At 33.0% G+C, this 72,089-nt stretch overlaps 1 protein-coding gene and 1 pseudogene across 1 annotated transcript; one reads left to right on the top strand and one right to left on the bottom strand.

Moving 5' to 3' along the window:
- The first annotated feature begins 20,866 nt into the window (after positions 1 to 20,866).
- On the top strand, positions 20,867 to 22,403 carry LOC143598709 (epi-neemfruitin B 7-O-acetyltransferse L7AT pseudogene; annotated as a pseudogene).
- Positions 22,404 to 69,454: 47,051 nt separating this feature from the next.
- Positions 69,455 to 70,399, bottom strand: LOC143598710 (uncharacterized). Its single transcript, XM_077076858.1, has 3 exons — positions 70,046 to 70,399; positions 69,850 to 69,933; positions 69,455 to 69,742 (listed from the first exon to the last, which is right to left on the bottom strand). Exons 1-3 carry the CDS (start codon positions 70,397 to 70,399, stop codon positions 69,455 to 69,457), a joined length of 726 nt encoding a protein of 241 aa, XP_076932973.1.
- Positions 70,400 to 72,089: the final 1,690 nt, after the last annotated feature.

Genomic DNA, 72,089 nt, shown 5'->3' with positions numbered 1-72,089 from the left:
CTTCATTTTCATTGTTAACTGATTTTATTAAAACAGTTTAGGTTGTAAATCAAAAACGGCAATAAAGCTAATATGTGGACGTATTTAAGTTTTTCCAGTTAGGTGTTATACCTATAACAATGGTTGTTTTATATTTATTTGAAGTTTTATATTTTTCTTAGTTTTTTTTGTTTTACATGTTGTTCTTTTAGGTTCTAAATAAAAATCAGCTTCATCCATGGACAGTATCATTATTTCGTTTTTCTGGTAATACACATTTAAATTTTCCGGTTATAAATTATAATTCTAATATTCTATAATATCAATGTGATAACAAAACTTTATTATTTTAGGTTATTTACCCGACTGATTTACAGAATATTTCAGTTTACCTTCTAAATCTAAATATGAGATACCATGGTTATTTCTTTTTTGATATTCATGTATTTTCGTTATTTGTAGATAAATAATATATTGATGTATATTGGAGATATCATCTTTTTTGTTTAACCAATGTATAATGATGCATAAATGTCACAATTAATGCTAATGGGTGTCATCATTTGGTTATGTAAACTGTAACAATTAATACACTATAAAAAATCAAAGTATTACTTGAATTTGAATTCTAAAATAATATATATTACAGTTGTTTATGGAAAATTTTGGTTTCCATTATCAATATTAACATGTTTATTAGATTCTAATCTCCACAAACTTCCTATATTATATGTTTGACAATTTATAATAAGACATAGATGTCACAATTAATGATAATGAGTTTGTAACAAAATTAAATGCAGATTTCATTGACGGTAATAAAATAATATCAATTATGGATCGACTAAAAAAAATAATCTCAAGATTACATTATGCCATGATTTTTGTAATAGTTTTTGTGTTTAGGATCTTTGACTATAACAAATTTCGTTTAAAAATTTTGGTAAACATATTTTATAACTTAAATAAAAATTTATTATATTCTAATTTAATCAAATCATATAATAAAGTTGAAAGTCATTATTTATTATTATTGTTATTATTTTTAAGTGTATTCAAATTAATAATTCGAATTTCGAATAAATAAGTTGACTATAATTTATTTATTTATTTTTGGAATTGACTATAATGTGGGTCGATGTTTTTAAAAATGTTTAAAGTTAATAACGTCCTTTAATATTGTTGACCAACTATTAGTTTTGATAGTTCCAAAAATTTTGGTAAACAGATTTATAACTTAAATAATCATTTAATATATTCTAATTTAATTCATTTTTCTAATATATACTCAACATAAAATGTCAATATCTTAAATGCGTTCATTAATAATGTCTTTAATAATATTCTCATTTAAATATAACAATCAATTTAATCGTTTTAAAGTATTTTTTATTAAAATACATATATATATGGTATATATATGTCGGTTAAGAAAAATAAATTATTTTTATACTAAATATCTTAATATTTAAAGTGTTTTCATTGATTTTGTATCATATTGTTTCACCTTTAATTATTTTCAAAGCCGACATAAATATTTTTAATCTTTCCAAAGTTATTTGAAAATTCATTTATTGTAAAACATTTTTAAGTTTTGCAAGTTTAACAAAATATTAATGTTAGTGATTTAAAAGTTTGTTGCAAAATTGGTCAAAAATAAAAAAAATCATAATTTTTTGAAGTTTGCTAATTCCATTTTTTTAAAAATTTTGTAACTATTTTAAAAATATTTCAAAATGGGTTGTTTTAAAAGAGTATCAAATTTGTCAGGTATAATATGACGGTCAAAAAATGTTTTTGTTGATATATCTTTTTTGTTTAATGGTTTAATTTAGAAATGGGTTTTATGTTGTCATTTTACTTTTTTGTTGTTGTATGCTATTTTGTTTTAATAAAAACAACTTTATTAATGTTCTAATGTTACTCATTAATAAATATGTTATTATGGTATATTTAATTTGGATGCTATTGTTTTATTATATTTTCAGGTGGTGAAACAAAATGAGTTTCTTTTGTTAGAATGTTTGAACAAGTTGAAGGTGGTTTAATATGAAAGAACATGTTTATGTCTTTTGTTGATGTTTTTTGGTTGTTCGATGTAGATTAACTTATTGTAACTTTTAACTTTTAATATCTAGACAATCTAAATGGTTAACGTTTTGGTCTGAAATTTTTGAAGAAGTTTTGTGTTTCTTGAATTTTTTGTTTAAATTTATTATATTTGTTGACATGTTTTTCCACCCGTGTGTAACACGGGCTATACCCTAGTATAATAAATAAATAATAGAAAAAAAGAAATGATCGACAGGAAAGGAAGAACAAGAAACAAATTTTTTTGCCCCAATTGCGAACAAGTCCCTAGAGTTTAGGCTAATATAAAAAACATAATTAAAGGTTAAAATTGCACATAAATGATATTTCTTTAGTTTCGTTAACGAACAATATAATTTCAAAAGGCGTGTAATGACATTAATAAAATAGAGATAAAACAAAACCGTTCGTTTTATTGAATAGAAAAATTAAGCGGGTCGGGTTTTCAGGTCCAAAAATTGACGAATGTTACAGAACCTCTCTCTCTCTCTGTCTCTATCTCTCTCTCTCTCTCTCTCTCTCTCAACCTCATCTCATCTCACAACTCCACCATCCCTCCCCTTTCCTGAACATACCCATTCTCAAACCCTAAAATAAAGAAGATCAAATTGAATTAAAGACACAACCGTCTGTCTTCACAATCATCATCGTGTGGTTGATGGTGGCGGAACCCTAGCCTCCGCCATCGCCGTCTATATCCAGCTCCTTGCAACTACTGTTGTCGTCATCGATGGTTAATTGATATGATGAAGAATGGGTTCAAAGGTATGATGAAAGAGAATTTGAATCATGTTGTGATGATATTAATTCAACTTTGGAACTGATCATAATTAAACAGTATCATGGTAATTTTTCAATCGGGTTTCTGAACCCTAAATCTCCAACCTCGAACCTTTGAATGCTGGAAACATGCATTTTTTTTATTTGACAGCTTTTAGGGGCTAGGGATTCTTTCAGCTTTTTTCAGTAATTGCATACAGATAATGATTTGAGTTGGATAATTGATATATAATTCGGTTCAATCTGTTTTGTCAATTCGGTGCTAATAACTTGTTGAAGCGTGCCAAAACAAACCAAAATGTGCTGAGTTGTAGCAAAGCTGGTAAAAAACGTGCTAAAATGAGCAATTTTGAATGCTGAAACGAGTTGAAATCTGCTGATTCATTACTGATTTGCTGTTAAAGCTACCGCAATGCACTGTTTAAGTGCTGAACTGTTGATTAACGAATTGTTTTCTTGCCGAAACGAGCTAAAAACGTGCCGAAACTGCTTTTTTTTCTAATAGACGTTCTGAACTGTGTGAAAACGTGCTGAAATGAGCAGTTTTAAGTGCTGAAACATGTTTAAAAGTGCTAAAATACATTATTTTTCAGTTGAAAGTTGCTGAAACAAGCTGTTTAATGTGCCGAAACGTACCGAACTGATAAACGTGTTGAAATGTGCTATTTTGCACTGAGTTTGTTGAATTTGTTGTTAACAAGTTGCGGTTTGCAATCGTTCGAAATCTGAAGTTGTTTAAAGTTTGTTGGTTGACTAGATAACACAAATGAGCCTAAATGAAGAAAACCCTGGCATTTTATGTAATACAAAACCATAGATGTATAATAACGGATTAATGAATACCTGTGCTGTAAGGACCAAATAAGAAATGAATAATTTTAGTTTTTTTTGGCTTTGCATATCGTATGAAAGTTCAAACCATGTATTATATTTTTAGTTTTAGGACACTTTATAATATCTAATTGCTGCTATACTGTAGTTTGCAGTTTTCGTGTGACTAGTATTGATTATTCCACAATACTTTATATAAAAAATGCTCTTACTAATTTACGGCTTATTGCGATTTTAAAATTGATTAATAATAAAATAAGTGCATATTAGGTAATGATTGTTATATTCAGTTTCCTTACATAATTGCAACCATATTTTGTTTGTTTACATTCCTTTGTTTATGTTCATTTATGTATGTGTCGTTAATGCTCGTTTAAAACAGTGGATAAACATATATTTTATTTATGCCCATCTATATAAGCTATTGGATATGATTTATAAGGTATAATTTGATGTGAACTGACAATTGCAATTCAGTTTATTATTCATTGAAAATCGATTTGAAGTCCTCTATAAAAATTCAATATGAATGAGATTTATATTGTTTTATTATTTCAATAACAATTTTAATTTGTAGAACTACATTTTTGATGACTTATCCATGCCACCGGTTTCCCCTAAAAGCATTCTTTTTATACAATAAATTGTTCAGGAAATAAACGATCGCACATGAATAATTTTTTTGTTCATTTAGTAAAACGAAAAAAATCTTTGTTCAACATTCTAAATGACATCTCTTCTCCGGCAATCGATCTAAAGATCCGAACATAGTGTTATCGATTAATATTCACTTTGTTCTTCCTCGATCTAGATGGCATGTTATTCGGTTTGTTAATTGCTGATAAACAATCTGATTAAGTGCTAAAATGTGCTTAAACTTGGCTTATTCCAAGTTTTAAGGGGTTGATGGTCACTGAGTTGTCATGCAATGCATGAAGGGGGCTTATTCCAAGTTTTAATCTCGGGGAAGACCTCAAGGTTGATCTATCACACCCCAACCTACGGCGGAAATGCTGGGGCGTGAACTGATTGTCATAGCTCGCAAGGTTACTATCACGCAATTATTAAAATTCAAATATCTATTTATTTAATTCAAATAGCACCATTATTAATTACAAAAAGGAATTCAAAGTAAACAAAATATCCAAAAAATTTAAATGCAAATTCATAGTCTCAAAAAAAAATCTCTAGCATAAGTCCTTAAAACAATTCTTGTAAGTCCACACTTTACATCAAACGGTGACCTGCATATGCGTTGAAAATAATATAGTCTGTCAACACTAGGTGTGAGCATCACACCAGTTCAGTTATATATATATAATAAAATACGTAGCTGCAACGAGTCATATCAGATAAAAAATAAACCAATGAGCAAGTAAAATGGGATGTCGAAAAGCACAAGGCTAAATCGACTAGCGTATGATCATACTATTTTCTGAGATTATGTTGGACCTCTCCGAATGCGGTTCACATTGAGCACATAAACATATAGCAAGTATGGCATGAGATTAGTTAACACATAAGACAACAATTGCAGTTTTGTGTATAGATAAAGTGTGAAAATATACTACGTTACGCATATGTCCCCAAAAGTGATAAAACGAGTAAAAAGGGGAAATGTGGTACTCACCTCAAGGATGAACGAGGATGGTTAAGGTGACGAGAATGAGGAAAAAGGTTCACACGCGAACGTTAGTGCCTAAGAGGAAACGAGAGTAAACGGACTCGTTAAGTACAAGATTTAACTAGATAATTAATAACAAAGAAATATTATATTAATATTTTATTTATAAGGATTTCTTATTAAACTATTATTTTGATTTATGAAAATATATACTTAATAAAATGTAGTTTTCTTTGTATAAATATATATATCTAGAAAAATTAGTTTACTTGATTTCTTTGTTAAACATTATAATTTAATTTTAGGACATATTTTATATTTATAATTTTGTGTGTGTATATATATATATATGTATGTATAATTATACCTTTATGTAAATACATGAGTGAAATGAAAATTAAACGAGTAATAAACATTAATATTATTACACTTATTAATTACTTGTAAATAATAAAAAAAGAAAATAACAAAACCTTTTTAAAAAAAGAAACTGAAGCAGGTTCAGGGGGATTTGAACCCACGACCCGAGTTTGTTACACACACAAACCAACCAATTGATCTGCGAGTTCAGTTTGATTAAAACTCAGTTCGTTTATTATAAACAAGACCCGGTTTTTGCCCCCTTTATCCAAGAACCCTAGAATCTTCAATTAACCCAAATCGTTTACAATTGATTAAAACAGGTTTAGGGTTAATGATCTTCTCGAAATCGTGATCCCAACCAAGTATTTAATTACCTTAAAGCGTAAACAGAAGAGGGAGAACGAGAGAGAAACAGTTCGGCAATAGGAGGTGATGAACGAGCAATTAAAGAGTGAAATGGTTCAATTAAATAGAGGGTTAGTGTCGGTGATCAAACAAGGAAGGTATCCTCACAATTAATTGGAATAATAACAATGATTTTGTGTTCATCCGTGATTTAGGGTTTTTATGTTAAAGAAGGAAAACGAGTCAATTAGTGTTATTAACTTAATCAAATCGTTGGTGAGGCGTGTTTTACATAAATAAACGATTTCCAAATTCAAACTTTGGTTATAAACGGATCATGGACAGCTAATCAGTTGATTTGTTTCATTCAGGTCCAAGAAAACCCGTTTAGACAAAGGTATGGGTAAATGGATTAACCAATTAAGGTGGGTTATAACATAAGTTACACTCAAGCCATTGCAGTTTGAAGTTGGAGATATATGAGGCTAAAACTTGTATTTAGTATCCCCTACTTTTGAAAATTTCGTCCCGAAATTAGAGAATCAGCAACGAAAATATGAGGGTATTTGAGTTTCATCTGGTCCCTCACGCTCCCCACGTAAACTCAGCGCCTTGCTTAGAATTCCAACGAACTTTAACCAAAGGAATGCGGCTTCGCTTAGTAACTTTATCTATATGATCCATAATCTCAACGGGTTGCTCAACGAAATGCATAGTCTCATCGATATAACTTCATCGAGAGGGATGTGGAGATTACCCTCGGCAAGACACCTTTTGAGGTTAGAAACATGAAACACCGGGTGAATATTAGAGAGTTCAACAGGAAGTTTGTGTCGATACACAATAGGACCAACTCTATCAATAATCTCAAAAGGACCAACGATACGAGGAGCTAGTTTTCCCTTATTTCCAAAACGAACAACTCCCTTCCAAGGGAAGCTTTGAGTAGAACAAAATCACCAACATTGAACTCTAGGGGTTTACGTTTTTTATCAGCATAACTCTTCTGACGACTACGAGCAGCAAGAAGATTTTTACGGATTTGAGCAATATGATCAGTCGTTTCTTGGACTAGTTCAGGGACCAGTGATTTGAGATTCACCAACTTCATTCCAACAGATCGGAGATCGATATTTACGACCATAGAGCGCTTGAAAAGGTGCCATGTTAATACTAGAGTGAAAGCTATTATTATAAGAGAAATAGATAAGCGGTAGATGAATATCCCAATTTCCTCCGAAATCGAGGACACAAGAACGGAGCATAGCCTCTAAAGTTTGGATTGTTCGCTCGGATTGACCGTTAGATTGCAGGTGATAAGCTAGTACTAAGATCCACTCGAGTACCCAAAGCGGATTTAGAGCGACTTCCAAAAACGAGAAGTAAAACGATAATCACGATCAGATATATAACCGGGTTCCATGATGACAAACAATTTTCTCAATGTAAATACGCGCTAATTGCTCGACAGAATAAGTCTCCTTGATGGGAATGAAATGAGCAGACTTGGTCAGGCGATCAACAATTGCCCAACATACTATCATGTTGCTTGCGGGTAGAAGGAAGCTTAGTGATAAAATCCAGAGCAATACCTTCCCATTTCCACTCAGGGACGGGAGGTTGCTCGAGTAAACCAAAAGGTCGATGATGCTCGGCTTTCACTTTGGAACAAGTGAGACATATAGAAACATACAAAGCGATATCTTTCTTCATACCAGGCCACCAATAGACATAAGGAAGGTCAGCGTACATCTTGTCCGCACCGGGATGTATGGAATATCGTGACTTGTGAGCTTCGTCCATAATAAATGTGAGAAGGTCATCACGATTGGGGATCCATAAGCGGTTCATAAAGTAAAGCAGACCATTGGGTTTAGTTTCAAGTTGGGTGTGACAATCCGTAAAACGGATCATTTTTTCGTACATCCTTAAACATGATTTTGTTACGTTAATTCCTGAATTATTAAAATCAAATACTAAGTTTGATCTTGTTGAGTCTAGCATAAACCCGCATATGCATGGCAATAAAGTAATTTATAATACTTGAACTTTCGGATTTATTCGATGGATACAAACGTTGGTGATGTTTTAAAACGACTTGAACATACACTTAAAGAAACTAGGAGGTTTGAATGATATGCTATGTGATTATGTTTTATAATTATTCTTTTTATAAAATATGGAAGAGCAATGCAAAACGAATCACCGAGCAGTTGAATATTTATGTAGAGACTCTAAGTTTGTAAATATCGTTGAGACATGAATGAAGGAACGAATGCGTTTAACAAATAATAAGGGATGGTAACCCTCAGAAATATGAATCAAGTAATTTTATAATTTACCTAAAATTAACATCAAAGGTACATTACTAAAAAAGAAAAAAAAAGAAAAAAAAAGGAACGATAAATATAATAAACCAATCAAAATTATTTCCATTATCCATAATGACCCAACCAAATATCTTTCCATTTCTTAGCTCTCACTCTGCTCATCCGAACACCCCTTACCAACTACAAACCTTTAGTCAAAAGATGAAGCAAATAATTATCATAGACCATCATTCCATCACTATACAACCATCATATATTTATCTACATCATGAACTCACAACACTTTATCTTGTCACATCTCTGACCGTAACCCATCCCAATTCAATTTTGTTAATCAAATTCTTTTACCACTTCTACACCTAAGATGGACATGATGCATGAATGAAATAATATAAGTCCTGGAGCCATACTCATTTACTCTTTAAAATTATAAACCAAAGTCTTAGTCTCAAATATATATAATACTATCCATCACTACAAACTCAACAAATATATATACACACACTCTTTCTCTTCTCTGGTTACAACCGACGCCTAAACCCCACCCCTTGTTTACAAAAACAACTCCAACGTCACCGTAACACCACCAAAATTAACTCCACCGTAACCTCACCGCAATACACCACCGTCAACCCACCACTAACAACTACCATCCGCCTCTAGTGTCCACTGTGAATCACCGCCTCGGAAACCACCTCCACACTCCTGCGGCACCACCCTGGGACCATCAACACTATCCGCCACCTTTCCTCCATGCATTCACAAACTCACGGTACTCTCTCTCTCTCTCTCTCACTCTCTCTCTTCGTTTCATACACAAACATTCTACTAATATATATTTCCTTGTGTTTCAAGAATCAAGATGGAGTAGGAGACCCCTTCCGAGAAGATAAACGAGCTTCACATGCAGAACCAAGCTCACGACTTTCTAATCTCTCTCTAAACCTTAATCTCGACTAAGTGAGCTACACCTTCCTAAACCTAGTGTTATGTTTATACAAAGTTGTTATGCTAAGCTTTCACCTAATATAACAGCATACATGCTCATTATATTAATATAAACTCCAAGCATATGCATATAAACTTATCATACTTAAGAGAGTTAAATGCGTAAGAGAATCACTAAAAAACGGGTTAAAAGTGAATTAACTAGCTTACACAACAAGAGGATATTATAAGTGTGTCCATAATATTCTAAGAAAGTGGGGTTTATGGTTGAACTTGGTTGAAAATCTCTAATATGTCTAGACATAAATCCCAAAAAAGATGTAACTTTGGGTTAAGAATGCTTATTATGTTTAGATATAAGATTTGTTTAAAAATGGAGGACATTTTTAGATAAAAACTTAAATATATATATAAATTTGTCGGATCTTAGTAAAACAAAATAACGGATATTTGAAGCAATATATAAATTGGATATGAAAATATATTTTTAATAGTTTGTAATTTGGAATACGATTAAAAGTGTACACATGGTTTATTACAAAAATAAAAGTATTTTTAAAGACAACGAATTTTATATTTTTGAGTAAACAAAATAGATTTTATATTGCGATATCACTTATTTAACCTTATAAAGCTTAAACATGAATTATAATAAAACTATATATTACGTTGAAAACGAGATATAATAAGTATTACTTTTAGTAACGCTATATTGTGTCAAAACGATAATTTTTACATAAATATAAATTTAAATATATATATATATATTGGAGAAATATATATATGTTAGACTTAAAATAATAATTTTATGAGTTATACGATCAAAATGGTATACAAAGTCAGTTTGGAGAATTCAAACGAATATATAACCATATTATGTTTTACTACAAATATTAAGCTTTACTTAACAAAATACCAAGTAGAAATAAATATAATTTTTATATTTATTAATTACTCGACCAAACGAATCAATTATATATAAATGAAACCAACACTATTAAGAATTATATTCCTAATATTTTTACAAGTATATAAATATTTATAATACAAAACTTGTCACCAACGGATCGTCTAAAAACTATCGCATCAAAAGTTACTTACGAAATAAGCGAAACGTTCTGTTGGTGAAAGCAACCGACATAACAAGATAAACATTCGGTTGGTGTAAACATTCGACACAGGCAAACGAAACGTTCGGTTGGCGAAAGCAACCGACATAAACAAACGAAACGTTCGGTTGGTGAAAGCAACCAGCACAAACGTATTAACTAAACTCCTAGTTGGGTGAAAGCGACTAGCATAAGCCGACTTGTGAGTCTATAACGAACTAACTGACCTTACGCGTTTAGGATGTGTGAAGGCGGCGAACTATGATTAATCTGAAATTGCTAGCGAAACAACCACTGAACTCATGAGGTGAGTTTCACTACCCCGTTTTTACGGTTTTACTGTTTTATTTATTCGGGGTGGAAAACATACACAACTACTTTTATATACGATAATTAGAAAAAATACACGCAATCCTTATGCGAACATGAGTTGAACTATGTAGTGCTATAAGTCCCTTTCTTGCATACTATAACCATTAGCTAACAGAGTTAGCCACAGGAATATACGAATAGTACTATTGACGTTGACATTTCCCCCTACTGTTAGGTTAGTCCCGCTAACCTCCGATATTGCATCGAAACAGGGTGCGTATATTCCATCTGTGAGATTTGAACATGACAAACTGATATAAGTCATGGTTTGGTTATAGGCTCAGGGTTCGTCATATTAATTCATAAATTTAGCTAGTCTACGGAGGATAATCGTATTTGTTTCAATATGTTATCGTATACTTGTTGCGAACTGATTCATGATTTATGAATAACGTGATTTCATATAGAGACTCAAAAATTGTGAAACTCACCAACCATTGTGTTGAATTTTTAAAACGTATGTTTTTCATGGAATTAACAAGAATGAAAGGAATCATAAAGACGGGACCTCAATGCATAATTAGGATACCATTTTGGAGGATTTTGCTTGTATAACCCTATTGATATTTAGGGTTATATATGAGAAATCCCAATTTTGTCTCAAACTTATTTTGTTTAAAATCATGTTATGGTTTGTAAACGCTTTTAAAATTAATGGTATCCTAATGCTACTATGTTGGCGATAATCATATGCTTACGGTATACATGACCTCACGCGTCCGCGCTTCCGTTTTGGCGAGGTGTGACATTGGGTTTCGGCACCACACGACATCTCGTCATACATATTGCCTTCGGTGAAGGATTCGTGTTGAGCATCGAGAACACGCTTTTCGAGATAATTTTGAACAAGAACACAAGTAAGAAGTATCTATTTGAAGGGATTCTTACAACTGAGAGCGTCGGCCATGCCATTCGCCTTTCCAGGATGATAGCGAATTTCGCATTCGTAGTCGCTAAGCAACTCGGCCCATCCTTATATTGAGTTATTTTTGGTCAAAAATGTGTTGGAGACTCTTGTGATCGGTAAACAGCACACACTTCGTACCATAGAGATAATGTCTCCAAATTTTCAAGGCATATACGAAAGCACCAAGTTCGAGATCATGCATCGTGTAATTTTTCTCCTAAACCTTAAGTTTTCTCGAAGCGTAAGTGATAACCTTGCCTCGTTGCATGAGAACGCAACCAAGACCTTGGTTAGAAGCATCACAGAAAACGATAAAATCTTCATTTCCTTCCGGAAGAGCAAGGATAGGAGCATTGCAAAGCATGTCCTTAAGAGTTTCAAAGGCCTCTTCTTGCTTTGACCCCCACACAAAGGTTTTACCTTTGTGTGTTAAAGCGGTGAGGGGCAATGCGATCTTGGAAAAGTTATAAATGAAACGACGGTAATAACCCGCCAAACCGAGAAAAGAACGAACTTCGGTGGGAGTCGTAGGCGGCTTCCAATTCTTAACAGCTTCGATCTTTGCAGGATCAACATGAATACCCTTTTCCTTAACAATATGGCCCAAAAACTGAACTTATTTTAACCGAAACTCGCACTTAGAAAACTTGGCATACAATTGCTCCTTTCGAGCAGATCAAGAATGGTATGAACATGATTCTTGTGGTCGCTCTCGGATTTCAAATAGATCAAAATGTCATCGATGAAAACAATAACTAACTTGTCCAAATAAGGTTTACAAACACAGTTAATGAGGTCTATAAACACCGCGGGTGCGTTTGTCAACCCAAAAGGCATAACACAGAACTTGTAATGACCATAACGAGTACGAAAGGTGGTCTTGGGGATGTCATCATCTCTAACTCGGAGTTGATGATAACCCGAACGGAGATCGATCTTCGAGAAGCATGCGGCTCCTTGAAGTTGATCAAAAAGATCGTTGATTCGAGGGAGCGGATAACGATTCTTGACGATAAGCTTGTTGAGTTCATGATAGTCAATGCACATGCGGAATGAACCATCTTTCTTCGTGACAAAAATCACAGGTGCTCCCCAAGGGGAAGAACTCGGGCGAATGAATCCCTTGTCCGAAAGTTCTTGGAGTTTGCTTGATAGTTCTTGCATCTTGGAGGGTGCAAGATGGTAAGGGGCTTTAGCTACGGGGTTAGCTCCGGGTAATAGATCAATTCGGAATTCGACTTGACGAACCGGTGGAAGACCCGTGACATCATCGGGAAAAACATCAGGAAAATCGTGAAAAACCAGGATATCGAATACTTCTTCTCTTTCCGCTCATTCTCCACCACGAGAGCTAGGAAGGCGACACATTTCTTGCGCAAATAACGTTGAGCTTGAAAGCATGACATGAGATTAATCTTAGACGTTGGAGTATCACCGAAAACCTTAAGAATACGATCGTTTTTTAGAGGAATACGAATGAACTTTTCAAAACAAACAACTTCCGCATGATTAAAAGTTAACCAATCCATCCCTACGATTACATCGAAACTACCCATTTGCATCGGAATGAGGTCAATTAGGAACTCGACTTTGTTAAGGACTATGACGCAATCTCTGATTACCGAGTCAATCATAATAGAATTTCCGTCGGCTACTTCTACGGTAAAAGGTCTAGACAACTTATCCGAGGCTTATCAATAATATACGCAAAATCCAAAGATATAAAACTCTTATCGGCACCCGTATCAAACAAAACCGAAGCATGATGATTATCAATGAGAAACGTACCATTCACCACATCGTTAGAACTCTGAGCTTGATTCACATTCATCATAAACGTACGAACATTGGACCCTTGAGGGGTTTGAGCAACTTGGTTCAAAGGAGGAGCTTGAATTGCAGGGGCTTGAGTTGGTGCCTTTGGAGGGGCCATGAGCTGAGGCATAGGGGGTGCATGGGTTTGGGGTGAATAGGCTTGGGGTTGGTTGGTTTGCACTTGGTAGGCTTGAGCAGTGTAGTACGGTTCATGGTATACTTGGGATTGCGGCGGATGGGTAACATAAGGAGCTCGGGTATTAGGAACACCGGACTGAGCAGGGTTGGCAGCAGGTCTAGCAGTAGGGGGTGCAGACCGGGTTTGGACAAGTCGAGAACCAGGCGGTGCACGGCAAGTATTGGCAAGGTGGCCGTAACGGTTGCATTGAGTGCACAACTGGCAACGTGATTGAACCGGGTGATGGCGGTTCCACTTGGCACAACGGGGATGTGGGCCAAAGTAAGCTTTCTTGTTCGAGACATTAGGGTCATTTGGGGTTTGGTTGTTGGATTAGTTGATTGAGTAGTTTTGGTGGTTGGGCTTACGTTTTTGGTGGTTCTTGTTGAAGCGGTTGTTGTTGTTGGATGGTTTGGTCTCAGCTTTGGCATCGGTAGAGGAGTCGGCCTTTGTCTTATCGGGAGTGGGCTTGGAATCCTTGCGAGACAAGGCTCCACCCCGAACGTGACTATCGGTGAGGGAGGCAGCTAGGTCCATCGCCTCGCTGATTGTTAATGGGTTACGATTCATTACGGCATCAAGAAAAACGAGTGGGAGACCACGAATGTATTTCTGACGTTCGCGGGTCTCGGGGGTTACTAGATGCGGCACAATACGGCTTAGCTCCCGAAATCGATTTGAATAAGTGGAGTTATCGCCACCAAGTCAGATCCTTGGTCGTTCTTCAGGGCATTCCATCATATAACAGCTCGATCCAAAAAGCAGCTAGAAGCAAACTTGGTCCGTTTGACATCCGAAAATTCACAGTAGATAAATATGTTCTACATTTCTTCAAACCATTGGAGCAAGGCGGTGGCACTTTCCTCCCCACGGAAGGACGGAGGTTTGGTGGCTAAGAAGTTACGAAAATCATAGTTATTGGGTGCAACCGAGGTGGCTGAACTGTTAGAGTTGAGGCTCTGGATTTGGGCGACAATTTCAAGCATTGCAGCAGCAAACTCTTTCATGATTCTAGCAGCCAGGCGGCGGTCGCGTGAGCCAGATGAACGTTGATGACGACGTTAACTTCTGAGTGACGACAGTCTACGGAAAATAAGAGTAAAGGTTCATGAGTTGGGGGATCATATGTGTAAATATTTATGGGGAAACAAAGTTAGTTAACACAAAAATATATTAAGTTTCAGTTAGGTTAGTTTCACACAAAAATATAACGAAATGCATCTCGGGACGTTGGCCTCCTTTGAGCTTTCCATGGCAATTTGAATGACCCAACAATAAATAACGAATAATCAAGTGAGTTGGACAGCCCATGAGCGTTACATTGCAATTTGATTGTCCCAACTAATTAACGAATTATCAATGCGATATAGTTTGTAGGCCCGATGAGCGTCTTTATCCGACCCAACCAAATAACGAACTATCAAAATAAATATGGGTAGTCTGAGTATCTTGTGAACCACCTCGTTGATAACTCCGACAAAAATACGAAACAAGTTAATAAATGGATAGTCGGGATTCCCGACTAACCGCGTAAAATAACGTAACAACCATAATCGAAAGGTTACCGAATTTAAGCCACGATCCACCGTGAATTCGGTTTTAAAAGTATTATAAGGAATGCAACCACTAATGTGGTCACGGTTGACAGCTTAGGGTGTCGGTCATTTGGCATTCATGGGTCTCGCTCGGGTCCATAGGGTTGAAAACTGTGGTCAGGTTATCACCCAGGTAAGGATTAGCGTCTTACCTTTGGTTCTTGGAACCGTTTTGCCAGTGACCAACTCACAGTTTCTCTCCTTTTTGCTTATGATAGGGACATGTTATATAACCTAACCTTAAGGAGAACGAGTGAAAACAACAAGTGGGAATTCTTAAGGAATTTCCCGCAATTAAAAATCAATCTAATATTGATTTTAAATTTTAATAAAATTTTAGGTTTTGAGGCATAGCCTTGGAGCAGTGCGTGTGTGCATGACAATAATATAATAAGAAAGATTATTAACTAAGGGAAAGCAGTAACAATCAAATAGAACACGTAAGGTAAGCAGATAAGCACGTATAGGGCTCCTAATAATGTGTCTAAGGCAATTTCTAACGACCTATCTTAAAACTTCGGCTCTGATACCAATCTGTCACACCCCAACCTACGGCGGAAATGCCGGGGCGTGAACTGATTGTCACAGCTCGCAAGGTTACTATCACGCAAATATTATAATTCAAATATCTACTTATTTAATTCAAATAGCACCATTATTCATTACAAAAAGGAATTCAAAGTAAACAAAACATCCAAACAATTTAAATGCAAATTCATAGTCTCAAAAATAAACTCTTCTAGCATAAGTCCTTAAAACAATTCTTCTAAGTCCACACCTCACATCAAACGGTGACCTGCATATGCGTTGAAAATAATATAGTTTGTCAACACGAGGTTGAGTGAGCAACACACCAGTTCAGTTATATATATATTTTTATATATATAATAAAATGCATAGCTGCAACGAGTCATATGAGATAACAAATCAACCAATAAGCAAGTAAAATGAGATGTCGAAAAGCACAAGGCTAAATCGACTAGCGTATGATCATACTATTTTATGAGATTATGCTGGACCTCTCCGAATGCGTTTCACATTGAGCACATAAACATATAGCAAGTATGGCATGAGATTAGTTAACACATATGACAACAATTGCAGTTTTGTGTATAGATAAAGTGTGAAAATATACTAAGTTACGCATATGTCCCCAAAAGTGATAGAACGAGTAATAAGGGGAAATGTGGTACTCACCTCAAGGATGAACGAGGATGGTTAAGGTGACGAGAATTAGGAAAAAGGTTCACACGAGAACGTTAACGCCTAAGAGGAAATGAGAATAAACAGACTCGTTAAGTACAAGATTTAACTAGATAATTAATAACAAAGAAATATTATATTAATATTTTATTTATAAGGATTTCTTATGAAACTATTATTTTGATTTATGAAAATATATACTTAATAAAATGTAGTTTTCTTTGTATAAATATATATATATATATATATATATCTAGAAAAATTAGTTTACTTGATTTCTTTATGTATGTAAAACATTATAATTTAATTTTAGGACATACTTTATATTAATAATTTTGTATATATATATATATATATATATATATATATATATATATGTATAATTATACCTTTGTGTAAATACATAAGTGAAATGAAAATTAAACGAGTAATAAACATTAATATTATTACACTTGTTAATTACTTGTAAATAATAAAAAAAAAGAAAATAACAAAACCTTTTAAAAAAAGAGAAACTGAAGCAGGTGCAGGGGGATTTGAACCCGCGACCCGATTTTGTTACACACACAGACCAACCAATTGATCTGCGAGTTCAGTTTGATTAAAACTCAGTTCGTTTATTATAAACAAGACCCGGTTTTTCCCCCCTTTAACCAAGAACCCTAGAATCTTCAATTAACCCAAATCGTTTACAATTGATTAAAAGAGGTTTAGGGTTAATGATCCCCTCGAAATCGTGATCCCAACCAAGTATTTAATTACCTTAAAGCGTATACAGAAGAGGGAGAACGAGAGAGAAACAACGTCGGCAATAGGATGTGATGAACGAGCAATTAAAGAGTGAAATGGTTCAATTAAACAGAGGGTTAGTGTCGGCGATCAAACAAGGAAGGTATCCTCACAATTAATTGGAATAATAACAATGATTTCGTGTTCATCGGTGATTTAGGGTTTTTATGTTAAAGAAGGAAAACGAGTCAATTGGTGTTATTAACTTAATTAAATTGTCGGTGAGGCGCGTTTTACATAAATAAACGATTTCAAAATTCAAACTTTGATTAAAAACGGATCATGGACAGCTAATCAGTTGATTTGTTTGATTCGGGTCCAAGAAAACCCGTTTAGACAAAGGTATGGGTAAATGGATTAACCAGTTAAGAAGGTGAGTTATAACATAAGTTACACTCAAGCCCTTGCAGTTTGAAGTTGGAGATATATGAGGCTAAAACTTGTATTTGGGTTAAAGGCGTAAACAATAAAGATTAAATAATTAAACGATAATTATACATGATTAACGCGGAATATTTATTAATAAACGAGCCCGGACCCGTAAATGGTTCGGGTAACGGTTACAAAGTAAATGTGGAAAACCCGAATTGTTACATGATGGCCACCTCTTCCAACTCATTACCCCAAAATCGTTTATGTTAATAAACAAATGATAAAACATGTGATTAAGGACAAAAATAACACATACATTTCATATAAGACCAATATTTGTGCTCATGTTTGCCCATTTGAAAATGGACGTGTTCGTGTTGATATTCGTTTATGTTTGTTTGTTAAAGGTCTAAAAAACTACGCATCACAATTGAAATAGCTCAAACATTAAAATATAATGAACATTACAAACTACTTGTACTAAATCAAAACAAAATAAAACAAGTCACTACAAAAAGAAAATAGTAAAATGATTAAAAACAAAGACCTAAATCAATCCTATAACACCGGGGGGGGGGGGGGGGGGGGATAACTAGTGAGTGTGTGTAATCAAGGAAAAATATCTAACTAAGGAGTATGTAATCAAGGAAAGATATCTAAATACGTATTGTGTGACGTCTAATACTTTGGACTATTTGGAAAGGCCTTTATCAAACATTCAAACTCTTTTGTGTTTCTAAAATGGAATTTACGCTTAGATTATTTATAGCCGTTGCTTAGATTATTTGCTTTAGAAATACAAAAAAATGTGCTAGTTATTGATTGTTATGATCGAAGTGATAATGGTTTTACTCGGAAATGGAGATGGAGAAAAAGGCCCAGTTCTGCTCAATTACAATTGGAATATTATATTTGTGTTAATCTTATCTCGTCAATTGTTGTGTCTTTAAATCCTGATTGTTAGTTATGGCAAGGGTCGGATGGCAAGTATTCGGACTTTTTGGTGAGTTCGCGTCGTTGGGAACTCGATAATGTGGATTATCAGGTTCAAAACTATACTTTTTGGCTCCCATTAAGATAAACTGTTTTATATGGAGATTGTTATTAGACCGTATTGCGACTAGAGAAGCGTTATCTTTGAGAGGCATAGTTTTGGGAGATTTGAATTGCGTATTTTGTGGTAGCAGTATTGAAACGTCCAAGCATTGGTTTGTGAATTACAAGGTTATTAAGGTGATATGGTCAATAATACATGATTGGGTAAAATTACCTATCCGGGTTCATTTCGATTCAATGGAAGAAATTCTTGAATGTCCAAGTAAGAACATAAAGAGCAAGGAGTTGTGTCTTGCGGTGCAATCTATATCGGCGATAACTTGTTGGATGATATGGCTATCTAGAAACGATTGTAATTTTAATAACATTCCATTTGTATTATTAAAGTTGGTGAACGACATCAAATCGGCATCCTTCATGTGGGTGAGGCAAAGAAGCAAAACAACATGCTTAGAGTGGGAAAAATGGAGCCGGTTCAACTTCGTGAATTTTCCAATTTAATTAGATGCATGTATGTTTTGATTTTGTTTCTTGTTTTTTATTTCGCTTTTATTTGTTTTGGGGCTACTTTTATTTTGTAAGTGGTCCTTCTTTTGGTTTAAATTAATTTGGTCTTTAAAAAAAATTAGTAATGTATTGCTAAGTTTCATCTTTCGAGTAGAACTAGAAGGGCACCATTTTTCTACTTACCCTCTATAACTGTAGCCAGCTAGCCATCATCTAATTTTTTTTTTAATATTAATATCCAATTATCCATAAACGAGAATTTTAAATGAATTACACTCCACAAACAATATACCCTAATTTTGAGGGGATCAAAACTGTCATTTTTCACGTGCAGATATTGGTTTGTGTGAATCGTCACATTTAAGAAATATTTAAATGAGGGGTTTAAAGGAAAATTACGCTAGAAACTATGTACCCTAGTTTTAAGAGGTCAAAAATGACATTTTCCACGTGCAAATTAAAAAATATCGTGTGTTAGGTGAATCGAGAAGAAATTCATGAAATCTGGTACAATTTCTTGTTTTAAGACGCCCACCGGTGAAATTGACTCTTGAACCAAAGCTCGGCATTCTTTAATATAAAATCATTTCTATGATGTTTCTGATAGGATTAGTAGTTAAGGGTCATGATCTTATGATTTTATGGTCACAGTTCGAAATCAGATTTAAGGGGGTTTTCCTATATTGGTGGGTTTCATTCTTTATGTTGATTTTGGTTGAGCGTCAAAATCAATATTAATGGTTGGCATCCTGTCTTTGGAAGACTCACTTCCAAACGCGCATTGTTGAAAAAACATGATGTGAATTTGAGTGCCAAACATGTTACGTACGTAGCCTTGTTTTATTAGAAAACCAGATTGTATTACGAGGATCATATCCAGGTTTTTGTATTAGTTACTCCCATTTAAAAATAAATATTAGAATTTGAATCGATGTATATATGTGTGAACCCTCGGGTGAGCAAAAGTGAAATTGCACTAATTTTGACGTTATTTTACTAATCTCGTGAAAATAACGTTAAAAGTGACGGACGGTTAATCAGACATCATGTAGTGGCGTTGATAGCTGAAAGATAAGGATACATGCACCGATCAGCCGGTGTCCTGATGATTGAGTGCTATGTGCCTTATGTCCAAGGCTTGATGCAAAACTACTATCGAGCCGGGGGTCTCATCTTACCCTCCTCAGACCCTACCATAGCTTTGCTATTGGTGGGATATACTGAGTACGATGATGATGAATTTGAATCGGATCCAAAACCGTCTCAAAAATCATAAACTCATGTCTACTCCGAAGTTTTCATGTTCAATTTGATTTTCGGTTTTTCAGCTGTAACCGGAAGCTAGAGATCCATGGTGTTAGAAGAGAATTTTTTAGTGTGTTCTAAACAACAACAATATAATAATACGTTATAGATATACAAAAAGACTAGCAAGCAGCTAGGCAAACTGAACAGTTACAAAATAGACATATTATTATATGAATAATAGCATGCTATTTGAATTAACAAAAACTAAATGGTTTGTTTAAGTTGGAAGTTAGTGCTAATAATATCTTTCATTATACTTAAAATCAAATGCAATCGAATTATATTATTGAGTACACATGCAGCTTACATTGATTATGTTCATATTACAAAATCATGTGCAATTAATAACCGCTAAACATAAACATGCATGATAATTATATTCAACTTAATTTGCTAATTACACGTTTTATTATTAAGAAGCTAATTTATTACAAATCATACTATAAATGGCCTTTATAGGGCATATCTTACATTGCAATTACCATCTACTCTAAACGATTTCATATGACTAACCAACCAGTTTATTCTATGGAAACTGAAATCATTTCCAAAGAGAGCATTAAACCATCTTTCCCAACACCACCGACCCACTTAAAAACATTTTATCTATCTATCCTTGATCAACTTATTGTTGTTCCTTACGTACCAATCATCTTTTATTACCCTAATCACAAAGGCGATAATGTATTCCAAGCCGTACAAAGGTCATTGCTTCTAAAGAAATCACTATCTGAAACCTTGACTCAGTTTTACCCACTTGCCGGAACGATTAAGAACAATCTTTCAATTGATTGTAATGATGTTGGTGCTAACTATGTCTTAGCTTTGGTTCATGGTCGTCTTGATGACTTTTTGCGCCAACCAGACCACGGATTGATCATGAGGTTCTTGCCATTTGAACCTAGTTTTGATGAATCTAGTGTGCGTTCTCGTGTAACAAATGTTCAAGTGAACATTTTCAAATGTGGTGGAATCGCCATCGGGCTGTGTGTCTCACACAAGATCCTTGACAGGGTTGCGCTCTACACTTTTCTAAAAGGATGGGCTAACATGGCTTGTGGAACTAAAGAAGTCATTTATCCAAACTTAACTACTCCATCATTATTTCTGGCAAAAAGCTTGTGGCTTAGAGATGCATCTATGGCTTATTATCAAACATTGCTTAAGGAAGGCAGGTGTAGCACGAAAAGATTCGATTCAGGTCAAATGCCATAGTCATGTTAAAAACCGAGGCAAGTAAATGTGGAGTGAACAGCCAACACGAATTGAGGTGGTATCTGCTTTGATATGGAAGTATGCAATTGAAGCATCTAAAGAAGCATGTGGTTTTCAGAAAACTTCCACGTTAACCCACTATGAGAATCTTCGCAGAAAAGTTGGAGTAAAGTTGTCGAAAGACTTGTTTGGTAACATGATTTGGATCTCAAATGCAGTGTGCAAAGATAGCCACGAGCCCACATTGCATGGTTTGGTGAATAAGGTGCATGATAGCTTTGTGAAAATTGATGATGAGTTTGTACAAAAAGCACAAGGTGATGAAGGGTATGTTGCAATGCAGAAGTCACTTCAAGAAATAGGAGAAATTGCCTCCATAGGGCGACATTTTCACAAGCTGGTGTGACATGGGTTTCTATAATATTGATTTTAGTTGGGGAAAACCTAGTTGGGTGACCGGTATTGTAGCTGATGGCGTTCGCGTGCTCACTAATTTTGTGACTCTAATGGATACCAACTGTGGTGGTGGAATTGAAGCATGTGTGAATTTGGATGAAGAAGAAATGAAGATTCTACAATGCAACCCAGATCTACTAGCATACGCTAAGCTTGATCCTAGTCCACTTTAAATGATCTATGAACTTTCTACTTATATTCCACAAAATATGTAATAATTTGACTTTTAATTTATGTGAATAAGGCTCATGTCATATGTGCTCCCGATTTGTTTAAATGAATTTATGATTGAAATGGAGTTTCAGTTTATTACCGTTGCTACCACTACTAGAAAATTTAGCAATAACTGATTTAGCATATTTGCTACCGAAAATTCGAATTACTTGACACGGTGGCTAAGCGGTCGTAGTTTTTGCAACCATTAATTTTCGGTGTCTAAGCGGTCAGATTTTTTGCAACCGTTGGCTAGGCGGTCGGAGTTTTTTACAACCGTTGGTTAAGCGGTCGGATTTTTTGCAACCGTTTATTTTTTGTGGTTAGGCGGTCGGAGTTTTTGCAACCGAGTGGCTAGATTAGGCGGTTGAAGATTTTGCAACCGTTTGTTTTTATTTGCGACCATCGGTTGCTATAACTTATTAATTACGTCGAGCAATGGAGCATTTGACTTGTACGTATGGATAAAAATTGGTTCACATTAGCCCTATTTGTTCTCCATTATTTTAATTTTAATCACATTTGCGTATTTTTTTTAGAGAAGTAGTATTTTATTAAAGTATTAAAGGGACATCCAAACGATTTACAATGAAGTGTCAGGTAAGCGGACAACGAGCTGCGCCGCAACCCCCTTTTGGATAGCAAACCCAATCCGACTAAAAACAAAGTTTTGATTCTTATGGGCTGATACGTTACTATACACAACTTTCTGAACCCTATTCAAAAGGTCCACGGCATCCGGAGCTAAGAAACCAAAAGTGTCAAAGGCGAAGGGGATAAACACGTGTTGATTCTCCAAACAAGCTCTCTCGTGTTTAGCAACCTTGCCAGATACCGCCTTCAATGCTGCCTGGCCTGCTACTTCTATACACGTGTTGATTCTCCATACATTTGCGTATGTATGGGACAATTACCCATTTCCTGAAAACTTCTATACATGAACCCCAAATCACCCTGAACCCTCAATTACAAGCCCTAACCCTCATTTGAAACCCCAACTCTCCACAATCACCGTTGTAATTCAATCAAAGTCTGACGGTGGTGAAAGCAATCCGGTGATGAAAGCAAGGACGTCGGAGCTGAAGCTGACGTGGACATTGACGCCGTTGTTGTTTCGTCACCGAGACCAGCCCGCACCAGTGATAGGTTTCGTACACGGCCGAGTAGGCGAGAGTATGAAGAGGCGGAAGAAGAAACCTAGGGTTTCGACACTAAACATAATAAGTCGTCATATGCTCCTCCCATCAAACGACGAACACCACCACCGCTGCCGTAAAACATCACTCCGACGATCAACATCGTCGCTTCATTGGTTAATTTGTCTGGTTCCTTTTCTCATCACTCACTCTCACTATTTGCCACGGATTTTGAATGATTGTTAGTATTAACGATTAGATCAGGAATATAGATTTGCTTTGCACAACAATCATCGATTAGGTTAAAATGTGAACGATTGTTCGTATTAATGATTGTTATTTACCAATTAGTTGCCACGGATCGTTAGATCGTTAAATGAATTGTATCTCACAATATCTGTTAATTTTTTTGTAGCGTTGTTATTGTTAGATTCAATAGATTGTTCGGTTAGGTTAGATTGCTAATTAGTTATTTGTATTGATTTCATGAAAATACGTTTCTATATGTGTCATAATTGATTGATTTGTAATGTTGGTTTATTTTGAGTTGAATCAAGTGATTCAGTGATCATTGAATCTGAATTGATGTTCGTCTATTGTTTACGTGTTCGTTAGGATTCTGATGATCATTTTTGTAGTTTATTGTAATTGTTAATTCATATGAATGATAGAAACCGGAAATCTAAAGTACTGAAATTAAGATAATAGCCACATTCGAGATAGGCTTGATCTCCAATTACAAGGTTATAGAAACCTAATTCTAATTAACATAAACATCCATAGCTAATAAAACAAAGATAACCCTATTAATACTAAACCTAATTGACGGTTCTAGAACATAACTGCCCCACTAATTTCTGCTTAAACTGTTCCCGCTTGTTTGGTAACATGAGTTTAGGTGGGAATATATTCTAAGGGACCAGGTATGTATCATGTACACAAAGAGATAATAAGCCATAATCTATTGTTTTAATTATTTATTTTTTCTTATATTTCGATGAGTTAAATTTCTTTCTAAAACTGAAAGCTTGTATGTTGTGTGATTTGTGTATTGGATTTTGATTTATGCTTCTTCTTTCATAGCAAAGCAACAGCCAACAGTGACTATGCTTGGAAGAAAGAATCACTGCCCCAGTTAATCGACCCAACACGCAAGGTGAAAAACAAAATTTCAGTTTCTGGTTAGCGTTTGCAATCTGAACCGACCACATCAAATTTGGCTTTTACATTTAGATGTTTTCAATCAACAGAATCGTTCATCTCCTTCAACTTTAAAGGTATTAGCAATATTCCATTCGACTATACAGATTTAATCTACAAATTCGATTAAACCTATTCTTTTTATTTAACCCTTTATTTTCAATGAGATAATGGTTTTCATGAATCAGTTTTTGGCAGACATAGAGATAGTTTTGACCATTAGACTTGCGCAAGATGATTTGGGGATGGTTATGCCAAATTAGGTTAGGAAGCGCTATTGAGGTAAACAAACAGGAGATATTATAAGATCATTAATGATAATTTTGAGGTAAAAACAATTTCACCATCAAAGGGTGGTTTTTCCTACTTTTACTTACCTATGAGTTTCATTAAAAAGGTAAACTGATTTCACCTATTGATACTTGCATGAAATTATGGCATTAGCTTAAATTTTCATGTGTTCCATATAATTAGTAATTATTAGCTTTAGTGACTGCTATATTTTGTTGGTAGAGGGGACACTATGAAAAAGTTGGAAATGAAGAGAATTAGCACCTAAAATGATCTGTTTTTACCCAAACACGATTAGATCGGAATAGGATTTAAAGATTTTTTAAATGACCCGTTTGGATTTGAACCCGTACCACATGTTTAACAGACCCCTTGCCCCTCCTTGCACCCCTAAATTTTTTTCCACGCTTTAATTGCATGGTATATTTCTATGTTGTGTTATTATTTAAGTGAATTGATAAATTTGTATTCAGATATAGATTTGATTGGATATTTGATTCGTAAATGTGTGTAATTTCATTGATCCCAATAAGATTGATAAATATTGATTCTCTAGATCTTATTCTTCATGCCTTCAATATTTTTTGTGTCTTGGGGGTGGTTTGGATATGCTATAAATGAGAATAATCACTAACTTTGGAAGTGTTTAGTAAAACTAATGGTGACCTTTTCTATGCGCAGCCGTAAGAAAATCAATTGTATGATAATTGTAAATGTTCCAAATTAACCGATCTTTTAGTCAGTCCAGTTGTTACATAATTAGCTGGTTTAATTTTTATTTTTTAAATTCACCATAATTTAGTGTTTGTTTATATATGTGTGTGTTTCTGGTATAGGGATGGCTAAAGGAAGCACCAACTGTCAACATATCACAACGCTTATTCACAACCATCTATTACTCTTTAGCTGCGTTTTGTTGAATTTTTGGTATTGCTTCATAAGATGAGACGGTCAACAAGATTTCACTCATGCTAAAAATTCTTTCTAAAGAGTAAGTGTTTATAACTGACTTGATACCACTATCTTTAATATTTTTATTATTATGTCACTGTTTATTTTCTGCAATTATAGTTTAGGAATGCCACTTGCTGAAGAAATTCATCATAACCTTCGTCACGTAATTTCATTATTATATCAATTCAACTTATGTTATTTTGTTTGTTTATTAAGTACATATTATTTGTGGTTATATTCTTTGACAAATAAATTATAAGTAGAATGCACTAAAGCATAAATAAATGGTTGAAATTGTTTATATTGAGTGCAAAGAGAGAGTAGCCATTAATGGTTGAGGACTTAATAGAGTTTGACAGAAAACACGATTAGATCTTGAAGAGGGTGGCCGGTCGCAAGAGAAAAATTCAACATTTAACTTTAGTGTGTTTGCTTCAAGCAAAATAATACACACTAGATCCATTTTGGATTAAAAGAAGACATGTTATGCTAACTTTTTAAACTAGAAACTTTTTAAAAGTCAAAAGTTGACTCTTTTTTTTAGGATTGTAACAAAGATAGATAAAATATTTTAGATGTGTTCCTTATTCAGTTCAATAACCTGCTTGTATATTTAAAGGCTATAAACAAGTTGAAACCTAAAAATACACACCAACATGATTTGACTAATGTAAAATTCAACACTTTATATTATGAGAATTCTCATAAGTTTGTCAACATTATGGGTTTCTGATCAACTATGAAGGTTGACTATTTAGGGGAAGAATCATGAGTTCTTGGGTTGGATGGGTTTTTGGTAACAGGTGAAATGGGTTTCTTATGTTCAAATAACGGGTTGAGTAGGATCTACTCATTGCCAAAAAAAATATGTTTGACTAACTTTTTTCTATTTGATTGTAGGTTTTACGTAGCGGAATTCTTCTTGCACAAGAATACCTCCACATGCTAATCCAGACAACAAGAAAGTTTCAGTGGTAATATTTGAATGCAAACTGAATAAGTTAAATCTTTTTTATTTCTTTTTTTTCGAACGACTTTCTTGTGTGTTAGGCCATCGCACTCTTGATTTGGGATATCGATAATTGTTGTTATTGTTGATTTAGGTTGCAAAAGAGGGTGGTCAGAATGTAAGTATATGACAAAGGAAGTGAGTTATTACTACTTGTTATGGTGGTTCATGTGATGATAATTTGAGACACATGGTCAACTGGTGCAGCCTTAGAATAACGCAGTCGATGATCAGAGAATGGATAACCGAAGTTTTTGGAAAGTCGAAGCGTTTGATATCAAATTTCTTTGATACAAATTTATGATTTGATTTGTGTTTTTGTGTCTATACTTATATATATATATATATATTGAACAATTATTTTTGTTTGCCTCGAGATCAAAAAGACGGTAGCAAGATTTGCAGATTTGTGGTTGCATGACTTGCTACCGAATCGTGGTAGCAAGAGTTGCGCTGCAGTGGTTGCAAGATTTGCGACCGCAGTGGTGGTAGCAAGCTTTGCGACGGCAGCGGTGGTTGCAAAATTTGCGACGACTGCAGTGGCTTCAAGATTTGAGACGGCTGTAGCAAAACGTCGTCGCAATAGGGCAGTTGCGACGTGTGTTTTTCCAACAGCATTTTTGGTTGCAAAACGATCGCAATAGGGCAGTTGTGACGTGTGTTTTTCCAACAACTTTTTTGGTTGCAGAACGGTCGTAATAGGGCAGTTGCAACTGTTTTGCGACCGGAAAGGTCATCGCAATTGCCCAGTTTTCTTGTATTGTACACTACAGGTTCCCTTATACATGTTGACAAACCTATACAATGCAAATTCAAATATAGGCATCTCGAACCGAACTGGTTCAAATAACTCGAATTCGCATTATAATATGTTAACTTTTTTATCTAATTATCTTATGATAGATTTCACAATCAGTTATTCTTTTTATATAATATACATATGATTTGTTTTTGATGTTTCTCTTATGATAGATTTCACAATCAGTTATTCTTTTTTCTAATTCGGTTTTTTTGGAAACGCTAGAAAATGTATAATTCTCGCCTATCCTATATAAACATTTTTTGATGATACAGTCTACATTTAGGGCAAACTTTAGTGGATTGTTAGAGAAATAATATACTTGAGGTCTAGAAAGGTGATAACTTTAATGAAATACACATAGAGACTAAAAGAGTAATATTTGTAGTCTTTATGAAGACGAGATTAACCAAGAAAGCCACATTTGAGAACTTTGTGAGCCAATACATCCAATAAGATGGAGGAGAAGATGATGAACGGACCAATATGAAAGTATAAATAAACAAAAAATGTGTTCGTGTAAGAACGATATTAACCCCAGTATAAAGCAAAAGATTTGTATTCAAGAGTAAGGGGAGAACAATGCCAACAAGGTGCCATTATTTCTTTCAGTAACTCACAATTTTGTTATGAAGTTCAAGGACATGAGGGTTGATTTAACTTGCATTAGGTTGCAATGTAATCAACAAAGGCTATAGAAAAAAAAAAAGAAAAAACAAAGGCGTTATCACTTCTTATAGTAGGAATATTCATGCCATGTACAATGTTGTGAACCCGGTTAAGTTCTAAGACAAACCCAACCAACCAACCAACCAAGTTTAGATGGCCGCACAAGATAACTGATCCGTGGAAACATGAAGACAGACTAGCTTAATTTATGCTCGAGAAATCAAGGTTGGGATATGAAGAATGCTTAAGAATAGATCATAATGAATATTTTTAAGAGTGTACGTATTGGTTTCTTCTTCTTCCCATCTCTATTTTTAGTTGTCTGGTTCTCCCCTCCCCTTCTATGTTACTTGTTCCTATCTAGCTTTAGTTATAACTGTTTCATGAAAACTAATAAAGATACTATTGGTATTCAAAACACTTAATCAAAGCAACAAAGAACAAATATGAATGATAAAAGAAGCTTTTATTGTATTATACTTTGAATAATCTGATGATCAAGTACATCATGGGAGAACCTTATTTATAAGAAAAAAAAAGTACGAAAAGGACTCAACAAACTAACTACCCAAAAGACTAGGTAATGCCAAACAACCTGACCTTTACCTTTTATTTAAAATAAACAAATACTGAATATAAAAAAACTAATAAACTCCCACGTGCATGCATAAGAAAAGCTTCTAGAAGTCAGCTTTGGATCATCATTCTTCACCCTTCCTTGATCCATAGCTTAAAACTCCAAGTTCTTCACGATGAAATATAAACTTCTCTTTTGATGGGCTTTTAGTCAAAACATCAGCAGGCTGATTATGAGTGTTGCTACCATCTCACGAATATAATGGTATCGCAAGTCAATGTGCTTTGAGCGGCTATGCAGCACTGGACTCTTGGATAAACTGATTATTGTCATAGAATATCACAGTAGCACCATCTTGTTTAAACCCAAGATATTCCAAAATTCTTCTCAACTAAACTGCCTCACATGCAGCCCCTGCAGCTGCAATATATTCAGCCTTCATACTCGATAAAGCAACCGTTGCTTGCTTTTTTGAACTCCATGCAATGGCACTTCCACCTAAGCTAAACACATAGGCTGATATACTCTTCCAGTCATCAATACACCAAGCCCAATCACTGTCACTGTCACACCCCAACATAAGGCGGAAAGACGGGGCGTGAGCTAATTGCCACAGCTCTCAAGGTACTATCATGCAATATTTAAATGACAATATATATTAATTTAATTCAATTTCAAATAAATCAAATACAAAATACAACTCATTAAACAAGCAATAAACACAAATTAAATTCTTGATTTTATCTTTTATAACAGAATTCTTCACTAAATCTTCACAAAGTCTTGCAACTAATTCAATCGATAACCTGCATATGCGTATAAAATAGAAAGGTTTGTCAACAACACATGTTGAGTGAGTAAAACACCAGTTTAAGACACAACAGTAATAATATATAATAAATAAAGAAAGCTACAAACTGTTCATGTGAGAATAAACAGTTAAGACATATCACATAAACAATCAATCAAACCATAAAGAAAGGGTTCAACCAATCCATATAAATGAACATTGGTTACCAAGCAAGGACTAAACCGTTGCCATAAAAATGGACATCGGTTGTCGAAGTAAGCATATAGCGTTCAAATAAAGCAAGTAAGCAAATAGCAAGTTAGGCAAACCGATAACACACAAGGATTAACAGTTGCGGTTTTGAATACTAGATAATAGTTAAATATATACGATACGCACATGTCCCCAAAAAGGGTTAAAAATAAGTAAAAAGGGGAGTGATTACTCACCTTAGCATTTAGACAAGAGATAAACGAGTGCGGTAAGAACGGTAGCAAACAAGAGTGGTGCTCTTAAGGAAGAAACCGACGAGATATCCTAAGTAACAATATTTGCGGAAAATGAATACAAACTGAATATGAATCTAAACTAAATAGAGATTCGGGATTCAATGATCGAGTGTATACTAGTGAGAGTTAAATATTACATAGCTTTCTTTAATACTTTATTACATTGAATTAATACATTAATAATCAGTTTAATTAATAAAATACCTAAATAAATATTTGTAAAATTGTGGATAGATTTCATAAAAAGATTTGTTTTGAAATGATTATTTTAAACTAAAAAATACGTTATATATATATATATAGGGGTGAGATCAAGAGCGAACTCCTATTAATGAGAGAACTAGGGAACTCAATTAAAAACCATTGATTTTACTTTATCAATGGCTAGAATAATGAAAAACAAGAAAAATGGGTCTTTAATGAGGGAGGGTAAATTTGGAATTGACTAAAATTCTAAATCAGCATACTCTCTTCCATCTTTCATAATCCAGATACTCGTTCCTCGCATCTACATCGATAACTAGGGTTTTCTCATATCTTCTAATCCGTCCAAATCTGCTTCGAAATCGAGCACAAATCAAAATAACTACAATAGGTAAATGATTGTAACATTCAATTTCACACATTTTCTCATCGATTGGGCGTATTATACACACAATCAAGCAAACAGAGGCTATCATGTTCGATATGCTCTGCATTTTTCTTTCTTGTTTAATTGAACAACAATACAGAGCTGATGAACATTAACGTGAACACTAATTACAAAATAAAAGCCATGAATGATGCATATTGATCAGTTCATGCATTATACATGATTTTCTAAGTATTACATATGTGTATTGCTAATGTACTACATGTGTATGCGCTGCTGATGCATTATGTATATGCAGTGATGTAATAAATGTATATGCAGCATCGATGCAGTACATATATGCAATACTGTAGACTTTTTAGTTATATTGAACTCATTTTAGTTATATTGTATTTATGTATTGTTAAACGCGGTAACATTAACATAACTGTATATGTTTAGTTATAATGCATATGTGTAAATGTCGTTATAGTTAGATTTTGCCTATTTTATTGTTCAATTTTGGTGCTTATTTAGCAATATTGGCTTAATTATTCATTTGATTTGGTATGCCCTCTAACTATTTGATGAAATGTCTAAATGAAGTCTTTTTGGTATTCACATGCTTGCTCGACTTTTGTGGCAGAATCTTTGTTTTAAGACTTTAAGCTGTTTACTGTTCATGGTAAAGCACCTTGAATAAATTATTGTTGTAGTTGTACATTTCAATTGGTTTTACTTGAATCATAAGCCACTGTCATATTATTTTTCATGACGGTTAAGAGTTTGTTTTGCTAAATATTTCTATAATGCTTTATATTATGACGTTGCATATACGATATAGACATGAAAACCGCAAAGTGCTGAAAAAAGAAGCAAACGTGAGACAGGGGAAGTTATTGGACAATAAAGACGAAGTTGATTTGGAAAACAACTGTGAAAATAATAGTTTTGGTGGTACGCTTTATATATTTTATTTCATTTAAGGCGTACAGTAATGTGATTACATATGTTCGTATCAATGAAGTTATATGTATTTCACAGACATGAAGGCCACGAGGAAGTCAAAAGGTCATGTAAAGTGAAACAAAGGACACTTGTGGATGAGTAAAACAAGCATGAGAGCAAGAAGAGAAAATGATGACGAAGAGGATACCACCTTAGAACTTTAGAATATATGTTCTGTATAATTTATTCAATGCTGATGTATTACATATATGCAGCACAAATGCATTACCTATATACATTACTGATGTATTACATATACGCCGCGCATGTATGTCGTGTTAATGTAACATTTTTGTAGTACATAAATTATAATTTAATGCATATTTTAGTTATTTTGCATAAAAGTCTTGCTGCAAATAGTAATGTTAGTGTGATTGTATATATTTAGTTGTAGTGGATATGTGTACTGCAAATAGTAATCTTTCTCTCTTTATCTCTGCACACGAAGGATGAAGCATCAAGGGTGGAGAGGTGGCAGATTAGGGCTGCAGATGAAGAACAGAGTGAGAAAGCTGTTCATTAAGTTGTATACCATGCTTCGTCACTGGAACAAAATTTAGCTACAGTAAATATAACGGTCACATTGAAATAAGCGATGCTAAAACACACGTATAAGAGGCTAATTTGTTTATGTTATGAATAGTAGAATTATGTGTGTTAACTAATAGTTACATTTTAATATATATATAATGTGACTGGCCGTTTGGCTCAGAAATGTCTAATAAATCGCCATGGCTGCAAGCAAGCGGAGAACCTCTGGTTTGCCGTCCTCTAATTATTCCATGCCAAGAAATGAGATTGACTTTAGTCATCATCTAAACAGTTAGTTTAGCATTCTAATATTTTGCAACAGAAACTGAATTCTTCATAACATACTAATAGAAACATGACCTTATGATCAACCGAAGTATTTTGTCTGAAATTCACAAACAATCTTAATACGAAGATAACTTAATACAATCCCTAATAAAATTTGGAATCCAGATCTCATACTTACAATTTCATGATTTTTTATTCCTCTTTATCAACAAAAAAACAAATTAAATTTATCGACTTTATTCGTCAGCAATCTATATGAATATGTGAGCAATATAAATTAGCGCATAAGCAAATGAGAAATGTATATAAGTTTATTCATCATGATATAAAATTAGGCAGTGGGCACACCTGGTGGAACTGAAGGACGTCTGTAAAGAAGGTGGAGTAGTCGCCGCCACCGTTGCCAAGGGTTCCAAAGTGGAAGCCGGCAACAGTTGCAGCCACAGACGGCGCACAACATCACCGTCGTATTTCCGTTACAACCGAAAATCCACCATCGCCAGGGTTCCAAAACGAACCCGACAACAGTGAAGTCGGAGTCTTAGACGTCGTGTATCAATACATCAACGTCTTAAATCTGCCACATATACAACCGGATACGACCGCTCATTGGCAGACAGAGAACCCAAAACACCGTCTCATCTCTCAAGAAGAGAGAGAGAGATATGGGGTTGAGAGAATAAAGTTTGGTAAGGCGAAGAATTAGTAAGCAGACCAACACATGTAAAGTACCAACACACTACGTGGAAAGTTTAGGAGAATCGACAAAACACAACATTTGTTGCTTAGCTTACAACCAATTTAAGCAGCAAGAATGGAAGATACAAACACCATCGAAGCCTAACATACAACTAACTATGCGTACAGAAGATGTAAATTAATAGAGTGTAAAAATATTTAGGAAAAACGAATTTATTTTATAGAAAGCATTTTTTTTTAAAATGACGATTTTATTTTTTATTTTTTTTTGTAGTGAAAGGTTAAAGTTATAAGACTCAAGTGTCCAGTGTCGTGTCAAGTTATGTTATAATAAAACTATAGCGAATAAGCGTGATATAAAACAAATGTTTTATGACTCAAATATCAAATGTCCTATTAAGTTGTATTATAATAACACCACAATGATTAAGCGTATTATAAAGGTTAAAGTGATAAGACCATAGTGTAAAATGTCCTATTAAGTTATGTTCTTATATGACATCGACTAGAAAAGGTCATATAACACCGAACATTTATGACTTAACTATAAATGTCCTATTAACTTATGTTATAATAAAACCTCTAGTGATCAAGTGTCCTTTTACATTACTACATAATGAGACACCAACAACTACATGTCTTATAGGTTACTTTATTAGGATTTAGATTTTAAGTGTCTTATTAAGTTATATGATAATACGACCCCAAAAGATCATCCATCCTATTAAATAACTTTTTAGGACGCAGGTTTTGTGGCGTACATTGTAAAAGAACCCCAAATGTTCATTTGTCCTATTATATAGTTTAGGCCCCTATTTTATAAGCGTCCCACACAAAAGGTCCTAAAAAGCCCTTTTTGTTGTAGTGTATATAGTTTATATTAAAACCCTTTAACAATTTTTAATACTAAAGTACATATACATATATATACACACAAACACACATACACACACATATGGTTTTAATCATGATTAGGAAAACGACTGGTTCATGTCGATTATGGTAAAACATTTACTAAATATTACGTTTATATTACCCATAAGATGTTTTAAATCATTTAGATAATATATGTATGTGTATATATATATATATATATAAATATAGAAAAGGGTTCAAATAAGAATAAGAAGTTTACTAGAAATGGTAAGAACCAACAAATATTTGACATTTGGCATTACAATTTATGTTGAAAGAACAATTCTAGGAAACTACGTCGATTATAATGATTAAAGAGTAATTCTAGGAAACTATGTCACTTATTAGTAATTTTAAATCTCAACCATCATTTAATATGATTCAATGGGTATGATTTATTCCTACTCTTCTTAAGAAACTACTTATTTTTATGATAGCCCTCCCCTATAAATATATCTATATATCTATATATATATATATATATATATATACACGAGGAAAAAGGCTTAAAAAAAATAAAAACCCAAAACAGGTCTGGAGGGACTCGAACACGTGCCCTAGCCCAGAACTCACTAACAAACACACAACCAACTTCACTACTAATCCAGTTGGTATAAACACCAAAAGAAAATAAATAAACAGAACGCAATTCAAATCAGTTTGTATAAAAAAAACCCTAAAAATCAAATCGCGTAATTCGTTTATGATTTGCGTAATAAAGTTTAGGGTTATTGATGAGGATTGAATGGCAAGCAGAATAGTGTAATTAATTACCTCATATGATGATTTAAAGGGGTTTAATTTGATCGTTTCAGTATCGGCCAAAAACAGGATCCAGAATGAGCATCCACAGCGGCAGAAACAAAATCAATGATGGGGTTCTTGATAGCGATGGTTATGAGGTTGTATATGTAGATTTAATTGAATTATCATGTTCGTTTTTATGTATACCAATAAACGGGTTTATGACGGTTTGTTAATTAGGTTTAATTGTACCTAAACGATCTTATTTACCAAATTCACTATGTCGGTTAGGCCGATATAGGTGTGGTTAACATGGTCCTTGATCCAATTACCAAACATACAACAGGAATTGAGGTCCAAGTTATGCTATTGGATGTTCGGGTTTCTTAACTGGGTCAAATACGGGTTTTGGGCCAAGGGTTTGGATTAAAGGAATATATAATATAATAATATGCGGATTTCACAATTAAGCCCTTGAAATATTGAGGTGGATACATATTACGGTTAATGTTTTTGTTTAGGGTTAAATTTGAATATAGAATAAGCTATATATATATATATATATAACAATTAATAAAATCATAAATACTAGATCAACGCGGTGTTTTTATCGATAAAATTTCCCGAACATAATCGGGTCGGGTAACGGATGTAAATATTAATTTGGAAAATCTGAGTTGTTACAGTCACTGAACCTAACTAACTTGACTTCATCAGCTTTGTTATACCATATTCCATAATCTAAAGTTCCTGCAACATACCTGAGCACCCGCCTGGCGGCACCAAGATGGACTTTTGAATGTCGTTGCATAAAATGAGATACCAAACTCACATCATAGGCTAAGTCTGGCTTTGAGTGAGTGAGGTAGATGAGCCCTCCAACTAAACTCCTATAATTTTCTTCATTAACCTTGTCAGCCCCATCTTCTAGACATAACTTCTCACTGGTGTTTAACGGGGTCTTTTCAATGTTACAATTCAGCATACCAAACCGTTTCATCATTAATCTCGCATACTTCTCTTGTGACAGAAAAACTTCTTTTTTAGTTTGCTTAACCTCAAGCCCAAGAAAGTATTTCATTAGGCCCATGTCAGTCATTTCAAATAAGGTTTTCATCCCTTCCTTGAACTCAACTATCAATTTATCACACGAGGAAGTGCAAATAATATCACCAACATATAAACACACATAAATGATATTACCTGAATTATCATTCTTAATGTATACTAGTGAGAGTTAAATATTACATAGCTTTCTTTAATACTTTATTACATTGAATTAATACATTAATAATCAGTTTAATTAATAAAATACCTAAATAAATATTTGTAAAATTGTGGATAGATTTCATAAAAAGATTTGTTTTGAAATGATTATTTTAAACTAAAAAATACGTTATATATATATATATATATATATATAGGGGTGAGATCAAGAGCGAACTCCTATTAATGAGAGAACTCGGGAACTCAATTAAAACCCATTGATTTTACTTTATCAATGGCTAGAATAATGAAAAACAAGAAAAATGGGTCTTTAATGAGGGAGGGTAAATTTGGAATTGACTAAAATTCTAAATCAGCATACTCTCTTCCATCTTTCATAATCCAGATACTCGTTCCTCGCATCTACATCGATAACTAGGGTTTTCTCATATCTTCTAATCCGTCCAAATCTGCTTCGAAATCTTGCACAAATCAAAATAACTACAATAGGTAAATGATTGTAACATTCAATTTCACACATTTTCTCATCGATTGGGCGTATTATACACACAATCAAGCAAACAGAGGCTATCATGTTCGATATGCTCTGCATTTTTCTTTCTTGTTTAATTGAACAACAATACAGAGCTGATGAACATTAACGTGAACACTAATTACAAAATAAAAGCCATGAATGATGCATATACATGATTTTCTAAGTATTACATATGCGTATTGCTAATGTACTACATGTGTATGCGCTGCTGCTGCATTATGTATATGCAGTGATGTTGTAATAAATGTATATGCAGCATCGATGCAGTACATATATGCAATACTGTAGACTTTTTAGTTATATTGAACTCATTTTAGTTATATTGTATTTATGTATTGTTAAACGCGGTAACACTAACATAACTGTATATGTTTAGTTATAATGCATATGTGTAAATGTCGTTATAGTTAGATTTTGCCTATATTATTGTTCAATTTTGGTGCTTATTTAGCAATATTGGCTTAATTATTCATTTGATTTGGTATGCCCTCTAACAATTTGATGAAATGTCTAAATGAAGTCTTTTTGGTATTCACATGCTTGCTCGACTTTTGTGGCAGAATCTTTGTTTTAAGACTTTAAGCTGTTTACTCTTCATGATAAAGCACCTTGAATAAATTATTGTTATAGTTGTACATTTCAATTGGTTTTACTTGAATCATAAGCCACTGTCATATTATTTTTCATGACGGTTAAGAGTTTGTTTTGCTAAATATTTCTGTAATGCTTTATATTATGACGTTGCATATACGATATAGACACGAAAACCGCAAAGTGCTGAAAAAAGAAGCAAACGTGAGACAGGGGAAGTTATTGGACAATAAAGATGAAGTTGATTTGGAAAACAACTGTGAAAATAATAGTTTTGGTGGTACGCTTTATATATTTTATCTCATTTAAGGCGTACAGTAATGTGATTACATATGTTCGTATCAATGAAGTTATATGTATTTCACAGACATGAAGGCCACGAGGAAGTCAAAAGGTCATGTAAAGTGAAACAAAGGACACTTGTGGATGAGTAAAACAAGCATGAGAGCAAGAATAGAAAATGATGACGAAGAGGATACCACCTTAGAACTTTAGAACCTTAGAACTTTAGAATATATGTTCTGTATAATTTATTCAATGCTAATGTATTACATATATGCAGCACAAATGCATTACCTATATACATCACTGATGTATTACATATACGCCGCGCATGTATGTCGTGTTAATGTAACATTTTTGTAGTACATAAATTATAATTTAATGCATATTTTAGTTATTTTGCATAAAAGTCTTGCTGCAAATAGTAATGTTAGTGTGATTGTATATATTTAGTTGTAGTGCATATGTGTAATATATGTTTGAACCTATCAATGTTAATGTAGCAACATGTATTCATTAACAATTGTTAATGCATATATGTTGTGTATCTGAAAATTGGTATATTAACTTGATGAAATGAGAAAAAATATGCCTTGGTGAAGATTACTAATTTTTTCTATTTAACTATTTGGACTACAAAAAAAAAATACCTTGGGGTATGAATGCTTTGGTTGTTATGGCAGCCTTACCATATTATATTATGTACAAAGATACAATGTACAAAGAAACTTACCATATTATATTATGTACAAAGAAACTTAATAAGATAAAAAATAAATATTATGTACAAAGATACAATGCTTAAAAAATGTAAGTTGAATATACATAGCTCATATGTAATACAAATATAGAAGGTTGAATCAAGGCCATGATTTTAGTATGAACAAGCCTCGCCCCCCACTTATATTAAATTTTATTCATTTTTTCGCTGACACCGCATTAATAAAGCAAAACGTTGATATGAAGACGAACGAGATCATATTCCATGCCATATGTTATTGGTCCTCCTCTTAGTTTTATACACTTCCATTTTTTTCCAACACCACATTTTCTTTTTCTTGGTACTTTCTTTAATCTCAAATCTTCATCATCTAGCTGTAAAATAAAGTCAATAGTTAGTGTTTCAGAAAATAAGTAGTTAGTGTTTCTGTGTAATACACATGTAATACACATGTAATACATAAATGTAATACTTTAATACTGCATATATATAATACAATAGTATTGTATATATATAATACGAAAACATATATATGTAATACAATCAACACAAACATATAATAGTGGGTTTTAGAAAAAATATATACATGCTGGAAATATTGTATATATATGCAGTATACCTAAACAAATATCACGTTAACATTATCATCACAATTTTCAGATACACTACGTATATGCATTAATAATAAAGATTCACTTTGAATGAAGGGCTACAACCTCATAATCATAATCCAATTAAATATGAATCTATTGAAACAATTAAAAAAACATGATAATTACAAACAATTAACAAAGTAACAGAACGTAATGGCATATTAGTTATTAGCTATTTACCTCTAATATACAACTCGTTGAGACGATTCGTATAATGCTCCAGTCCCTTTTCGTATATGCCTAATTCAATCTTTCTTTTTACACGGATATTTTATTTTTTAGGAAGCCTCTAGCCCTAGTTTTAACACCTGATTTTTGTGCACGTTCTTTACTCAATGGTGCAGAGTTTGCACTTCCATGTAGAAGTTCGCCTAAAGGAATGATGATAATGGTTATTTTGTGTACCAGAAACAGTACTTTACTCATATAAAGTTCAAATATCACCAATATACCACATATTAACAATAAGTTGATTCCGAAACTGCATAATACAATTTTGAATAGTTAACAAACTACATATCAATATTTTGTTTTATTAGTATTACATATATGTATTACAAAGAGTATTCATATATCTAATACTTCATACTACATTTGTGTAATACTCGGTATGATACATATGCAATACATGTATTTCACATAAGTATATCTCTTTTTATTATTGGAAATATTTAATACCAATAGTATTACGTATACGTAATACTTGACGTCAGACGTATGTAATACATGTATACGCATCCTGTCCATTTACCCAATTCATGTATGTAATACATGTATTAATACACTTATGTAGTACATGTATTATGCATTATAAAACCTAAATCCAGAGAACTCTGTCTTCCTTATTTCCATACGAACTTATAACTGACAATTGGTTATCTCCTAATCATGTCGCAACTCAAAATTAATCAATTAAACTATTCGGCTAATACATGAAACAAATAAATTACCAATCAATTTTTTGATTACAACATAAAAATCATAAATTACATATTCAAAGTGAATATACCGGACAAAAATTGCAAAATAACGAATTAGAGGTAGAAAGAGGAACATGTAATGCTTATTGTTGTGATTCTTGAAACAATTGATCTTCGATTTTCAAATCAATTAGAAGGATTCGATCTTCTAAATCATCCTCTTTTTCTTGCAGGTGTATCAATGGCATCAAATAGGGAATCAATCTTCAATATACTTAACAAGTATGGTTATAAATCAACCATTGTGTCTCCATTTTAAAGTGATGTCTCAATAATTAGGGTTCATATACCAGCACAATGGTTTATGGTGATTCCATCACACAAGGGAAGAGGCGTATGCATTTGAGGCATAATGGGAAGTAATTTGACAATTCTACCCCTATACTTAGGAGTTCTTTAGTTCTCTCCCTAATAAGAAGTTCTCTCATGATCCTTCCCCCATATATATATATATATTATTAATAAAGGTTTCTCTTAAATCAATTCTTGTAAATAATAGATAATAAATAATAAGTAATAATATTTATATAAATATGATCTTCTATAAAATACTTGTCATAGATAAAACTTAAATATATAGGGTTTATCTATATATATATATATATATATATATATATATATATATATATATATATATATATATATTATTAATAAAGGTTTCTCTAAAATCAATTCTTGTAAATAATAGATAATAAATTATAAGTAATAATATATATATAAATATGATCTTTTATAAAATACTTGTCGTAGATAAAGCTTAAATATATAGTTTATATTAAAACCCTTTAACAATTTTTAATACTAAAGTACATATACATATATATATATATATATATATATATATATATATATATATATATATATACAAACACACACACATATATATGGCTTTAATCATGATTAGGAAAACGGCTAGTTCATGTCGGTTATGGTAAAACATTTACAAAAATTACGTTTATATTACCCATAATATGTTTTAAATCATTTAGATAATATATATATATATATATATATATATATATATATATATATGAGAAAAAAAGGCTTAAATAAATAAAAACCCAAAACGGGTCTGGAGGGACTCGAACCCGTGCCCTCAGCCCAGAACTCGCTAACAAACACACAAACAACTGCACTACTAATCCAGTTGGTATAAACAACAAAAGAAAATAAATAAACAGAATGCAAATTCAAATAAGTTTGTATAAAAAACCCTAAAAATCAAATCGCGTAATTCGTTTATGATTTGCGTAATAAAGTTTAGGGTTATTGATGAGGATTGAACGGCGAGAAGAATAGTATAATTAATTACCTTAGATGATGATTTAAAGGGGTTTAATTTGATCGTTTCAGTATCGGCCAAGAACAGGATCTAGAATGAGCATCCACAGCAGCGGAAACAAAATCAATGATGGGGTTCTTGATAGCGATGGTTATGAGGTTGTATATGTAGATTTAATTGAATTATCATGTTCGTTTTTATGTATATCAATAAACGGGTTTATGACGGTTTGTTAATTAGGTTTAATTGTGTCAAAACGATCTTATTTACCAAATTAACTATGTCGGTTAGGCCGATATAGGTGTGATTAACATGGTCCTTGATCCAATTACCAAACATATAACGAGAATTGAGGTCTAAGTTATGCTATTGGGTGTCCGGGTTTGTTAACTGGGTCAAATACGGGTTTTGGGTCAAGGGTTTGTGTTAAAGGAATGTATAATATCATAATTTTCCGACTTCGCAATTAAGACCTCGAACTTATGAGGTGGATACACATTAGGGTTAAAGTTTTTTCTTAGGGTTAAATTTGAATATAGAACTAAGTTATATATATATATATATATATATATATATATATATATATATATATTAAACAATTAATAAAATAATAAATACTAGATTAACACGGTATTTTTATCGATAAAATTTCCCGAACATAATCGGGTCGGGTAACATATATAAATATTAATTTGGAAAATCCGAGTTGTTACAGTCTCCCCTACTTTAAAAAATTTTGTCCTAAAATTAAAGGATATTATAACAAAACCATTAAAGTTTGAAGAAAAGAAAAAAAGAAAATTTTAAAATAGAAATTAAAACTTTATTATAGCACAGAAGTTTGAATAGTTAAAATAACGCTCCAAATATAAATCCAATAAATGCACTTATATATAGGATGTACCAGGGCGTATCCACCATATCTTTATCATCTTTACATTTTTACCGTTATCCCAACCATTTTCAATTATATATTATGGCACACAATCTTACACATCATGATTTCCATGCGAGGACTTCGATAATTATGTTCCGGACCATAATTATTTAGATCGTCAGATGGTCCACATGATCCGTCTAATCGTGTGGGTTTACAAAATGTTTGAATATATAATTTTTAAGAACATAAAACCTTTAAGGAAAAGAGTTTTAAGTAAGACATCTTTAAATAGACAAAAGTTTATAGTTTAGTTATTTAAAATGAGGAATTTATTAAACCACCATTCGATAATTTTAAACTTTACTCGTGGGGCATAATAATAGAAAATCTTAATTAGTACTTAAATAATTCATAAAAACATTAATTCAAAAAAATAGTCGACACAAGGCAGAAAAGTCAAATTCAAGTAAGATGGAATATGACGAGCGAAAAGTCTTCCAGTAGTCTAAATCTTCAGTTCGCGCATGACTTGAAGCCTTGAAACTTGATCTTGCAGGTGCGGAACTTGATAAGTTTGGGTTATGTATGGTTGGCCTTGATTGATGGGAGAAGCTTGGAGGACGTGGGATTGATAGGTTTGGACTTGATGGGTAGTGTAGTAGAGTCTAACTATAGTTTGAACTTGATTAGTTTGGATAATATGAGAGCATAAATCGCTAAGGGGATTAGGGTCTCCTGAATAGTAGTAAGCACGGGTAGTAGGGGCATCAGGTTGAGCATGAGGGGAAGACTGTTGCGGGACAACATGTGCATTAGGCGGTGTAGGGGTAGACTGTTGCGGGACAACATGTGCATTAGGCAGTGTAGGACAACATGAGCAAGTTTGAATTGGATGATCATAGTGTTTACATTAGGTACAAAAACGTCATGAGGATTGAGTCGAATGATGAAAGTTATTAGTGGGGCATAACGAGTGAATACCGATGGAGAGTTTCTTGCTTGGAATACTTTTATTTTTTTCGTGGTTGATGATTGATTTGATTAACAACATAGTTTTTTTTTGTTTTTTTTATATTTTATGATTAGACTTGCGCTTATTGTTGTCGTTGTTGTTGTTGTTGTTGTTGCGAGGATAAGTAAGGGTAAATGAAGTAAAGTTTCAATCAAGGAAGTTAATGAGCAAGTTTGAATTGGTTGTATTCATGTTTTCAATTTGAGTTTATATTTTAGAGGTTGCAGCAGTTAAATCATTGGATATACACGCGTTGGTCGTGAGAACTAGACAATTGATGTCGAGGACGACAGTGATTTCTTAGATGAGAAAATTTATGAGGACCAAAAATAAAGATTTATAAGATGAAGGATAAGTTGAGGAAAACATTAGAGTAATAAAATGTTTAATTATGTAGATAACTTATAATAACGTTGCCTTGAGAAGTAAGGGGATTTGCGTCATAAGGATTAAAAGTAAAAGATTATAAGATGGGGGGGGGCATTGCTTAGATATTTATTAGATAATGTAGTCAATATGATTAATGTGTGATGATACACGAGGATTTAAGCCTGTTTAAAATTTAGATTTTTATTTATTAAATTAACTTTACAATAAACTAACGAAATATAAATTGTGTGTTGGCCTCCCATGAGCTTTCCATGCCAGTTTGAATAAAAGCAACTGAGTTGGACAACCCATGATCGTTACATGGCATTTTGTGTCCCAACTAATTAACGAATTAACAATACAATAAAGTTTGTTGGCCCGATGAGCGTTACATAGCGTTTTAACCGACCAAACTAAATAACGAACTAACGAAATAAAATTTGGGTAATTGGAGTATCTCGTGAATCACCACGTATGATGACTCCAACAAAAACATAAAATAAAGTGAGAAATAGATAGTAGGAGTGCCCATGGGTTCTATAGATTTACCACCCAACTAACCATTTAAATAACAAAACATAATAATAAAAAAAAACGAATTTAGCCACGAACCACCGTGAATTCGGTTTGAAAACAATCTAAGGTGCCGGTCGTATGACAGTTGTGTTCCTCTTTGGCCAAGAGGAACTTGTCATGCTACCTAGCCTTAAGATGAAGGAGTAAAAACAAATGTAAGGAATTCTTAAGGAATTTTTCAAAAATAAAAGGCAATCTAATTTAATTAAAATATTTATGAAAATTTTTCTTTGAAGGTTGAGGCATAGCCTCGGAGTTGTGTGTGTGTGGGCATAACAATATAATAATAAGAATAATCATCATTTAAATAGTTAAATAAGTACTTAATCTAGCAAGCAATTACGTAAGCTGTAAACAATCAAATAGAACAAATCAGGTAAACAAATAAGCACGTATGAGGCTCATACGCATGTTACTAGAGCATCACTAACGACCTATATTAAACCTTCAGCTCTGATACCAATCTGTCACACCCCAACCTAAGGCGGAAATGTCGGGGCGTGAGCTGATTTCCACAGCTCTCAAGGTACTATGACGCAATATTTAAATGACAATATCTATTAATTTAATTCATTTTCAAATAAATCAAATACAAAATACAACTCATTAAACAAACAATAAACACAAATTAAATTCTTGATTTTTTCTTTTCTAACATAATTCTTCACTAAATCTTCACAAGCCTTGCAACCAATTCAATCGATAACTTGCATATGCGTATAAAATAGAAATGTTTGTCATCAACACATGTTGAGTGAGTAAAAACACAAGTTTAAGACACAACAGCAATAATATATAATAAATAAAGAAAGCTGCAATTTGTTCCTGTGAGAATAAACAGTTAAGCCATATCACATAAACAATCAATCAAACCATAAAGAAAGGGCTCAACCAATCCATATAAATGGACATTGGTTACCAAACAAGGACTAAACAATTTCCATAAAAATGGACATCGGTTGCCAAAGTAAGCAAATAGCGTTCAAATAAAACAAGTTAGGCATAAAACGATATACAAACAAGGATTAACAGTTGCGGTTTTGAATACTAGATAATAGTTAAATATAAGATACACACATGTCCTCAAAAAAGGTTTAAAAATAAGTAAAATGGGGAGTGATTACGCACCTTAGCATTTAAGCAAGAGATAAACGAGTGCGTTAAGAACGGTAGCAAACAAGAGTCGCCCTCTTAAGGAAGAAACCGACGAGATATCCTAAGTAACAATATTTGCGGAAAATGAATACAAATTGAATATGAATCTAAACTAAATAGAGATTCGGGATTCGATGATCGAGTGTATACTAGTGAAAGTTAAATATTACATAGCTTTCTTTAATACTTTATTACATTGAATTATTACATTAATAATTAGTTTAATTAATAAAATACTTAAATAAATATTTGTAAAATCATGGATAGGTTTTGTAAAACGATTTGTTTTTAAATGATTATTTTAAACTAAAAAATATGTTATATATATATATATGTATGTATATTTTTATTATTAATAAAGGTTTCTCTTAAATCAATTCTTGTAAATAATAGATAATAAATAATAAGTAATAATATTTAGGGATATTGGTTTTTAATACTCCCAACTTTCCCTCATTGGTAGATAACACTCCTAACTTTCGATTTGTCATCCATCACTCCCAACTTTCAACCTATTTTCCTGTACCACTCCCCGTCTAAATGAACACTAACCTCGTTAATATTTTGGACTAAAAATGTCATTCAAATTAGTTGAGGGGTAAAACAGAAATTTTATTTTTAACACACAATCTCCAATTCCGGTGACCTCGTTTTTCCGGCGATCTCAATTTTTTCGGAGAATTTGAGTTTTCCGACTATCTTGTCTTTCAGAACACCATATCCATCATTTCATTGAGCTTCACATATGAATTTGAGTTTTTTGGCGAGTTGTAGGTTTCCGGCGAACACCATATCAATCATTTCACCTCCCACCGCCCCAAAACCGCAACCCACGCCCCCTGCCACCACTAGTGTCTCTCCCAGCCACCTTCCGGAATCACGTGCGTGGCGGAAAATCGAGTTGCAGGTTTCCGGTATGCACCTTCTTCATCATATCTCCACCGGTGCATAATCTTCATGATATCCATCACCTTTTTACACCTCTGAACCATCTCCATTTTCTGAAAGACGTGATAGTCGGAAAACTCAAATTCGCCGGAAAAAAAGAGGTCGCCGGAAAAACGAGGTCACCCGAAATGGAGGTTGTCTGTTAAAAATAAAATTTCTGTTTTACCCCCTCAACTAATTTGAATGACATTTTTAGTCCAAAACATTAACAAGGTTAGTGTTCATTTAGACGGGGAGTGGTACAGGAAAATAGAGTGAGAGTTGAGAGTGGTGGGTGACAAATCGAAAGTTGGGAGTGTTATCTACCAATGAGGGAAAGTTAATAGTATTAAAAACCAATATCCCTAATATTTATATAAATATGATCTTTTATAAAATACTTGTCGTAGATAAAACTTAAATATCACTACAACCAAAAAAGGGCTTTTAGTACGCACAAAAGCGTCTTAAAATGCTATTTTATATGACCTTTCATTTAATAGGACCAACGAGAAAAACGTTTCATGTAAAGAGGTCGTAATACGTCTCGGAACTCAAAAGTGTCCTAATATTCCAAATAAGATAATGAAACCAATTTTATGGTCACATAATATATTTATTAACAACCCTAAAAGCGTCCCAATAAAAACATGTTAGTACACTTTCGCTATGTTTTGATAAAGCAAATTAAAAGAAATGGGTAAAAAATGTTGGAAATTGTCAAGAGTCTATTTTTAACACACAAAAACACTTAAAACCTTTTATTATATAAACTTTAGACTTTTGATTAACACCAAATTTTTACAAAGAACCTATGAAATTTGGACAAAAAAGTCTTCGGGGTCAGCCCAACACGTCTCACTTCTATGTAAAAGAAACACCAATATATTTTCAGTATGTAAATTATAAATTAGATTATTTTTTGTAGAATTTTGGTGATCATATATGCAAAGAAACCTATGTGATTGTCGAGTGAAAAGGAGCGCCAGCTGCTTTAAGTGGATTGCACGGTAGTTTCAGTTTATTTTATAGTTAGTCGTTGAAAGACTTGCTACTTGAAAGGCAAAGTAGAAATAAATAAACTAGTTAGTAGAAATTTATTATGCTAGTCAAAATAAATAAATAAATAAATTACCATTTAAGAATGCATTTGAGATGAAAGTCATGTATGCAACCCAGAACCTGTAATAAGAAAAATATAATTAGTTAGTAGAAAAAAATGGTATTTTATTTGAAGACCTGGTTGATGGAATGCTTCAAGGCATATCCTTCTACAAAAGTTGCAGCTGATATCAAATACTCACGGCCCTCCATTGCATAACTAAAATCCTTTAAAACAAAAACTATCACAACCACTCGACACTCAAAAAATGTTAAACATATAAACGCCCAAATTCATGCATGCTAAGAAACAAATATAAGGTTCATTCATTCATGTAGAAGGAAAAAAAGAAATCAATATTCATAATAATTAACTAACATACTAATAGACTAATGAAAAAATTAACACATATATGAACCCTATGTAATACAAATAATAAAAAAGGTAAAAGAGATCTACAAATAACTAAACAAAAATCCAGGTTGAATACCTTCAATTTGATTATGCAATTAATTGTTGCCAAAATAAACTGAAACACCATAGACCCATTTCGTCGAAGACTTGGTAGGCAACACGAAAAGGGATGAACAATTAGAAATTGAAGAAATGGGTTATTTCAATTTCTGGCGCAAATAATTCATAAGTCAAAAGGATTAAGAAGTGCGTACCAATTAGGGCAGGAACTTCATATGTGATGTGATGTTCGTCGACTGTGGTTTACGGACATATTCTTCAAATAAGATTGCGGATTTGAGAGATTAGAATCGGTTAGGGTTTAGGGTTTGTGAAAGAGACCTGGATATGTGAGCATGTTAAGAAGGGATAAACCATGGCGGTTATAAACTCGAAACCCTGTTTTTGGATCGATTGCAAAGTCTGTAAACTCTTTTCTTTCTCTCTTTATCTCTGCACACGAAGGATGAAGCATCAAGGGTGGAGAGGTGGCAGATTAGGGCTGCAGATGAAGAACAGAGTGAGAAAGCTGTTCATTAAGTTGTATACCATGCTTCGTCACTGGAACAAAATTTAGCTACAGTAAATATAACGGTCACATTGAAATAAGCGATGCTAAAACACACGTATAAGAGGCTAATTTGTTTATGTTATGAATAGTAGAATTATGTGTGTTAACTAATAGTTACATTTTAATATATATATAATGTGACTGGCCGTTTGGCTCAGAAATGTCTAATAAATCGCCATGGCTGCAAGCAAGTGGAGAACCTCTGGTTTGCCGTCCTCTAATTATTCCATGCCAAGAAATGAGATTGACTTTAGTCATCATCTAAACAGTTAGTTTAGCATTCTAATATTTTGCAACAGAAACTGAATTCTTCATAACATACTAATAGAAACATGACCTTATGATCAACCGAAGTATTTTGTCTGAAATTCACAAACAATCTTAATACGAAGATAACTTAATACAATCCCTAATAAAATTTGGAATCCAGATCTCATACCTACAATTTCATGATTTTTTATTCCTCTTTATCAACAAAAAAAACAAATTAAATTTATCGACTTTATTCGTCAGCAATCTATATGAATATGTGAGCAATATAAATTAGCGCATAAGCAAATGAGAAATGTATATAAGTTTATTCATCATGATATAAAATTAGGCAGTGGGCACACCTGGTGGAACTGAAGGACGTCTGTAAAGAAGGTGGAGTAGTCGCCGCCACCGTTGCCAAGGGTTCCAAAATGGAAGCCGGCAACAGTTGCAGCCACAGACGGCGCACAACATCACCGTCGTATTTCCGTTACAACCGAAAATCCACCGTCGCCAGGGTTCCAAAACGAACCCGACAACAGTGAAGTCGGAGTCTTAGACGTCGTGTATCAATACATCAACGTCTTAAATCTGCCACATATACAACCGGATACGACCGCTCATTGGCAGACAGAGAACCCAAAACACCGTCTCATCTCTCAAGAAGAGAGAGAGAGATATGGGGTTGAGAGAATAAAGTTTGGTAAGGCGAAGAATTAGTAAGCAGACCAACACATGTAAAGTACCAACACACTACGTGGAAAGTTTAGGAGAATCGACAAAACACAACATTTGTTGCATAGCTTACAACCAATTTAAGCAGCAAGAATGGAAGATACAAACACCATCGAAGCCTAACATACAACTAACTATGCGTACAGAAGATGTAAATTAATAGAGTGTAAAAATATTTAGGAAAAACGAATTTATTTTATAGAAAGCATTTTTTTTTAAAATGACGATTTTATTTTTTATTTTTATTTGTAGTGAAAGGTTAAAGTTATAAGACTCAAGTGTCCAGTGTCGTGTCAAGTTATGTTATAATAAAACTATAGCGAATAAGCGTGATATAAAACAAATGTTTTATGACTCAAATATCAAATGTCCTATTAAGTTGTATTATAATAACACCACAATGATTAATCGTATTATAAAGGTTAAAGTGATAAGACCATAGTGTAAAATGTCTTATTAAGTTATGTTCTTATATGACATCGACTAGAAAAGGTCATATAACACCGAACATTTATGACTTAACTATAAATGTCCTATTAACTTATGTTATAATAAAACCTCTAGTGATCAAGTGTCTTTTTACATTACTACATAATGAGACACCAACAACTACATGTCTTATAGGTTACTTTATTAGGATTTAGATTTTAAGTGTCTTATTAAGTTATATGATAATACGACCCCAAAAGATCATCCATCCTATTAAATAACTTTTTAGGACACAGGTTTTGTGGCGTACATTGTAAAAGAACCCCAAATGTTCATTTGTCCTATTATATAGTTTAGGCCCCTATTTTATAAGCGTCCCACACAAAAAGGTCCTAAAAAGCCCTTTTTGTTGTAGTGTATATAGTTTATATTAAAACCCTTTAACAATTTTTAATACTAAAGTACATATACATATATATACACACAAACACACATACACACACATATGGTTTTAATCATGATTAGGAAAACGACTGGTTCATGTCGATTATGGTAAACATTTACTAAATATTACGTTTATATTACCCAAAATATGTTTTAAATCATTTAGATAATATTTGTATGTGTATATATATATATATATATATAAAAAAATATAGAAAGGGTTCAAATAAGAATAAGAAGTTTCCTAGGAATGGTAAGAACCAACAAATATTTGACATTTGGCATTACAATTTATGTTGAAAGAACAATTCTAGGAAACTACGTCGGTTATAATGATGAAAGAGTAATTATAGGAAACTATGTCGCTTATTGGTAATTTTAAATCTCAACCATCATTTAATATGATTCAGTGGGTATGATTTATTCCTACTCTTCCTAGGAAACTACTTATTTTTATGATAGTCCTCCCCTATAAATATATCTATATATATATATATATATATATATAAGGAAAAAGGCTTAAAAAAAATAAAAACCCAAAACAGGTCTGGAGGGACTCGAACACGTGCCCTCCAGCCCAGAACTCACTAACAAACACACAACCAACTTCACTACTAATCGAGTTGGTATAAACACCAAAAGAAAATAAATAAACAGAACGCAATTCGAACCAGTTTGTATAAAAAAACCCTAATAATCAAATCGCGTAATTCGTTTATGATTTGCGTAATAAAGTTTAGGGTTATTGATGAGGATTGAATGGCAAGCAGAATAGTGTAATTAATTACCTCAGATGATGATTTAAAGGGGTTTAATTTGATCGTTTCAGTATCGGCCAAGAACAGGATCCAGAATGAGCATCCACAGCAGCAGAAACAAAATCAATGATGGGGTTCTTGATAGCGATGGTTATGAGGTTGTATATGTAGATTTAATTGAATTATCATGTTCGTTTTTATGTATACCAATAAACGGGTTTATGACGGTTTGTTAATTAGGTTTAATTGTACCTAAACGATCTTATTTACAAAATTCACTATGTCGGTTAGGCCGATATAGGTGTGGTTAACATGGTCCTTGATCCAATTACCAAACATACAACAGGAATTGAGGTCCAAGTTATGCTATTGGGTGTTCGGGTTTCTTAACTGGGTCAAATACGGGTTTTGGGCCAAGGGTTTGGATTAAAGGAATATATAATATAATAATATGCGGATTTCACAATTAAGCCCTTGAAATATTGAGGTGGATACATATTAGGGTTAATGTTTTTGTTTAGGGTTAAATTTGAATATAGAATAAGCTATATATATATATATATATATATATATATATATATATATATAACAATTAATAAAATCATAAATACTAGATCAACGCGGTGTTTTTATCGATAAAATTTCCCGAACATAATCGGGTCGGGTAACGGATGTAAATATTAATTTGGAAAATCTGAGTTGTTACAGTCACTGAACCTAACTAACTTGACTTCATCAGCTTTGTTATACCATATTCCATAATCTAAAGTTCCTGCAACATACCTGAGCACCCGCCTGGCGGCACCAAGATGGACTTTTGAATGTCGTTGCATAAAATGAGATACCAAACTCACAGCATAGGCTAAGTCTGGCTTTGAGTGAGTGAGGTAGATGAGCCCTCCAACTAAACTCCTATAATTTTCTTCATTAACCTTGTCAGCCCCATCTTCTAGACATAACTTCTCACTGGTGTTTAACGGGGTCTTTTCAATGTTACAATTCAGCATACCAAACCGTTTCATCATTAATCTCGCATACTTCTCTTGTGACAGAAAAACTTATTTTTTAGTTTGCTTAACCTCAAGCCCAAGAAAGTATTTCATTAGGCCCATGTCAGTCATTTCAAATGAGGTTTTCATCCCTTCCTTGAACTCAACTATCAATTTATCACACGAGGAAGTGCAAATAATATCACCAACGTATAAACACACATAAATGATATTACCTGAATTATCATTCTTAATGTATACTAGTGAGAGTTAAATATTACATAGCTTTCTTTAATACTTTATTACATTGAATTAATACATTAATAATCAGTTTAATTAATAAAATACCTAAATAAATATTTGTAAAATTGTGGATAGATTTCATAAAAAGATTTGTTTTGAAATGATTATTTTAAACTAAAAAATACGTCATATATATATATAGGGGTGAGATCAAGAGCGAACTCCTATTAATGAGAGAACTAGGGAACTCAATTAAAAACCATTGATTTTACTTTATCAATGGCTAGAATAATGAAAAACAAAAAAAATGGGTCTTTAATGAGGGAGGGTAAATTTGGAATTGACTAAAATTCTAAATCAGCATACTCTCTTCCATCTTTCATAATCCAGATACTCGTTCCTCGCATCTACATCGATAACTTGGGTTTTCTCATATCTTCTAATCCGTCCAAATCTGCTTCAAAATCGAGCACAAATCAAAATAACTACAATAGGTAAATGATTGTAACATTCAATTTCACACATTTTCTCATCGATTGGGCGTATTATACACACAATCAAGTAAACAGAGGCTATCATGTTCGATATGCTCTGCATTTTTCTTTCTTGTTTAATTGAACAACAATACAAAGCTGATGAACATTAACGTGAACACTAATTTCAAAATAAAAGCCATGAATGATGCATATTGATCAGTTCATGCATTATACATGATTTTCTAAGTATTACATATGCGTATTGCTAATGTACTACATGTGTATGCGCTGCTGATGCATTATGTATATGCAGTGATGTTGTAATAAATGTATATGCAGCATCGATGCAGTACATATATGCAATACTGTAGACTTTTTAGTTATATTGAACTCATTTTAGTTATATTGTATTTATGTATTGTTAAACACGGTAACATTAACATAACTGTATATGTTTAGTTATAATGCATATGTGTAAATGTCGTTATAGTTAGATTTTGCCTATTTTATTGTTCAATTTTGGTGCTTATTTAGCAATATTGGCTTAATTATTCATTTGATTTGGTATGCCCTCTAACTATTTGATGAAATGTCTAAATGAAGTCTTTTTGGTATTCACATGCTTGCTCGACTTTTGTGGCAGAATCTTTGTTTTAAGAATTTAAGTTGTTTCTCTTCATGGTAAAGCACCTTGAATAAATTATTGTTATAGTTGTACATTTCAATTGGTTTTACTTGAATCATAAGCCACTGTCATATTATTTTTCATGACGGTTAAGAGTTTGTTTTGCTAAATATTTCTATAATGCTTTATATTATGACGTTGCATATACGATATAGACACGAAAACCGCAAAGTGCTGAAAAAAGAAGCAAACGTGAGACAGGGGAAGTTATTGTACAATAAAGATGAAGTTGATTTGGAAAACAACTGTGAAAATAATAGTTTTGGTGGTACGCTTTATATATTTTATTTCATTTAAGGCGTACAGTAATGTGATTACATATGTTCGTATCAATGAAGTTATATGTATTTCACAGACATGAAGGCCACGAGGAAGTCAAAAGGTCATGTAAAGTGAAACAAAGGACACTTGTGGATGAGTAAAACAAGCATGAGAGCAAGAAGAGAAAATGATGACGAAGAGGATACCACCTTAGAACTTTAGAATATATGTTATGTATAATTTATTCAATGCTGATGTATTACATATATGCAGCACAAATGCATTACCTATATACATCACTGATGTATTACATATACGCCGCGCATGTATGTCGTGTTAATGTAACATTTTTGTAGTACATAAATTATAATTTAATGCATATTTTAGTTATTTTGCATAAAAGTCTTGCTGCAAATAGTAATGTTAGTGTGATTGTATATATTTAGTTGTAGTGCATATGTGTAATATATGTTTGAACCTATCAATGTTAATGTAGCAACATGTATTCATTAACAATTGTTAATGCATATATGTGGTGTATCTGAAAATTGGTATATTAACTTGATGAAATGAGAAAAAATATGCCTTGTTGATTGTTGAAGATTACTAATTTTTTCTATTTAACTATTTGGACTAGAAAAAAAAAATACCTTGGGGTATGAATGCTTTGGTTGTTATGGCAGCCTTACCATATTATATTATGTATAAAGATACAATGTACAAAGAAACTTACCATATTATATTATGTACAAAGAAACTTAATAAGATAAAAAATAAATATTATGTACAAAGATACAATGCTTAAAAAATGTAAGTTGAATATACATAGCTCATATGTAATACAAATATAGAAGGTTGAATCAAGGCCATGATTTTAGTATGAACAAGCCTCGCCCCCCACTTATATTAAATTTTATTCTTTTTTCGCTGACACCGCATTAATAAAGCAAAACGTTGATATGAAGACGAACGAGATCATATTCCATGCCATATGTTATTGGTCCTCCTCTTAGTTTTATACACTTCCATTTTTTTCCAACACCACATTTTCTTTTTCTTGGTACTTTCTTTAATCTCAAATCTTCATCATCTAGCTGTAAAATAAAGTCAATAGTTAGTGTTTCAGAAAATAAGTAGTTAGTGTTTCTGTGTAATACACTTGTAATGCATAAATGTAATACTTTAATACTGCATATATATAATACAATAGTATTGTATATATATAATACGAAAACATATATATGTAATACAATCAACACAAACATATAATAGTGGGTTTTAGAAAAAATATATACATGCTGGAAATATTGTATATATATGCAGTATACCTAAACAAATATCACGTTAACATTATCATCACAATTTTCAGATACACTACGTATATGCATTAATAATAAAGATTCACTTTGAATGAAGGGCTACAACCTCATAATCATAATCCAATTAAATATGAATCTATTGAAACAATTAAAAAAACATGATAATTACAAACAATTAACAAAGTAACAGAACGTAATGGCATATTAGTTATTAGCTATTTACCTCTAATATACAACTCGTTGAGACGATTCGTATAATGCTCCAGTCCCTTTTCGTATATGCCTAATTCAATCTTTCTTTTTACACGGATATTTTATTTTTTAGGAAGCCTCTAGCCCTAGTTTTAACGCCTGATTTTTGTGCACGTTCTTTACTCAATGGTGCAGAGTTTGCACTTCCATGTAGAAGTTCGCCTAAAGGAATGATGATAATGGTTATTTTGTGTACCAGAAACAGCACTTTACTCATATAAAGTTCAAATATCACCAATATACCACATATTAACAATAAGTTGATTCCGAAACTGCATAATACAATTTTGAATAGTTAACAAACTACATATCAATATTTTGTTTTATTAGTATTACATATATGTATTACAAAGAGTATTCATATATCTAATACTTCATACTACATTTGTGAAATACTCGGTATGATACATATGCAATACATGTATTTCACATAAGTATATCTCTTTTTATTATTGGAAATATTTAATACCAATAGTATTACATATACGTAATACTTGACGTCAGACGTATGTAATACATGTATACGCATCCTGTCCATTTACCTAATTCATGTATGTAATACATGTATTAATACACTTATGTAGTACATGTATTATGCATTATAAACCTAAATCCAGAGAACTCTGTCTTCCTTATTTCCATACGAACTTATAACTGACAATTGGTTATCTCCTAATCATGTCGCAACTCAAAATTAATCAATTAAACTATTCGGCTAATACATGAAACAAATAAATTACCAATCAATTTTTTGATTACAACATAAAAATCATAAATTACATATTCAAAGTGAAATATACCGGACAAAAATTGCAAAATAACGAATTAGAGGTAGAAAGAGGAACATGTAATGCTTATCGTTGTGATTCTTGAAACAATTGATCTTCGATTTTCAAATCAATTAGAAGGATTCGATCTTCTAAATCATCCTCTTTTTCTTGCAGGTGTATCAATGGCATCAAATAGGGAATCAATCTTCAATATACTTAACAAGTATGGTTATAAATCAACCATTGTGTCTCCATTTGAAAGTGATGTCTCAATAATTAGGGTTCATATACCAGCACAATGGTTTATGGTGATTCCATCACACAAGGGAAGAGGCGTATGCATTTGAGGCATAATGGGAAGTAATTTGACAATTCTACCCCTATACTTAGGAGTTCTTTAGTTCTCTCCCTAATAAGAAGTTCTCTCTTGATCCTTCCTCCATATATATATATTATTAATAAAGGTTTCTCTTAAATCAATTCTTGTAAATAATAGATAATAAATAATAAGTAATAATATTTATATAAATATGATCTTCTATAAAATACTTGTCATAGATAAAACTTAAATATATAGGGTTTATCTATCTATATATATATATATATATTATTAATAAAGGTTTCTCTAAAATCAATTCTTGTAAATAATAGATAATAAATTATAAGTAATAATATATATGTAAATATGATCTTTTATAAAATACTTGTCGTAGATAAAGCTTAAATATATAGTTTATATTAAAACCCTTTAACAATTTTTAATACTAAAGTACATATACATATATATATATATATATACAAACACACACACATATATATGGCTTTAATCATGATTAGGAAAACGGCTAGTTCATGTCGGTTATGGTAAAACATTTACAAAAATTACGTTTATATTACCCATAATATGTTTTAAATCATTTAGATAATATATATATATATATATATATATATATATATATATATGAGAAAAAAAGGCTTAAATAAATAAAAACCCAAAACGGGTCTGGAGGGACTCGAACCCGTGCCCTTAGCCCAGAACTCGCTAACAAACACACAAACAACTGCACTACTAATCCAGTTGGTATAAACAACAAAAGAAAATAAATAAACAGAATGCAAATTCAAATAAGTTTGTATAAAAAACCCTAAAAATCAAATCGCGTAATTCGTTTATGATTTGCGTAATAAAGTTTAGGGTTATTGATGAGGATTGAACGGCGAGAAGAATAGTATAATTAATTACCTTAGATGATGATTTAAAGGGGTTTAATTTGATCATTTCAGTATCGGCCAAGAACAGGATCTAGAATGAGCATCTACAGCAGCGGAAACAAAATCAATGATGGGGTTCTTGATAGCGATGGTTATGAGGTTGTATATGTAGATTTAATTGAATTATCATGTTCGTTTTTATGTATATCAATAAACGGGTTTATGACGGTTTGTTAATTAGGTTTAATTGTATCAAAACGATCTTATTTACCAAATTAACTATGTCGGTTAGGCCGATATAGGTGTGATTAACATGGTCCTTGATCCAATTACCAAACATATAACGAGAATTGAGGTCTAAGTTATGCTATTGGGTGTCCGGGTTTGTTAACTGGGTCAAATACGGGTTTTGGGTCAAGGGTTTGTGTTAAAGGAATATATAATATCATAATTTTCCGACTTCACAATTAAGACCTCGAACTACTGAGGTGGATACACATTAGGGTTAAAGTTTTTGCTTAGGGTTAAATTTGAATATAGAACTAAGTTATAGATATATATATATATATATATATATATATATATATATATATATATATATATATATATATATATATATTAAACAATTAATAAAATAAAAAATACTAGATTAACACGGTGTTTTTATCGATAAAATAATAAATACTAGATTCCCGAACATAATCGGGTCTGGTAACATATATAAATATTAATTTGGAAAATCCGTGTTGTTACAGTCTCCCCTACTTTAAAAAATTTTGTCCTAAAATTAAAGGATATTATAACAAAACCATTAAAGTTTGAAGAAAAGAAAAAAAGAAAATTTTAAAATAGAAATTAAAACTTTATTATAGCACAGAAGTTTGAATAGTTAAAATAACGATCCAAATATAAATCCAATAAATGCACTTATATATAGGATGTACCAGGGCGTATCCACCATGTCTTTATCATCTTTACATTTTTACCGTTATCCCAACCATTTTCAATTATATATTATGGCACACAATCTTACACATCATGATTTCCATGCGAGGACTTCGATAATTATGTTCCGGACCATAATTATTTAGATCGTCAGATGGTCCACATGATCCGTCTAATCGTGTGGGTTTACAAAATGTTTGAATATATAATTTTTAAGAACATAAAACCTTTAAGGAAAAGAGTTTTAAGTAAGACATATTTAAATAGACAAAAGTTTATAGTTTAGTTATTTAAAATGAGGAATTTATTAAACCACCATTCGATAATTTTAAACTTTACTCGTGGGGCATAATAATAGAAAATCTTAATTAGTACTTAAATAATTCATAAAAACATTAATTCAAAAAAATAGTCGACACAAGGCAGAAAAGTCAAATTCAAGTAAGATGGAATATGACGAGCGAAAAGTCTTCCAGTAGTCTAAATCTTCAGTTCGCGTATGACTTGAAGCCTTGAAACTTGATCTTGCAGGTGCGGAACTTGATAAGTTTGGGTTATGTATGGTTGGCCTTGATTGATGGGAGAAGCTTGGAGGACGTGGGATTGATAGGTTTGGACTTGATGGGTAGTGTAGTAGAGTCTAACTATAGTTTGAACTTGATTAGTTTGGATAATATGAGAGCATAAATCGCTAAGGGGATTAGGGTCTCCTGAATAGTAGTAAGCACGGGTAGTAGGGGCATCAGGTTGAGCATGAGGGGAAGACTGTTGCGGGACAACATGTGCATTAGGCGGTGTAGGGGTAGACTGTTGCGGGACAACATGTGCATTAGGCGGTGTAGGACAACATGAGCAAGTTTGAATTGGATGATCATAGTGTTTACATTAGGTACAAAAACGTCATGAGGATTGAGTCGAATGATGAAAGTTATTAGTGGGGCATAACGAGTGAATACCGATGGAGAGTTTCTTGCTTGGAATACTTTTATTTTTTTCGTGGTTGATGATTGATTTGATTAACAACATAGTTTTTTTTTGTTTTTTTTATATTTTATGATTAGACTCGCGCTTATTGTTGTCGTTGTTGTTGTTGTTGCGAGGATAAGTAAGGGTAAATGAAGTAAAGTTTCAATCAAGGAAGTTAATGAGCAAGTTTGAATTGGTTGTATTCATGTTTTCAATTTGAGTTTATATTTTAGAGGTTGCAGCAGTTAAATCATTGGATATACACGCGTTGGTCGTGAGAACTAGACAATTGATGTCGAGGACGACAGTGATTTCTTAGATGAGAAAATTTATGAGGACCAAAAATAAAGATTTATAAGATGAAGGATAAGTTGAGGAAAACATTAGAGTAATAAAATGTTTAATTATGTAGATAACTTATAATAACGTTGCCTTGAGAAGTAAGGGGATTTGCGTCATAAGGATTAAAAGTAAAAGATTATAAGATGGGGGGGGGGCATTGCTTAGATATTTATTAGATAATGTAGTCAATATGATTAATGTGTGATGATACACGAGGATTTAAGTCAGTTTAAAATTTAGATTTTTATTTATTAAATTCACTTTACAATAAACTAACGAAATATAAATTGTGTGTTGGCCTCCCATGAGCTTTCCATGCCAGTTTGAATGGCCCAACGAAACTAACGAATAAAAGCAACTGAGTTGGACAACCCATGATCGTTACATGGCATTTTGTGTCCCAACTAATTAACGAATTAACAATACAATAAAGTTTGTTGGCCCGATGAGCGTTACATAGCGTTTTAACCGACCAAACTAAATAACGAACTAACGAAATAAAATTTGGGTAATTGGAGTATCTCGTGAATCACCACGTATGATGACTCCAACAAAAACATAAAAAAAAGTGAGAAATAGATAGTAGGAGTGCCCATGGGTTCTATGGATTTGCCACCCAACTAACTATTTAAATAACAAAACATAATAATAAAAAAAAACGAATTTAGCCACGAACCACCGTGAATTCGGTTTGAAAACAATCTAAGGTGTCGGTCGTATGACAGTTGTGTTCCTCTTTGGCCGAGAGGAACTTGTCATGCTACCTAGCCTTAAGATGAAGGAGTAAAAACAAATGTAGGGAATTCTTAAGGAGTTTTTCAAAAATAAAAGGCAATCTAATTTAATTAAAATATTTATAAAAATTTTTCTTTGAAGGTTGAGGCATAGCCTCGGAGTTGTGTGTGTGTGGGCATAACAATATAATAATAAGAATAATCATCATTTAAATAGTTAAATAAGTACTTAATCTAGCAAGCAATTACGTAAGCTGTAAACAATCAATAGAACAAATCAGGTAAACAAATAAGCACGTATGAGGCTCATACGCATGTTACTAGGGCACCACTAACGACCTATCTTAAACCTTCAGCTCTGATACCAATCTGTCACACCCCAACCTAAGGCGGAAATGTCGGGGCGTGAGCTGATTTCCACAGCTCTCAAGGTACTATCATGCAATATTTAAATGACAATATCTATTAATTTAATTCATTTTCAAATAAATCAAATACAAAATACAACTCATTAAACAAACAATAAACACAAATTAAATTCTTGATTTTATCTTTTCTAACATAATTATTCACTAAATCTTCACAAAGTCTTGCAACCAATTCAATCGATAACTTGCATATGCGTATAAAATAGAAATGTTTGTCATCAACACATGTTGAGTGAGTAAAAACACCAGTTTAAGACACAACAGCAATAATATATAATAAATAAAGAAAGCTGCAATTGTTCCTGTGAGAATAAACAGTTAAGCCATATCACATAAACAATCAATCAAACCATAAAGAAAGGGCTCAACCAATCCATAAAAATGGACATAGGTTACCAAAGTAAGCAAATAGCGTTCAAATAAAACAAGTTAGGCATAAACCGATATACAAACAAGGATTAACAGTTGCGGTTTTGAATACTAGATAATAGTTAAATATAAGATACACACATGTCCTCAAAAAAGGTTTAAAAATAAGTAAAATGGGGAGTGATTACGCACCTTAGCATTTAAGCAAGAGATAAACGAGTGCGTTAAGAACGGTAGCAAACAAGAGTCGCCCTCTTAAGGAAGAAACCGACGAGATATCCTAAGTAACAATATTTGCGGAAAATGAATACAAATTGAATATGAATCTAAACTAAATAAGATTCGGGATTCGATAATCGAGTGTATACTAGTGAAAGTTAAATATTACATAGCTTTCTTTAATACTTTATTACATTGAATTATTACATTAATAATTAGTTTAATTAATAAAATACTTAAATAAATATTTGTAAAATCATGGATAGCTTTTGTAAAACGATTTGTTTTTAAATGATTATTTTAAACTAAAAAATATGTTATATATATATGTATGTATATTTTTATTATTAATAAAGGTTTCTCTTAAATCAATTCTTGTAAATAATAGATAATAAATAATAAGTAATAATATTTAGGGATATTGGTTTTTAATACTCCCAACTTTCCTTCATTGGTTGATAACACTCATAACTTTCGATTTGTCATCCACCACTCCCAACTTTCAACCTATTTTCCTGTACCACTCCCCGTCTAAATGAACACTAACCTCGTTAATATTTTGGAATAAAAATGTCATTCAAATTAGTTGAGGGGTAAAACAGAAATTTTATTTTTAACACACAATCTCCAATTCCGGTGACCTCGTTTTTCCGGCGATCTCAATTTTTTCGGAGAATTTGAGTTTTCCGACTATCTCGTCTTTCAGAACACCATATCCATCATTTCACTGAGCTTCACATATGAATTTGAGTTTTTTGGCGAGTTGTAGGTTTCCGGCGAACACCATATCAATCATTTCACCTCCCACCGCCCCAAAACCGCAACCCACGCCCCCTGCCACCACTAGTGTCTCACCCAGCCACCTTCCGGGATCACGTGCGTGGCGGAAAATCGAGTTGCGGGTTTCCGGTATGCACCTTCTTCATCATATCTCCACCGGTGACCATCTCCATTTTCTGAAAGACGTGATAGTCGGAAAACTCAAATTCGCCGGAAAAACGAGGTCACCGGAAATGGAGGTTGTCTGTTAAAAATAAAATTTCTGTTTTACCCCCTCAACTAATTTGAATGACATTTTTAGTCCAAAACATTAACAAGGTTAGTGTTCATTTAGACGGGGAGTGGTAGAGGAAAATAGAGTGAGAGTTGAGAGTGGTGGGTGACAAATCGAAAGTTGGGAGTGTTATCTACCAATGAGGGAAAGTTAATAGTATTAAAAACCAATATCCCTAATATTTATATAAATATGATCTTTTATAAAATACTTGTCGTAGATAAAACTTAAATATCACTACAACCAAAAAAGGGCTTTTAGTACGCACAAAAGCGTCTTAAAATGCTATTTTATATGACCTTTCATTTAATAGGACCAACGAGAAAAACGTTTCATGTAAAGAGGTCGTAATACGTCTCGGAACTCAAAAGTGTCCTAATATTCCAAATAAGATAATGAAACCAATTTTATGGTCACATAATATATTTATTAACAACCCTAAAAGCGTCCCAATAAAAACATGTTAGTACACTTTCGCTATGTTTTGATAAAGCAAATTAAAAGAAATGGGTAAAAAATGTTGGAAATTGTCAAGAGTCTATTTTTAACACACAAAAACCCTTAAAACCTTTTATTATATAAACTTTAGACTTTTGATTAACACCAAATTTTTACAAAGAACCTATGAAATTTGGACAAAAAAGTCTTCGGGGTCAGCCCAACACGTCTCACTTCTATGTAAAAGAAACACCAATATATTTTCAGTATGTAAATTATAAATTAGATTATTTTTTGTAGAATTTTGGTGATCATATATGCAAAGAAACCTATGTGATTGTCGAGTGAAAAGGAGCGCCAGCTGCTTTAAGTGGATTGCACGGTAGTTTCAGTTTATTTTATAGTTAGTCGTTGAAAGACTTGCTACTTGAAAGGCAAAGTAGAAATAAATAAACTAGTTAGTAGAAATTTATTATGCTAGTCAAAATAAATAAATAAATAAATTACCATTTAAGAATGCATTTGAGATGAAAGTCATGTATGCAACCCAGAACCTGTAATAAGAAAAATATAATTAGTTAGTAGAAAAAAATGGTATTTTATTTGAAGACCTGGTTGATGGAATGCTTCAAGGCATATCCTTCTACAAAAGTTGCAGCTGATATCAAATACTCACGGCCCTCCATTGCATAACTAAAATCCTTTAGGGTTTGTGAAAGAGACCTGGATATGTGAGCATGTTAAGAAGGGATAAACCATGGCGATTATGAACTCGAAACCCTGTTTTTGGATCGATTGCAAAGTCTGTAAACTCTTTTCTTTCTCTCTTTATCTCTGCACACGAAGGATGAAGCATCAAGGGTGGAGAGGTGGCAGATTAGGGCTGCAGATGAAGAACAGAGTGAGAAAGCTGTTCATTAAGTTGTATACCATGCTTCGTCACTGGAACAAAATTTAGCTACAGTAAATATAACGGTCACATTGAAATAAGCGATGCTAAAACACACGTATAAGAGGCTAATTTGTTTATGTTATGAATAGTAGAATTATGTGTGTTAAGTAATAGTTACATTTTAATATATATATAATGTGACTGGCCGTTTGGCTCAGAAATGTCTAATAAATCGCCATGGCTGCAAGCAAGTGGAGAACCTCTGGTTTGCCGTCCTCTAATTATTCCATGCCAAGAAATGAGATTGACTTTAGTCATCATCTAAACAGTTAGTTTAGCATTCTAATATTTTGCAACAGAAACTGAATTCTTCATAACATACTAATAGAAACATGACCTTATGATCAACCGAAGTATTTTGTCTGAAATTCACAAACAATCTTAATACGAAGATAACTTAATACAATCCCTAATAAAATTTGGAATCCAGATCTCATACCTACAATTTCATGATTTTTTATTCCTCTTTATCAACAAAAAAAACAAATTAAATTTATCGACTTTATTCGTCAGCAATCTATATGAATATGTGAGCAATATAAATTAGCGCATAAGCAAATGAGAAATGTATATAAGTTTATTCATCATGATATAAAATTAGGCAGTGGGCACACCTGGTGGAACTGAAGGACGTCTGTAAAGAAGGTGGAGTAGTCGCCGCCACCGTTGCCAAGGGTTCCAAAATGGAAGCTGGCAACAGTTGCAGCCACAGACGGCGCACAACATCACCGTCGTATTTCCGTTACAACCGAAAATCCACCGTCGCCAGGGTTCCCGAACCCGACAACAGTGAAGTCGGAGTCTTAGACATCGTGTATCAATACATCAACGTCTTAAATCTGCCACATATACAACCGGATACGACCGCTCATTGGCAGACAGAGAACCCAAAACACCGTCTCATCTCTCAAGAAGAGAGAGAGAGATATGGGGTTGAGAGAATAAAGTTTGGTAAGGCGAAGAATTAGTAAGCAGACCAACACATGTAAAGTACCAACACACTACGTGGAAAGTTTAGGAGAATCGACAAAACACAACATTTGTTGCATAGCTTACAACCAATTTAAGCAGCAAGAATGGAAGATACAAACACCATCGAAGCCTAACATACAACTAACTATGCGTACAGAAGATGTAAATTAATAGAGTGTAAAAATATTTAGGAAAAACGAATTTATTTTATAGAAAGCATTTTTTTTAAAATGACGATTTTATTTTTTATTTTTTTTTGTAGTGAAAGGTTAAAGTTATAAGACTTAAGGGTCCAGTGTCGTGTCAAGTTATGATATAATAAAACTATAGCGAATAAGCATGATATAAAACAAATGTTTTATGACTCAAATATCAAATGTCCTATTAAGTTGTATTATAATAACACCACAATGATTAAGCGTATTATAAAGGTTAAAGTGATAAGACCATAGTGTAAAATGTCCTATTAAGTTATGTTCTTATATGACATCGACTAGAAAAGGTCATATAACACCGAACATTTATGACTTAACTATAAATGTCCTATTAACTTATGTTATAATAAAACCTCTAGTGATCAAGTGTCCTTTTACATTACTACATAATGAGACACCAACAACTACATGTCTTATAGGTTACTTTATTAGGATTTAGATTTTAAGTGTCTTATTAAGTTATATGATAATACAACCCCAAAAGATCATCCATCCTATTAAATAACTTTTTAGGACACAGGTTTTGTGACGTACATTGTAAAAGAACCCCAAATGTTCATTTGTCCTATTATATAGTTTAGGCCCCTATTTTATAAGCGTCCCACACAAAATGTCCTAAAAAGCCCGTTTTGTTGTAGTGTATATAGTTTATATTAAAACCCTTTAACAATTTTTAATACTAAAGTACATATACATATATATACACACATACACACACATATGGTTTTAATCATGATTAGGAAAACGACTGGTTCATGTCGATTATGGTAAAACATTTACTAAATATTACGTTTATATTACCCATAATATGTTTTAAATCATTTAGATAATATATGTATGTGTGTATATATATATATATATATATAAATATAGAAAATGGTTCAAATAAGAATAAGAAGTTTCCTAGGAATGGTAAGAACCAACAAATATTTGACATTTGGCATTACAATTTATGTTGAAAGAACAATTCTAGGAAACTACGTCGGTTATAATGATGAAAGAGTAATTCTAGGAAACTATGTCGCTTATTGGTAATTTTAAATCTTAACCATCATTTAATATGATTCAATGGGTATGATTTATTCCTACTCTTCATAGAAAACTACATATTTTTATGATAGCCTTCCCCTATAAATATATATATATATGAGGAAAAAGGCTTAAAAAAAATAAAAACCCAAAACAGGTCTGGAGGGACTCGAACACGTGCCCTCCAGCCCAGAACTCACTAACAAACACACAACCAACTTCACTACTAATCCAGTTGGTATAAACATCAAAAGAAAATAAATAAACAGAATGCAATTCAAATCAGTTTGTATAAAAAAACCCTAAAAATCAAATCGCGTAATTCGTTTATGATTTGCATAATAAAGTTTAGGGTTATATATGAGGATTGAATGGCAAGCAGAATAGTGTAATTAATTACCTCAGATGATGATTTAAAGGGGTTTAATTTGATCGTTTCAGTATCGGCCAAGAACAGGATCCAGAATGAGCATCCACAGCAGCAGAAACAAAATCAATGATGGGGTTCTTGATAGCGATGGTTATGAGGTTGTATATGTAGATTTAATTGAATTATCATGTTCGTTTTTATGTATACCAATAAACGGGTTTATGACGGTTTGTTAATTAGGTTTAATTGTACCTAAACGATCTTATTTACCAAATTCACTATGTCGGTTAGGCCGATATAGGTGTGGTTAACATGGTCCTTGATCGAATTACCAAACATACAACAGGAATTGAGGTCCAAGTTATGCTATTGGGTGTTCGGGTTTCTTAACTGGGTCAAATACGGGTTTTGGGCCAAGGGTTTGGATTAAAGGAATATATAATATAATAATATGCGGATTTCACAATTAAGCCCTTGAAATATTGAGGTGGATACATATTAGGGTTAATGTTTTTGTTTAGGGTTAAATTTGAATATAGAATAAGCTATATATATATATATATATAACAATTAATAAAATCATAAATACTAGATCAACGCGGTGTTTTTATCGATAAAATTTCCCGAACATAATCGGGTCGGGTAACGGATGTAAATATTAATTTGGAAAATCTGAGTTGTTACAGTCACTAAACCTAACTAACTTGACTTCATCAGCTTTGTTATACCATATTCCATAATCTAAAGTTCCTGCAACATACCTGAGCACCCGCCTGGCGGCACCAAGATGGACTTTTGAATGTCGTTGCATAAAATGAGATACCAAACTCACAGCATAGGCTAAGTCTGGCTTTGAGTGAGTGAGGCAGATGAGCCCTCCAACTAAACTCCTATAATTTTCTTCATTAACCTTGTCAGCCCCATCTTCTAGACATAACTTCTCACTGGTGTTTAACGGGGTCTTTTCAATGTTACAATTCAGCATACCAAACCGTTTCATCATTAATCTCGCATACTTATCTTATGACAGAAAAACTTCTTTTTTAGTTTGCTTAACCTCAAGCCCAAGAAAGTATTTCATTAGGCCCATGTCAGTCATTTCAAATGAGGTTTTCATCCCTTCCTTGAACTCAACTATCAATTTATCACACGAGGAAGTGCAAATAATATCAACAACGTATAAACACACATAAATGATATTACCTGAATTATCATTCTTAATGTATAGAGTGGGCTCATTAAGGCTCCTAACATAATTATGTTGGAGAAAATACCCATCGATTAGCATACCATGCTCGAGGGGCCCTCTTCAATCCATACAACGCCTTGTGAAGTTTGTACACCATATTCTCTTTTCAAAGAACAATAAACCCCTCCAGTTGCTCTAAGTAGATTTCTTCCTGCAAATCACCATTTAAAAAGGCTGACTTGACATCCATTTGATGGATAGCCCAGCCCATACATGACGATATGCTCAAAATAATTCGAATAGTTTTGAATCTAGCCACCGGAGCAAATGTTTCCTAAAAATCAATGCCCGGTTGTTGAGATTATCCTTTAGCAACCAACGTCGCTTTATACTTCACACCTTTTCCGTCTTCTGCGTGTTATACTTTAAACCACTTGACACCTACAAGATTTTTATTGGGAGGAAGACTAACAACTCCCAAGTATTGTTTCTTGTAATATCTTGAAGTTCACTTTCCATTACCTTTTGCCATTCACTGTATTTTGATGCATCTTTATAGGTCAGGGATTCCAAAATATTCAATGCAAATTGACAAGCATTGAAATCTTTATCATCAGAGATTCCATCCCCAGTCACATAGTCTTTGAGCCAAGTAGGGGTTTTAGGTTATCTTTTTGTGGTGCTAGGGTCTGTTTGTAGACTATTGGGTAAAGTGTGGGATGGTGACATTTCATGAGTTGAATTAGGAGGTTGGAAAATCGGTGCATTATTGGGTTCGGTCAAGGGGCTATTTTGGTACAAAAGTGGACGATGAAAGAGAAGATTGTCCTTGTCCTAAGGAATTAGTACAATCTGGTTGTTGGGTATGAGTTATCAACTTAATTGGAAAAGGATCAAAAGACAATTCTTTTTCATTGTTTACTGCATCAACCTTACCCCACTTGCTTTCTTCCAAAAAAAAACCACATCCCTTTTGACAGAGAATTTCTTTGTTGGGGGATTATATAACCTATACCCCTTTGTTTGGTTAGAATAACCCATAAATATGCATCTTTCTGACTTATTTTCCAATTTCCTTCTTAGTTGAACAAGACCATAAGCAATACAACCGAATATTTTCATATGAGCAATAGAACGTTTTATACCTGACCAAGCCTTAAGAGGAGTTTGGTTAAATAAGGCTATAGGAGATCGGTTTAGAGTGTACACGGCTGTCGCTATGGCTAAGGCCCATAACTAGTTTGGAAGCTCTTTTTCATGCAACATGCTTCTAGCTAAGTTCATCACTGTTCTGTTTCTTCTCTCGACCACTCCAATGTGTTGTGGTGTGTATGAAACAGTGAGCCCATGCTTGATCCCAACTTGCTCACAAAATTTGTTGAACTCGGTTGAGCGAAATTCACCCCCACGATTCGACCTCAACACTTTGATATTTCGGTCACACTTTCGTTCAATCATGGCCTTGAACAGCTTGAATTTTTCGAAAGCTTCAATCTTATGTGTCACAAAATACACCCAACACATTCTAGTTAGATCATCAATAAAAAGTAAGCAGTACAAGATGTTACCTAGGCTTGGAACTTGCATTGGTCCACATAGGTCTTTGAGAACTAGTTCAAGTTTGAGCTTTGCACGAGTAGCTACAGCTTTGAATGGAGACCGAGCATGTTTGGATGCAATGCATGATTCACAGGTAACATTTTGGTTGAACTTGGGCACCCATGAACCATATGGCAGTCATGCAGTTGTTTTATTCCAGCAAAGTGGAGATGACCTAGGCGGTGGTGCCATTTCAGGGATTCTGCATCATACCTCTTTGTAGGTGTGTCTTGAACAATCACCAAGCATGTGGGGTTCACCACAAACATATTATTGCTAGAAACAGGAGCTTGGATGAGAATCTTATCTGATGTTATGTTTCGTACAGTACACCACCCATCATCAAATAACAAAGAATACCCTCTTTTCATAAATTGTCCAACACTCAGTAGGTTGTACTCTAGTGTTGGGACATATTAAACATTTTCAAGTAGTTTGAAGTTTGTGTCACTAACAACCAAAATCACAGTGCCTTTTCCTTCTACCTTTACTGGTTTATTATCACCTAACTTCACATTCAATTTAAATGTCTCATTCATATCAATGAAGCTTTCAAGATTACTTGTCATGTGGTTTGAAGCCTCCGAGACCATAAACCATGTTTTGAATCGGTTATTGTTATTATCACCGGTGCTTATCATCAAGAGATGTTGATCCTCTGCATCAATCTGTTCTTCTCTTGCATCATTTTCAGCCACGTTTGCCTGAGGTTCTTCATTATTATACCAGCAATCGTTTTTGAAATGCCCGAATTTTTTACAAACGTAGAATTGAGAGACGTTACTCCTGTCAAGGCTAACCCTATCTCGACCTGCCCCTCTTCCTCTTGGAGAGCCACGGCCACGTCCTCTCCAGTTCGAGTCTCTCTAAGTAGATTTTTTGATTTGATCTTGCACTGCAGCCAAGACTTGTTAGTCACTTCTTTCACTTGTTTTGTGGACTTTGTCAATTGTTGCTCTGAAATTAATCCTTTCTTCTTGAGATTGAAGTAGACCCGTGAGTTTTACAGGTGCCATATCTGCAATATCGAAGGTCACTTCAATAGAGGGAATCACATAATAAAATCTAGGAGAAAGACTTTTGAGGATCTTCTCCACAATCTTCTGGTCACCTATCTCCTCCCCGTACGACCGCTGCTGCCCAATATTATTCATTACTCTTAAAAAATAGTCACCAAAGACTTCATCTTCTTTCATGTTGAGGTTTTCGAACGCACGCTGTAGCCCCTGGAGTTTGACTGATTGAACTTGAGAGTCACCTTGGAATTCAAGTTGCAGGATTTCCCAAGTTTGTTTAGCTATTTCAGCCGCAGCTATTCTAGAGAAGAGGCTGTCATGGACCCCTTGTTGGATGATTGTCATCGCTTGAGCGTCCCTCTTCTTTGCTTCACGATTGATATGTCACACCCCGACCAAAGGCGGAACATGCCGGGGTGTAATGTATTGATTGGACAATAGCTTAAAAGACACTAATTAAAGTGACAATAATTATTTAATTCATTAATATCAAAACAAGTACACAATTATAATAATCAAAACAATTACATCATATTTATTGTTTGGATAAATATCCGAAGGTAAAAACTAATATCTTCAATCTTGATCAACGTAAATTACTTGTACCTGTAGCATGTATAAAAATAGAGATTATCAACACGAATGTTGGTGAGAATACATAAGTTTTAGTTGAGATACATATGTAGATAAAAAACACAATTCATATGTTAATGTTGAGCATCATAATTCCTATGAAAAATGTAAACAACTAAATAGATGTGAACCCATTCCTATTGATACGAAATCAAAGTACTTGGGTAAGTGTATGATCATACTAGATGAGGATATATGAGGATGAGATACCAACCACCAAACATAAAATAAACAATTAAGTACATAGAGCATTATCATAGAGCATGCAATAATCACACATAAACATATATTGAATTGTGTTATAAATATATAAATAAATAAATAAAAATGAGTAATTTAAATAGGGTATACATGCCACCCCCAAAATTTAAAAAAAGAAAAACGAGGATATGTAAACTCACCTTAGAGATTAAGCAAATGAATAAATACGTTAAGATTGGTAGAAGAATAAGCGTCGTGCTCGAGAGGTAGCAAAGTTAAATCCTTACAAGTGTAATAACGGGAAAATACTACAAATTAACAAATGGACTAAGAGATATGAACGAGTATAGAGAGTATATCATATTTTATTTAAAGTTTATGATTAATAAAGATTAGTTATAAATTAATATTGTATAAAATATAATCGGTTATAAAATATTCGTACTTATGTTATTAAAGCGGTAACAATATATATATATATTTATAAAAATGTCATTTTTTTATAAATTACTTAACCAAAATAATATTATATACCTTAATTTATGTATTGTAATTAACCAAAATCTTTTTAAATACTTATTACAAAAACCCTTATACTTTAATAATTTTTATACACACACACACACATATATATATATACATAGATATCTATGTATATATATGTCGTTCTAACTGAGATTCAGAAAACAACGAGTTAATATGTTGATTTAATAAAATATAAATTATTTATCATTTATTAAGGTTTAAAACCATTAAAATTGATTAATTTAAACAAATACCAAAAATAAAGACAAAAACGGGGTGGCAGGGGTTCGAACCCGCGACCTCTGCCCCCATAGCTCAAGTGTTTAACCAGCTGGGCTGACCAACACTTGCAAACAGATCTAATTTTCATTTATTATATACACTATCAGTTCACAACAGATTTGATTAAACAAACCCTAGAAATCAAATTTATCGAATCCGTTATACTGGATCAAATTAATAAAAGGGTTAATGAAGACCAAAGAATCACAATTAAAATGGTGTAATCAATTACCTCAAACAAGGATCAGACGATGGTGAACGAGATCAAAACAGGGCCGGCTCAAGGTGTGTAAAAACGAACTACTGAATGAACAAATTATTCTGATTATCTATAGGGGTTAGGTTCGTGACAATAAGAGGAGTGTATGGTACGAGTTAATTGAATTAAGATTGT

This window comes from Bidens hawaiensis, unplaced genomic scaffold, assembly GCF_021521415.1.
Source record: "Bidens hawaiensis isolate Kalapana, Puna unplaced genomic scaffold, B.hawaiensis_p1.1 tig00050746_1, whole genome shotgun sequence".
Classification (NCBI taxonomy): Eukaryota; Viridiplantae; Streptophyta; class Magnoliopsida; order Asterales; family Asteraceae; genus Bidens; species Bidens hawaiensis.
Note: the sequence above shows the minus strand (reverse complement) of the source record. Positions and strands in the feature narration are given on the sequence as shown.

Bases quoted from the DNA above. Each gene is read 5' to 3' on its own strand.
- LOC143598710 (XM_077076858.1), bottom strand. From the start codon at position 70,399: ATGACAATCATCCAACAAGGGGTCCATGACAGCCTCTTCTCTAGAATA. The intron at 69,934-70,045 runs GTAAAACTCACG...TCTTGGCTGCAG, and splicing joins ATATTGCAGATATGGCACCT to TGCAAGATCAAATCAAAAAA. The intron at 69,743-69,849 runs GTCGAGATAGGG...GAAGAACCTCAG, and splicing joins TCCAAGAGGAAGAGGGGCAG to GCAAACGTGGCTGAAAATGA.